The sequence below is a fragment of the Pinus tabuliformis genome, chromosome 2_2, assembly GCF_031772625.1.
Source record: "Pinus tabuliformis cultivar Carrire ecotype Pingquan chromosome 2_2, CPIR1, whole genome shotgun sequence".
NCBI classification, from domain to species: Eukaryota; Viridiplantae; Streptophyta; class Pinopsida; order Pinales; family Pinaceae; genus Pinus; species Pinus tabuliformis.
Window position 1 is genome coordinate 90,546,872 of NC_142300.1, and position 60,948 is coordinate 90,607,819.

Sequence of the window (60,948 nt, forward strand, 5' to 3'; positions counted from 1 at the left end):
GAAAACAATCTCAAAAGGTCAATTAGGAAAAAAATTATCATTCATCAACAATATGAGAAGAAATGGACCTTAAATGGATTATAGTATGAATTTTAGGACAAAAAATCTATAATTATGTGAAAAAATGGAAATTTTGAATCATTTTACAATTCAATTTTCACTTACAACTTCAAAGCCCTTTTTGATATCCAACTTCAACTATATTATTGGTAAATTCCACTAGAATATTATGACATTGGATGGTCCAAGAGTTGAGTGGGGCCCCATTAGGAAGACAAACTTTGTGGTTTTTTTATTTTTTTTGTATTTTATAGAGATATATATTATTTTTTGCATGTTGTAACAATACTAAAAAAAATGGTTTGGGTGATGGAGATAAGAACCTAAGAAACCCATTAGTTTCCCTTAGAAACAACTTTATTATGATTTTTTGGTAGAGATAAAACAATTGGAGACTGCATCAATAGATCCGATGTTTGTACGTGGATTGTAAGAGGTGTGAAGGAACATTGAGGGGTTGAATCTCAATATTCCAAAGACCCAACTTCATATCATGCTTGAGGACCTATAAAGACTTGGTAGGAGTATTGATATGATGGTGGTGGATTTTTCATAAAATCATTACATCCATCCTAAGCTACTGAAGCTCCCCGTTTAGATCCAAAGGCTGAATAGTAGTCCCTCCCTTTTTATGTAGACAACATGGATATATATAACATAGTTTTTTCACCACTCTAGGTTGTATATCCAAATTTTGTATTATCATTACACATTTTTGACATGATGTGGCACTTTATACATATGGATTTGGCCTTAATTATTTGTGTACAAATTATGTGATTACCAATTTATTTGTATGTGCATGCGTGCTTATGGTTATAAATGTTATAGATGTCAATATAGAACATAATTAGATAACAAATTAGAAAAATCATTAAATATTATTGGCACATAAATATAAGTAAGAAACTCAAAACAACAATCAAGAAGTCTAACCTACAAAAAATTTCCTTAGAAGAGTAGGAACAGACATGTGATAAAAGTTATTCAACTGAGATACCACAACTAGAAATCCAGGTGAATGCAAACATTCCATATATTAAGAGAATTTGATTCAAAGAGAATTTTAATAACTCCATTATACTTCGTAACATTGTTGGTTGCAGTACCAAGGAAAATGCCTCATGATTTCACAAATTGAGTAGTGGGAGAATAAATCACCTAAGTTGTGGAAGCAAGATATTGGATTTTCAGATTAGTGCCAATGAAAAATTCTATGTATATAGGAAATTCCAATGGAATCCACCAATCAATAAAGTGAGATAAGAATGAATTAAATCCCCTATATATTAAAACTAAAGGTCAACCAATCCAATACAACATCTACAATGGAACCATAAGATATTACTTCTTATATATAATACCTGTTCAAGTAGAGTCCATTATGAGGCTTATCCAAATGGATTCCTTCATAGTCAACTAACTCATAAGATCCTTTTTTTAAAACACCTCACGATGTAAAGTCCATACCATTTAGGCTAAAATGTCCCTACCCCCAACAAGTTATCATTATCTTGATCATAAAAAATTACCATGTCCCCTTAAAAAATAACAAAAGGATGAACTTTTTATCATATTGAACTTTGCTTCTTATGTGCCACATTGGCCATAGCTTCATCTTAATTATTTTCATTGAGACATTCCAAATACAAGAGGTGTTCCTCCTCCACTATTGTAATGGGTAGGAGCCCCATAGTTAGCCTTAATGAAGGAATTTTACATTAAATTAGAAGACCCACCTTAGCTCCATGCACTAGCTATAAAAGAGTGAAATCCATGGTAATGTTTACTGAGATGTATTACACATAAAGACTAGGAAAAAACATGAGATTTTCATTGGACTTATTCTTGCTGCATTTCCTTTTAAGCATGGTCTTCAAAACTTTAATGGAAACCTCTACTTGACCATTGACCTGAGGATAGTATGGAAATGTGTGATCTTGTTGAAATCCCAATTGACTATATAGTTCCATATTCACCACTTTTTTTTTTAAGTGATCTCTATCATCCTTGACAATCTCTAAAGGCACATATAAATTGGCAATAATATGATTGAACATAAATAATGAAGTTGTATTTCGATTATTTAGAAACATCAACATTAATTCCACCCACCTAGTAAAATAGTTCATTACCGTAATAATGTATTTATGACCATCGATAGAAGTAGGTTGATGCATAAAATCCACTTCCCACTTCGTGAAGGGTTTGGCAGTAATAATACCATGAAATAAAGAAATATGTGTACATACTTTCCTAGTAAATAACTGATAAAGATGATAATGCTTAACCACATAAATATAATATTTAATGGTTGATAAAAAAGTATCCCCCACACAAAATATTCTAAGTTATAGCCATTCTAGAAAGATGCTTATGTGAGGCTCCATTGTTACAATAATTTAAAATTATATCCACTTCCTCGTGAGTTAAGCACTAATGCAATATCAAATCAACCCCATGACGATATAAAGTGATATTGACAATGAGGTACCATTTCACATGATGTTGAATACATAATTACTGTTATAAGAAATATGAGAGTTATATCTATTGGTTTGAAGATTCACAACTATATATATATATATATATATATATATATATATATATATACACACACACACATATACTAGGGATATTTGGAGAAAATGAGGAATAAATGCCCATTAGGTAAATATTCATTTGCAATATAGTCCTTAGTGTCTAGTGGAAGCTATGGTATTAACTCAACAAAATATAAGGAGTTATTATACTTGGATGAAACAAAATCCAAGTCAAATTCTTACAAAATGAAAATCCACCTAGCATACATGTCCTCGATTATTTATTAAGTCGAGATATATTGCATATGGTTTGAATCTATAATGAATACCATTCATTGAAGTATATAATTATAAATTCATTGGGAAGCATGGATAGTGGCCAACCAACTTCTCAATATGATATTTCAATTATGGTTCAATTAGTGCTTTACTCAAATAGTAAATCACATGCTTGTGGCATGACTCATCAAGCTAAACCAAGACCATATTTATGGTTGATTCTATTAGGGTCCTATAATAATAGGATTCATAATTTTGAATTGGCTATGGTTAGTCTTGTAATATTGTACATACTTTTGCTTTCTACAAAATGTTTTGCATATTAAAAATTAAAAAATGTAAAGAGGGTATGTCCTAAAATAATAATCAAAGGACAAAAAGAAAGAGAAAAGGATTAAAAAAGTGCAAAATATGACCTCAAAAAGAAATAAAACAGATAATGAAAGTGTGCAAATTCAAATGCCACTACTTTTTAATTTACTATGCAAAATAAGGTTGTGTGTAGCTTGTTAGAAATGCCACAATCCATGATGGTCAAACAACTTAATCTTGACTCATTCATGTTTTTAAATTTTATGTTCATAGATAGAGAATAAAGATCTAGCCAAATTGTTTAACCTTGGCAGATCAATAGTTAGGTAGAGAATAAAAATGAGCTCATTAGTTTAATACGAGCCATTGGAATTTATAAGGTTAGAATTAGACAATTTGCTTGTCAAAAGAAAAGGAAATAAAGGGTCAGCAAGCTCAAATGCACCCAATAAAATGAAGAAAAAATGTTAGGATAAATAAAGGGTAGGTAGAAGAAAGGTTGCAAATGTACAAGGTTGTTGAGTCAAAAGCACATTTATCATGCTTAATCCTATGTTTCATGTGTAGGGGCATTTATGAGAAAGAAAAACATGTTCACAATCTGGTTTAACTAATTCCCCCTCATTTCACTATGCTCCCACATGCTTATTTGCTAATTTCCCCATTATCCCTTTATCATTTATAAATTTCCTTTTCCCTTGATTGTGACCCTTACCCCTTGGTTTCACACATTTCCCTAGTAATTACCCTGCAAAACTCATCCCCTTACCCAAAACCCCTTTTCCCTAGTGTGAAACCCATTTCCCATTGCAAATATTACCTTCTTCCCTTATTAATTTCCCTATTTCCCTTCAAAACCCATAAAACCCCCTTATCCTAAGTTTTTATTCCCCCGCATAGTTAATTAACTCCCTGCTTAATATTTCCCCGATAAACCCTTTTAACCCACCAACCCTTGGTGCAGTTAAAAAACGCCGCCACTGTAACCCTCAGTCCCACTCCATTAAACCCGCTACTTATATTTTAATCCCTACCTTATTTATTAATTAATTACAATTATTTGTAATTAAATCCCTGGCCCTGCAAATCCTGGCCCCAATTCCCACCGTGAATCTTGACCACGCGATAGTTGTTTGATCTCCTACTCCCAGATCCAATGGTGCACATCCATATCACACACATTCACTGTCTGATAGATAGAAGCTCGAGAGCACGCGAGATTCGTGGTTTTGACTAGGCACTGTTTTGCTATGAGACAGCCCCAAGCTAGATCATCTGCTCGCGAAAAATACCGCATGCCATCCAAAAGTAGTGCGATTACCCAGAAAACTGCCTCCCCACCCAGACCAAAAACTTCCCACTATTCATTTGTAGTTTCCATGCCAAAATGTGATCATTACCTGTTAAAAGGTTGGAAAAGCCCCAATTCACTCTTTTTGCTCGTTTTCACTGCAACTGCTGCTCAAGCCATTCTACGACACCCTGAACCTCTGCAACCAAAATTGACCACCGTTTGCCACTTGAAGAAGCTCTGCACACCCAATTCGAGCAGCCAATTCATAGCTGAAGCCATCATACCCTTTGCATTCACCATTGAACTCAGTTATCAATCCATACCACCAAATTCTAGGTATTCTTGGGAAAACCAGAATGACCCTTTAAATTGAAAGCGTATAGTCCAATTGAAAGATTAATTAATTCAAATTAATTAATATATTTTCCTAAATTGAAGAGTAATTTACTTGTATACCCCAAACCCTTCGTTTACAGACTATAACTACCAACCCACTATTCTAGGGCTTCCAAACCTTACTTCTACAACCACTACAAGCCTAATTCATACCTCTACTCCTAAATATGGCTTCCCAGACCTCTCTGGACATGAGACCTATGTCAACCCCTCACTTGGACATTGACCACTGGGCATTATTAGACAGGGATTTTCAAATAAAAGATATTGCTTCACTAGCTTACCTTCTAAAGCTCCACTGTTGGAGTAAGGACAGATTCCTAAACCAGAATGATGACATCCACCTTTGGGAATCTAATTTACCCAAATATTTGTTTCCAGAAGTGCACCCTTTCCTAGATATCATCCATTTCTATCATGCTTGCTATATTCCTAGCCAAAGAGCTATTGTTGCCCCTAACCAGCAATTATTATTTACCATCACTACAGAGTCTATTAACCAAATGTTGCAGGTCCAACCAAGCCCTAATGAGACCCCATTGTCTATTAGTGACTTGCTAGACTTATATGTCAAACTAGACCTGGCTAAAATAGCACAAATTTTCTAGACTTTCATCATAGAAGACTGCCATACTCCCACAGATAGTCCTCCTTATGCTGCCACCATTTTTTCAGAGAGAGGCAGACAGATTATTACCATATTCTCTTGCATCCTAGGATATACCTCATATGAGCATGTGGATAAGGTTATCCTGGCCTTTCTTTCCATCTTCAGCCCAAGCAATCCTCCTGGTGTCATGTACAACTATGCTTAGTTCATTGCAGACAGGATGCATGAACAATTCACCAGACTGCCAACTGAGAGAGTCTTCAAGTACTCCTCTGTGTTATTTCATATGTTTTTATATTATTAATCAGATAAATTCCCTATCAGCATCCAGAAGTTGGATACCAAGGGAAATCAAAGATCAGTTGTTTATTGGACACCCTTGATCCAAAAATACTCCACTGCATTCACCTATAAGGACTTCATCAATTCATTTGTCCATCCAGTCATGAACATGATGAATAGTAGCCCTCAGCCCAAAATCAGCCAAGAAATAAAAAGGGTGTTACAGGTTGCCAATAACAACAAGGTAGGAGACTGGTATTTGTACCAGAACCACACAAAAATCAGAGTTTATGGATGCCAACTTGCCCCTTATAAACTGCCCAAATACCTCCCTATGAGGATATTTGCACTGGAATATTTTAGGCAGATCATCAATTCAGATGAAGTCAACTTCCTAGCTGCTAGGAAGAAAGCACAATTTAAAATGAAAAACCAATTGGGCCCCTTCATTTGCAATAATAGAGAGGCTGGACCAGAGGTTGACAATATGTTACAACAAATGAAATTCAGGAACAACTTTATGTGGCAATATGACCCTCATGAGCTCATAAACAAGTTAAGAATCAAGGTCAAATTGAGACCTTTCAGCCACCATCCTAGACAGGATATTGAAAGGTTTTCCAACCAATCAGAATGGTTGGAAAACACATTAATTGAAATGGATAAAACAGTAGTGAATGTAGAAAATACACTGATTGATGTTGAGAAAAAAATTGATCAAAGTTCCTTCCTGCAGGTTATAGAACTAGGGGAACCCATGAATAATCCTCCCGTTTTACAGACTCTAGCAAATGAGGAGAGAAATCCAAAGAGAAATAGGGGGGAATGTTCCATTTCTGCTATGGAGACCACAGATGAGAATTTTGAGCTCAGAAAAAGGCCCAAGATGAATCTTGTGACTGAACAGGAGGAAACCATTGAATTAGCGGAAATCACTGACACTGAAACAATGGTGGAAAGAAGCAAAGGCACAACTGCTTCAGGATAAACACAACAACCATAAACCTCTAACACTCAGTTGATTGAGAGACAACTCAGTGTTGAGGTTTCTTCTTTCACCAGGCCAGCAAATAAGGAGAAAGATATTAAGGAAAGGTACAAGGAGATCAAGGCCAGAAATGAGAAGTTAAAGGTTGAAACATATGCCCAATACTTCAAGGACACACTATCTAACCAGAGCAAGTTGATGTCAGCTTTTGATATCAAAGCAGGAAAAATGCAGGTGTCCTTTATGCAGCCTATTTTTAATAGCCAAAAACATCTGCTGACTATAGAAAAACTAATTTTTAAGTGTTGGCCAGGGATGTTCATCCCATTGACCAGATAGAATTTCATAAACAAGTTGGAGAGATGATCTACTCCACCTTGACAGGAAAGGCCATGGCTGCACACAAGCTGCAGAATTCACTAGACAACGTTACAGCCCAATACAAATTGGAAAAGGCCTCCTCACAGGCCAAAGACAATAGGATCAAGTCATTGGAGGACTTAGTAATTGAGCTAGGCCATGATCAAAATGACATCAAAGCTGCTGAAAAGTTGATAAAGAAGAAGAATGAGGATATAGCAGCTCTCAAGAAACAACTAAAGCTGCCTCATTCAAAACACCCACAAACAAAAGAGGTCCTAGAGAGCCAAACAAATCACGAGGAAATGATGGACCTGGTGCTTCAATTGAATGATCAGCTAAAGGAAATGGAAAAGGAGTTGGATATCTTGATACAGTTGAAACAAGTTGGACTTGAGACTACCCCTGCCACTGTTATCCCAACAGTTACTACTGCAGTACCTTCCACTTTGGCAGCATCCTTAGCTCCTACAGCTCCAATGGCTACAACACTGCCAACTTCTACACCGTCTACATCAGAAACATGGTCAACAGGTGATGAGGCAAGCAGATTGGTCAAGGCAATGGAAGACATGTCCATTCAGATCACTGAAATGAACAAGCTCAAAGAAAAGGTGACCAATATAGAGATTGACTAAAAGCTTGCCTAGATTATGCACAAGGAAGAAGTGCAGAAAGCCATGAAGATGAATAAAAGAATAAAAAAATTGGAGAAGGAATTAACTTTGAAGGGACCCCTTGGATAGGCTAAGGAACAATCGTGGGCCAATATCATTGAATATGTCAATGATATTTGGCCATCCATCCAAGTAATTTTTGAGCAAATTGACTTAATAAAACAGGCTACAGAAGCCATACAGAGAGTAAAAGCAGAACTAGGAGACATGCCAGAGGAAGCTGCAAGGATCATTCACTTCCTCAACTCCAAAAATAAGTATGAATTGTAGGAATTAGAGATACCTGACAGAATAGGTACAATATTGTAAGTGAAAAGGGTCCTCACCAAGAGGAATATAATGTTAAACCTTGAAGATAAGTGCCAAACCATGCAACTGGTTATAGACCAATTCATGGTTAAGTTTGAAGTTTTGAGGCAAAAGGGTCTGCCCAATCCCTTGGTAATAGACGACAAGTTAATGACGCAGGAGGACTACAACAGAAAATCAAAGAAGTGGCCAGAGATCAAGTGAACACTTCATCTATGAAAGGAATGACAACTGACAAGGTCCTATACCAAACTTTTGAGAACTTGTTTTATCTCCAGCATGAGGTAAAACACCTTTTTGTGAGTAAACCTAATTTTACCAAGTACACGGAGGTAGATGATATTTACAGGAAGATGATAAATATCCAATTACTAGATGCTGAAACATGGGATAAATTAAATGATTTACTGTAGAAATACATAGTCAAAATGTAAAAATCTACAGTAAGATTGAAAAGCACAGTAAAAGGATAAATGATAGGCCACACAGATGAAAGTGTATCAGTTGAAAGGTCAGAGTGAATAGAACATCCAGCGTGAAGACTAAACAAAAAATCAGAGATTAAAAGGAAAAATATCAAAGATTAAAGATAGCACAACCTAATAAATAGGGACAACCGAAAACAATTCAATAACTGTCTCTATCTTCTTGTATGAAGATATTTCTTTCTTCTAGATTAGTTCCCAAGACAATTTGGGATATTTTGTAAATTATTTTTGTATAAATACTTCATAAATTCGAAGTATTGGGTGTGGATTGCTATACATTTGTAAAGTTATTTTGATCATAAACCTAAGGGTTACTGTACCAATTTTTCAAGTCGGCAGACTGGACCAAGTAATAAAGAGATTGCATTACAGGATTCATGTGTTGAGCTATTACAGTTGTTATAGACATTTTTGTGCCTTAAAGAATTGAGCATGAAATGTCCATAATCTAAGGGATCCAAAGTCCCTAAACATGTTGTTCCTACCCCTAGAGGAACAACGCTAACAAACCACAACAATTCACAGAAGTTCTCCACCAGAAACTGCTCAAAAACAAGTCAATTCAGGATCAATTCAGTGGCTCCACTAGCTGTCTGTGCTGAATGTCAAAGCCAACACTGGCTACCTACGCTGAATGTCAAAGCCAACACTGGCTACCTGCGTTGAGCGAGAATTTCCAAATGGAAAGTTCATTCCAAGAGGTGTCAAGACCCAGGAAGCTTCCAGAATCTTCCTCAATGACACTTGCCTCAGTGAATTCGACTAGTGATGAGTAAGAGGTTCCAAATCTCCAAGTGGAAGCAAGAACCTCCAAGTGGAATCAAGAACTGAAAGAGGGAGAGGACACTAGTCAGATCTCAAGCTGACTCATCCTCTCTCCAAACATCTATATATGGATCTCTCCTCCATGAGATCTAGAGGCTGGAATTTTGTTATTGCAAAGAATTGTTGTTGGTTTGAGATTGGAATCATTGGGTGCTTAATGCTTTGAAGGGGGTGAAGATAGGAATTCCATTTGCTAGGAAGGAGATGCTGGATTGGAGCCCTCTGGGTTGTATCTCTTCCTGAACCTTGTTATTCATCAATAAATCTATCTTGGTTTCTCCTATATACTGATGTATCTTTGATGTATGATTGCATTAGTATGTTTAGTTTATTTCTAATCCTGAACTAGTTATGAATATGAATCCATGTCTTGTGTAGTGTTCTCTTCTTCTTGTGATCTTGCAGAAACCTCTTGAAGCTGGGCGAGCGAGAAGGCAAGTAGCTGGGAACCCTCAAAGAGAAGAGAGACCGGATCGAGGGACAAACGGAAGACACCGGTTAGTCCATCTATCTCTCTTCATTCTTAATTCATAAAGGAAGAATACTAGAATAGCTGTCTCTGTTTGTTGCTAAGGCACTGTCACACCTTAGGTGGATAGGATCGTCCTGCATAGGCATTTTTCCCCACAACAAATTGGCGACTCCGCTGGGGAGATCTGTTTAGTCATTTTATTTGTGTTTCTATCATTGTTTGTTTCATAGACTTGAGAGCAACAATCGAACTGCATCTGCTACTCCCAGATGCAAAGTAGACAGTTGCTGCTTTGATCCAATCACTGGACTTGTCTATGATCTGAACAATGGACTCACAAATGTTTTGATGATCCTTTGTGATAGATCTTAGTACTCCCTCAAAGCATCCCTTTGATTGCACCTTGCTTGTTGCTTTTATTTGGCCTAAAACAGTAGATTAAATAGCAATCTGTGACCCAGAACCCAGTGAGAAACGAGAGTTTCTCCTTCAGCGCAGACCCTGTGAAGGGATTCTGCATTTCAACGCAGGTCCCGTGAAGGCTACCTGCACTGAATGTCAAAACCCCTGTGTTGAGGTTGCGCTAATCCAGTTAGCCCTTGTGCAGCTGGTGTTCTCTGCTCTGTTTTGCCTTGTTTTGATCTCTGATTTTTGCAGCCTGTAACCAGCATAGGTACCAGTCTGATAACTCCTTTTCTCTGCTTAAATTCCGCCTCCTTTTGTACAAAAATACTGTGAGTATTTTTATGTGTTTGTGGCGTCATTTACAGTTTTCCTTTGCATGAGTGAAATAGTCATCCTGTAGCCCTTGATTCAGATCTGTTGATTGTGATCTTAGAAGAGAGTTCATTGGCTGTTTGCAGTTGATTATACATTTACTCTTGCTTATTGGTTTGAGTTTGTCTCTTTTAAGTGTTGAAACAAGTATTCATTTCCAAAATCGTTAAGTGTTGTAATCTCTTCTACCCTCTCTGATTTCGAAAAAGTAAACTTGTTTGTATTTGTCATTTAAAAGCAAATTCAAAGTTGTACAAAAAGCTTTCTATGTAGGCATCAATACTAAGAAAGCAGAAAAAAAACACCTGCATTGTGCATTTGCATCTTGATAGTTTGCATGATTGATTTAGGAAAAGTGCATTAGAGTGTGCTGATTGCTCTTTGAGAAAAGATGGTGTCTTTCTTTTCCCTTAGTAGCTAGGATTTTCAAAGTTGAAAAGATATAAAGCTTGCTTATCATCTTTAGACTGCATTTAGGAATTGTATCATACATCTCGTGGTGATCCAGAAAGGCAAACTTTTAAAAAAGATCAACCTAAAATAAATTGAATGAACTTAACAACGCTTTGCAACATAACGCACAACATAGAGGTCTAGGCTAGAGACGTATTCCGTCGTCGTAAAGCCTGGTAACTGTCGATCTCGTTGATGGTGGGTGATTCCTCCTGAGAGACGATAGCGCCAGTATGGATTGTGCTCCCACGTACCGTCGCGTATATATTGGGAGACCCCTATAGGAATATAACCTTTATCCATAGGAAGCCGTGTCGGCCGCCCTACTGATCGCAATGCACTGAACACAGCATTCAGGAAGATCGACCGCCCGTACCCTAAAAAGTATTCTGCGGTTTTGCGAAAAGTTTGGCACACCCTCTGCCTAGAACTCCAGAGCAGTTTCTTTTGGCCTTTTTCAGACTCTATAACAGAAAAAGTCCATTCGAGCATTTGTCACTTCGGGCTCGTTAAAACATCGAAGGAGACTAGAGTCATCTTTAGCTTTTTCTCGACTCTTTAAAAGTGAAAAAGCAAGTTGTGTCTAAAGCGTCGTTAAAATTTATTTTAAACGGAACAATCACCCTTTATTCCTGTGTTGATCTTTAGGTTGAAAAAATGGAGCACACCAACCAAGGAATTCCCCTTGGTGGAAATCCTAGTCCCTTCTCCTCTTGGGGAGATGTTGGTGTGCCCCATATGGCCACATTGTCGCTTCCAGGACTGACAATTGGCTTGCCGGTCTGGCTCTTTTCAACCAATGTCGTTCAGAACACCACTATTCCTGAACAGTCGAATCAACAGTTAGACCAGACCAGAGTTGCCCAACAGCCTTCTACTTCATCTAATTCTTCCTCTCCTCCTTCCTCTTCGCTTGACGGAGCTGGTAAAACAAAAAACCAGGTTCCTAAGGAGCAGAAGGAAAAGAAGAAGAAAGAGAAGAAGAAGAAGGAGCCAAAAGCGACTGGGGGCAAACAAGTGTCGTCTGACAAAAATCCACACACAGCACTGACTAGGCCTAAATCGCCATGTGTCATATGCAAGGGAGACCACTTCCACAGAGATTGTCCCTGCATCCCTCGGATACTAAGGGATTGGTCTCCCCGTCTGCACAATTCGGTGGCGTCAACCTCTGATAGCCATGTTGACAGCTCACCATCAACTAGTGAAAGTGAAGTCCCAGGACAGAGAGGGAAAGCTAGATTTCCCTGAAAACTATGTGAAGGCAACCATGCCATCCACCGTTGTCCCTTCTTAGATGAGGCTAAAAGAGTTTTGGAAGATCGCCCGATCTTACGAGCGCAACTTCCTCCTGGATATCAAAAACTCCTGCCAAGTCCTTCATTAGTTGAGAACCCGGCTGGCCCGCCCAGGTGGTCAGCCGAAGCACCTATCATTGAAGATGAACCGTCTGAATCCATACCTGACGAAAGTCTAAAGGTTGAGACGGCAGTTGACCCGGTTTTGCCTTCAGAGGCTCTATCTTCGAATGATACCATCACAGAGGAGAGTAAAGATGACACCGTCCAAATTCTCTTCATCAACACAGACTCCGACGAACAAGGGGGCAATTTGCCCATTCCTTTATCGCAGGAAGAAACTTCGTCAGAGTCGTACCCGGCCGTCTATTCGGTCCCACCACCAAGCAACCTAGTTGTCTCGTTCGACTGGAACCAACTAGGCAGACCCCGGTTGCCAGCAAGCATACCATTCAGAATTATCGTTCAAATATACAGAATGGTAATGGCTGGCACTATCATTGATGAGGGGGCATTTGTGAGTATCCTTTCCTCTATTTCTTGGAAAGCGCTTGGTTCACCAGCGCTTTTGCCTGAAATGAGAAATCTATCAGGCTTTGATAAAGGAACCAGTCGACCTTTAGGAATCCTCCCCAATGTGCCCATCACATTGAAAGGGAAGACCGTTCAAATGAACGTGATGGTCGTTCAAGGATCCTTGGATTATATCCTACTCCTTGGACGAGACTATATATATTGCATGGGAGCCATCGTCTCCTCACTCTTTAGAGTAATGTGTTTTCCGCATGAAGGAAGAGTGGTCAAGCTCGTGGACCAACTTTCATTTCCCGGATCACGCATCGCAAATAGTCATGTACCATCCCTAAATGGTCTCTTCACGCAAGAAGTGTCTCAACCCACGGTCCGTCCTCCTGATGAGCGCGAGTAATCCGGGAGGATATGACTGGAACCCAGGGGGCATGCGTCCTGGTCTGCTTCGGCAGGGAAACTTTGGGTATAGAGTAGGTTTCCGCGGGAGAATATGACTAGTCTGTACCCCGTCCATCTAGGAAGAGGGGTTATTCTAGAATAAGATTCTTTTGTCAAAGTTATGTGAGTTGGCGGGCTACGTCGCTCACCTTTGTCTATTTCGGTAGACATTGCCGAGGAGGTGTTTTGTTTGAAAGATTAACGAGACAATCTTTGGGTAACTTGAAAGAGGTAGGCCTCTCTCGGTGAAACAAATGTTTTGACGGAAATGAAGTAGAGGTAACCTTGAAATCGTACTTTATGCCTGGGGGCATGCAAACCTTTTGGAGTGCAAGCAAGGGGCGGCTATTTGTTTTTTAAATTTTTAGGTCCTCCCTTTAAACCTGTAGGTCTAGCCCTTTAAACTCGTAGGATTAGTCGTTTCCAAACTTACATAATGAAAGGATCCGGGGCAAAGCTTTGTGAGATGAAGCTCCATAAAAAATAGAATCTCAATGAGACACTCTTATCATATGACTGGGTTAATCGAGCAGTTTTAGCACACAGTTCATGCTCGTTAAAAAATAAACGCAAGATCCGAGTAGTTTTAGCACATAGTTCATGCTCGTTAAAAAATAAACATAAGACCAAGCAAATGTTTCCACCCGCGTTTAAGCTTGTTAAAAAATGAACTATCCTGGTAAATAACCACTGTGAATGTAATATCATCAGCCATTAAAGCCTTGGTCGTGTTTGCACCGTCACCTCCACTTTTCCATTGGCCGATCGTTCACCTCCATATGTTTGTTTACCCAATTTGAGGAACAGCTGCGAAGAGTGATTTCACTGGCCATCCTTGTGACACTGCCGTGATTGGAAAATTCCAACCTGTACCTCGAATCAGCTGCTAACCTGTTTTATCACTCGCTCCTCAAAAGACGAGTCGTCTTTAAGCTCTTTTCATCTGACTCGTAAAATATGAAAATATTGCCGAGTCCTTGGCCTTCCAGCTCGTTAAAGGGACAGGAAGTGCTATCCCTCCTCTAGATTTTAATCTTTTTGGACCTGAGGGATTATTGCACAAAAAGATCGAGCGCTTGTTTTATTCGGCTCGTTAAAACTATCGAAAACTCATCCCTTCTGTATTGTTTTATACTTTTTCGGACTTAAGGGATTAGATGACGAAAAAGGACTTTTGGAGTTAACTTTATGTACCTTTTCAGACTCTCTAAAAATGAAAAGGACCGAGTTATCCTTGTCGTTAGACTCGTTAAAATCATTAAATAGCGACAAACTTGTCTTTAGACGAGAACGAGTTTCACTATCGCTAGGCTTGTTAAAATATAGCGATGGGCTTGCCCGAAGGGCAGGTTATAGAACAAGCATATGTTATCCTCCTCAAGCTTGACAAAAATAAAGAGGTACTGGTCAGCAATGACTGGGGAAAAATTGGGAGAAACTCAAGAAAACTTTGATGGTAGCAAGTCGCTCTTGAACATGACACTTTTCCTCCGTACCACAATCGGGTTGGGTTGTTTCATTTACCGGTCACATCCATGGTCTCGCCATACCATCCATATTTTGGGGTAATGCTACTAATCCATCGCATCAGTGTCGCCATATGTTCAAGAGAAGTCGTTCAGAAAAGTCAACCGTGTCCCATCCACTGCCGTACATTATCCTTCATCCTTTCATGACCCCCACCCTAAATCATATGTCACAGATCGTTTTCACCTCCATCAAAATCATTAGCTCCGTTCCGTGTCATTGATGTGGGATTCATTAAGGCCCTCCTTTGACGGATCGCTTCTTGTCGACATCAGCTCATTATCCAAGAAGTTGATCTAGGAACAACCCCTTCAGTACTTTGAAGCTTGCATGCCTCAATGGAAAGTTTCTCACTTCCGGCGACAGGTATACATCAATGACCTTCGACCGAAAGATTTTGCGTGGTGTTTGACGCCAAGTCCTTTATTCACACCACGTGAATTGTACTGCAGTACCTTGAGGGTCATTATCATTATCGGTGATTCCTCTCGCGCTTGTTAACAGTTTACCTCATTGACCGGTAATCAAGCGATGTCTTTCCATGTTCGACTTCAGAACATTTCTCACATGGATCGACTTGTACTTAGAGTGAAGATCGAATGAGTTTGAAGACCCCGGATCTAGTTTCATCCATCCGGGCTGTGATATATATTCAGGAAAGATAAAGACATTGACATGTACATCATTGCAGCAGATAATCATCCTACTCAAAGGATGATAATTTCATCAAAATTATCAGTCTACCATCAGACGATTGTCTGTTCTATGTACAGAAAAATGAATTTATAAAGCTGAGCATGGGAATGCCCGCCTCAACTAGATCATGAAAGCAGTATGAAAAATAATGTATTGTATTGTATCTTATTACAGGTCTCCTCCCAGCATTGGATGAACTTCGGATCCCCCTGATAAAGCATTTCACCCGATAAATGGCCTCATACTTTAGGGGGCAACTGTTATAGACATTTTTGTGCCTTACAACATTGAGCATGAAATGTCCATAATCTAAGGGATCCAAAGTCCCTAAACATGTTGTTCCTACCCCTAGAGGAACAAGGCTAACAAACCACAGCAATTCACAGAAGTTCTCCACCAGAAACTGCTCAAAAACAAGTCAATTCAGGATCAATTCAGTGGCTCCACTAGCTATCTGCACTGAATGTCAAAGCCAACACTGGCTACCTGCGCTGAATGTCAAAGCCAACACTGGCTACCTGCATTGAGCGAGAATTGCCAAATGGCAAGTTCATTCCAAGAGGTGTCAAGACCCAGGAAGCTTCCAGAATCTTCCTCAATGACACTTGCCTCAATGAATTCGACTAGTGATGAGTAAGAGGTTCCAAATCTCCAAGTGGAAGCAAGAACCTCCAAGTGGAATCAAGAACTGACAGAGGGAGAGGACACTAGTCAGATCTCAAGCTGACTCATCCTCTCTCCAAACATCTATATATGGATCTCTCCTCCATGAGATCTAGAGGCTGGAATTTTGTTATTGCAAAGAATTGCTGTTGGTTTGAGATTGGAATCATTGGGTGCTTAATGCTTTGAAGGGGGTGAAGATAGGAATTCCATTTGCTAGGAAGGAGATGCTGGATTGGAGCCCTCTAGGTTGTATCTCTTCCTGAACCTTGTTATTCATCAATAAAGCTATCTTGGTTTCTCCTATATACTGATGTATCTTTGATGTATGATTGCATTAGTATGTTTAGTTTATTTCTAATCCTGAACTAGTTATGAATATGAATCCATGTCTTGTGTAGTGTTCTCTTCTTGTGATCTTGCAGAAACCTCTTGAAGCTGGGCGAGCGAGAAGGAAAGTAGCTGGGAACCCTCAAAGAGAAGAGAGACCGGATCGAGAGACAAACGGAAGACACCGATTAGTCCATCTATCTCTCTTCATTCTTAATTCATAAAGGAAGAATACTAGAATAGCTGTCTCTGTTTGTTGCTAAGGCACTGTCACACCTTAGGTGGATAGGATCGTCCTGCATAGGCATTTTTCCCCACAACAACAGTGAAGTATTTTCTTTCTCAAATTTGTTATTTTCTTATGTTTTTCACAAACTTAAATGTTATCTAAAGTTGAATGAATTAAATGGAAGTTTATCTCAGAATTTGTTTAAGTACCCTCTGTTTTGAATAGTTAATCATTTACATGTTTTCTTCTGATATCCAGATCTGAGAATCCTTAATTGCTCGCCCATCTTAGTTAACCTCTTTCAATTTCTTCATAATCTGGACTAAGGAACCCTTAATTTCTCTTTGAATCCGATTGAAAACCACTTCACTATCCAACCTTGAGATCTGAAGTAACTCTGCTATCTTGCCCTGTAGACACTGTTTTTAGAACTTGGTCCAGTCCTGTTTTCCTGACATTTGACCCCATATCCCAATGGTAAAAGACACCCCTATTTTCATCAAAGTAAGTAGTCCCACCACCAAATCCAAATCAAAACCCAAGTACAATCATAACTAGCCTAAAATCAAATAACTAAACAACGCTAAATGAAAAAGAGAGAGCCCTCTCTGAGAATTAGGAAGGCTAGATCCTAATCACCAAAGTTGGTTTGTGGTTACCTATAATCATTTATTTCTCAAACACCCTAGAGAAATATTGGAGTGATAACAAATTCATACAACAAAATATATAACAAGAATTCCCTATTGTAGTCAAATGGAATTAGTGGTGAAGCTTACATGAGATATATTTTCAAAGTCTCAAAAGAATGGTGTGCTTGATCATCCCACATAAATCGAACCCCTTTTTCAAAAGGCACATGAAACCATTATAATCTATATTTAATTTATGATGAATAATCTTGATAAATTCACTTATCCTTGAAGATTTTGAATTTTAAGAATTGAATTTCGGTGACAAACTAAGGTATTTCCTCAACCTTTAAAGGATCCACTAGATTTCCATGCTTAGACATGATGAATCCAAGTGATCTCTCATATTCGATAGTGCAAATATATTTATGTGGAGTTAGATGAATAGTGTAATACTTACATCTCTTAAACAGAACATGAAGGTGTCTTATATTTTCAACTCATTTCCTTAAACGAACAACCAAATAATCTAGATAGGCCTTGATGTATGCTTAATAACAATAGCGTAGTCACATAGTATGTTAATATTGTGGATTAAGAAAAGAGTTATTTGAAACAATAGTGCACCCCGAAATCAATTTTGTTTGAACAAAATGAACACATATACCATAGGGGTGTTGCATCCCCCTATAGATGTAGATGTGTTAGCCTTTCAAGAAATATTCTTAACTTATAGTAATACCCCCAAGGCTAGCTAACAAATATTATGAGGAGATTGGAGAAAATTCACGAAGTAAATATTTCTCTTAAAACCTCGAGACCTAAAGCCCTATCCTTTTCATATAAAGGTCTCATTGGCTAATTCACCATATGGCTATTCTCAGTTTCATAAAGCTACAAAGGGGAATAATAACTATTCTTTAAAACATGCTCTTCTTGTTTTCACCCATATTACCACATGCATGTTTTGTGGTAATATCATTTATGTAAGTTATCTATTGCTTCCCCACTCAACCTTCCAGGCTCAAGCATCCCCTTCTCTACTAAATAGTCCCTTAATCAATCTATTGTTTCAAGGTTTTCATGTACAACAAGACCAACAATGTCACATCTCCGGTTTTCACCAGTTTTTTTTTAGTACTTGCTTAAGGATTGTATATACAATTTCTCATGATAGAGGTGCTAATTTTTATTATGTATATATTCTCCAAAATAATTATGATTCTAGTTAAAATTTTGATTTCCACTAGGTTCTTGAATAGGAGAGTGAGTGCCTCTTTTCCATTCTCAATATTTGTATTCATGTTTTAATCTTGTTGTATTTATCCTATTACCACCATTCAATATGTTTACCTATAATTATTCATCATACCTTAAAAATCTCTTAGAAGTTTGTATCATGCTTGATGTACCTACATAATTCTTTTACTATATACAAGCACTTGCATACATTTGGTGCTCATCACATGGCTAATGTTTATATTTCCTATGATTTCTGCTAATAGAAACATAATCATTAAATAATATAACTAGTTTAGATTAGCTTCCTCCTATGATAAGGGGTCACCATGGGTTTCAAGAGATATTTTTATTTAATCCTATTCCTACAAGGATAAAAGTAGTACAGGTTATATCTTTATGTTAATTCACTAATATCAACCCTTGTTATATTAATTCATACATATTGTTTTCTGTTCCCAATTAATTTAAGTAGAATACAAACGAGGGTAGATGTTGTGAGGAATGTGAAATGAATGAGGATGGGAAACATTTCCCAAATCCATGTAACCTTCACATGGTGGTTATATTTTGGGGTACAAATGGTGAGGAACGAGCTTGCTTCATCCGACAGTGGTGATAAGTTTTTTTGGAACCCTAAACCCATGTATCGAACCGTCCTCCCTCCATTCGACTATTTCATTGGTGGTAGTGTGTTATGGTTACTAAGGAATGACCTGGAAGCTACTGGTGTCTTGGAAATTGGGATTTATCCACTAGCCTCGTGGCCACCATATCCCTCCCTTACCTTTGTGTTGGACTACAAGAGGACACCAGTAAGGTTTAATGTGGTAAGATATTTGTTTTCTTTTAAAGTACCAGACCTACTCTTCAATTACATTGAGTTATCTCTTATGGATGTTAGGCACTCATTTGTCAATTGGAATAATACACAGTAGTGCTCGTGGGTTCTCTCGTCAATTCCCATAAACACCTTCTTAATTATTCCATTAGGTAAACATATTGATTATGTTATCTCCATTTCCAAATTATTTTTCTCCTAAAGATGGTAATGGTGTAAAGCTTGTTAAGATTTTATGGAGATGAATGTCTCTTTGATGCATATGTTTCATGGCACCATGAGTTGGGTCGAAAGGGTTCCAAAACATTACAAGTTTCAATAATTCAAAGTTTTCGAATTATTTCCTCCAAATTTTGGTTCGCAGCTAAACATTTGTTACACAACATTTTGTCATTGTCCCTTTACTCCCTGTTCCTTGATCTTGGAGGACCTCTACAGTGAATCCCGCATGATTTTCCTTCATGAAGAAACTCCCATTATGTCCCTCTTCATGAGCAAATCATTTCCCTTTTGCACCATTTCCCCTCAAACATCTATTTTTCCCAGTTTACAAGACCAACACTAATGGCCTTTGTCTCCCCCGCGCCGACGTACAGAGATTAGCACTACTCTTGCCACCAACCAGAGCGACTGAGCTATGTTTCAGTCACACTGGTCCAGTTATGGAAAGTTTTTAAAATTAGAGCCGAAGCTTCCAGCTCTAGAAGCTCCATAATGGAAGTTTGGTAAATGGTTTGGCCAGATGGGGTCGAGGATGATAGTTTGGGCTCCTTTCCCCTATAATGATGGAACAACCTCAAGGGATAAGTCCTTCTCCCATGAGAAGAGGATCCATCTCCCATCCATATTTCCTATATAAACCTTCCTTCTTCCCAAGCACAAACTAGTCACAGTTGATAGTTTTTGGCTGAGTGTGAGTGTTGGTGTTGGTGTGCTTATGCTATTTTTGTTTAGAGTAGACAACAAGCTATTACTAGTTGTAGATAGCTAGTTGTGTTAAGGAGAAGTGTGATTTGGTTTGAAGTGAAGCATAAAGGGAAGAGCCTTAAACTATTGTTTCTTGAGGCCATCATGGAATGCTAGCAGAAGTGTGTGGGAACTTGGTCTTGTCAGAGGAAGATTGCAGCGTTAAGATGAATGGTTGTAATCTCTCTTTAAAATTAATATATGCAACTATCGATTGATTTCCTACATGTTTTATAATATTACATATCCATGTCTTAATGCTTCTTGAATCATTAAGTAGGTTGAATTGCAATTTGTCTATTATTATGTTTGTGTGCCGTTGTTGTTCACTTGTTTCAGGAACTTGAAGAAGGAAGCGAGAGAATGCTGGAGCAAGCAAGCGAGGACTTCATCAAGTAGGATAAGCGACCAAGAGGTAGGCCCTCTTGATTAATTCTAACCTACAGAAATCTTCCATAGAATGTATTTGTTGTGGCTAGACCCACTATCGGGCTAGAGGAATTCGTTCATGTCCGCATTATAATTTTACTTCACCACAAATTGGCGACTCCACTGGGGAGATCCCATCTTTTTTTTTATTTCAGATTTCATGATTTCGTGAGAACTTTTGTAGTTTCACGTTTTCCATTTAGTTCTGTTTCTTTTCTCCTACTTACTGGTTTGATTCTAAAATTCATAGTAGCAGATCTCGTCCCTGTTTCAATTTTTTATTTTATTTTTTCCTTAGCTACCTTGATCAGCGTGCTTAATTCACTGATAGTCACACCGATCAATGCAAGTTGCTGAGAAATAGTCACACTGACCAGCCTATGGCCCTTTTTGTCAGTTAGGAAGTTGATCAGTTAGGATTTGATCTTTTTGACTCATTAAATTTAAAAGATCATTCGAGCGCTTGTGCTCTCGAGCTCGTTCAAACTGAAAGAGACTAGAGTCACCTTTTCCCTTTTCTTGACTCTAAAAACATGAAAAGGAAAAGTTTTGTTTCAGTGTTTTAAAATTAACTTCCCACGAAATATTCCTGGTTAAAGTTATCTTCCTTAGTGATTCTTTAGGGTCGATTCCAATGGAAACATTTCCAGAGTCTACCAATCAAGGATTCCCCTCGGATGGGAATCGTGGCCCTTTTCCTTCTTTTGGAAATGGTGGTGCTCCTTATATGGCAACATTTGCCCTCCCTCGATTAACGATTGGTTTACTTTTCTGGTTATTTTTGACCTGGATGGTCTCGAGCATCCCGACTCCTGTCCAAACATCTCCTTCATTTGAATCACATCACGATGATTCTAAGGTTGACCCCTCACCTTCTTCCCCTATTTCTTCACCCTCCTCTTCTACTTCGCTTGGTGAAAGTTTCAAGTCTAGTAATGAGGAGGCTAAGAAGAAGAAGAAGAAGAAGTCAGATAAGTGAGAGGCCAATCGTGCGACTGTTACTCCAAATGAACCTCCTATAGAAAAACCTTTTGATCCTCCACGGAAGGTTAAATTACCTTGCAAGCTTTGTAAGAGTGACCATCTCCTTCTAGACTATCCTAACATTCCTAGAGTCTTAGAGGTATGGTCTCAAAATTTGGATCGACCATCCCCATCGACCTCTGGAGATCATGTCAATGTTGCACCTTCAGATAATGATGGTAGGAAGAAGGGAAAGATTAGATTCCCTTATAGGTTATGTGAAAGAGAGCATCTTCTTCACCTTTGTCCTCTTATGGATAAAGCTTCCAAAGTTTTGGAAATCCTTACAACTCCTCAACCCAACTTCCTATTGGTTATCAGAGAATTTTTTCTAACCCTCTCCTGGTTGGTAAAGAGATTGACTTGAATTCATCTCTTGTCAGTCCTGCTCTTCTTGAGTGAGACTCTCTTCTGTTTGTTCTCGACCAACCATTGGTCGAAAAAAGTTTCGACTTGGTTTCACCACCAGTTTCTCACTTTGTTCCGAAAGAGAGTGGTGATCATATTGCTCATGTTCTTCTTGTCTCCTTAGATTCTCATGAATCGAAGAGTGACCCTCCCATCCCAGTTGTTCAAGGGAGTCCTTCTATTCCCGTAGAGCATGGGGGCAATCATATGATACCCCCACCAAGTAGTTTTGTCGTCTCTTTTGATTGGGGTCCATTGAGTGCTTTCCACTTCCCATCTTATGTGCCTTTCTAGATCATAGTACAAGCCTATAATATGGTAGTACCTGGCACTATATTAGATGAAGGTGCATCTGTTAGCATCATGTATTCTACTACTTGGAAAGCTTTGGGCTCTCCACAGCTTGTGCCTATCACCCAATTTTTTTTTGCTTTCAACAGAGGAACCAGTCAACCCTTAGGGATCCTTCTGAAGTTCCCTATTACTTTGGGAGGAAAGGCCGCCTATATAGATGTGATGGTAGTCCAAGGTCTGTTGGATTTCAATCTTTTCATTGGACGTGACTATGTTTATGTCATGGGAGCTCTTGTTTCTTCACTTTTCCATGTGGTTTGTTTTGCACATGAAGGGAGAATAGTGACCATTGATCAATTGTCGTTCATTTGTCACCAGGTGCCTCCTTTACAACCATCATCCCTTATCGGCTCTTGTTTGCAAGCAATACCTTCCTCGCCATAGGTCAATTATGTAGCTACCCATTCCATCTCCACATCTACTGATGATCACACAGATGGTATAATACAATATGTACTGGGGCATTGGAACCCGCTTTTTCATTTGTACCAGTTGACATGTGTTCCTCCTAGAGCGTGGTTCTTCCATCTAGTGATGACCTCTTAGGAGCCATGTTATCATGTGGTCCATGATCATATGCATGAGGATAGTTCCTTGTCTTGTTTCAACCTCATTAAAAAATGAAACAAAGGTTGTGAGGATAGTTCTTGGTCTTGTGTCAACCTCGTTAAAAAATGAAACAAGGAATCATGAGGATAGTTCTTTTTCTTATATCAATCTCGTTAAAAAATGAAACAACGAATGAGCATCGTTCCTTGTCTTGTGTCAAGCTCATTAAAAAATGAAACACAGGTATTGAGGATAGTTCTTTTACTGTGTCAGCCTCATGAAAAAATGAAACAAACTCCCTTTTCCAAATCGAGTCTTTGATTAAGATATCATAAAATCCTAGTCAAGTCTTTCCAAGATCTCAAAAGTGAACCTTCATTTCATCCACCTAGTTGACTGAAATGAAGCTTGGGGGGCATGTAACTCGATTTGAGTCATTATGTTGGGGGCATGCAAACTTATAAAAAGCATATTTTTTCGTTTCAAGCTTGTGTAAACATGAAACCGAATCCAAGCAGAGTTCTCAATGGTTCAAGCTTGTGTAAAAATGAACCCACATCCGATTTACATCTCGTGATTTCCTTTTTTATCAGCTACGTTTTGCCAGATGAGCCTTGGTTGTTTCATTCCATCACCACCATCTCTTTGGCCGATCATATGCTTTCACTTGGTTGTTTTTCCCTTCCTAAGGGACTGCAACAATGAGTGGTTTTATTAGCCAACCTCTTAACCATTACATGTTTTGAGCAGTTCCACCTTTACCGGAAGTAGTTGCTACCCTTTATACCACTCGTTCCTCTAGGGCGAGTCACCTTTAAGCTCTTTTCTTACTGGTACAAAATGAAAATGACCCCGACTATTTTTCCCTTTTTGACTCGTAAAAGAGAATAAAATGGGGGGTCCACTCTTAGCTCTTTTCCGACCTTTAAAAAGAGAAAAGATGGCCAAGCCCTTGTCATTTTGAACTTGTTAATGGATACAAAATGTCGTGTACCCAGAATAGGTTTACCCCTTTTTCGGGTTGGGAGGCACTATTTACGAAAAAGGCACTCCTTGACTGAAATGGTCAAGCGGTTCTCTCAAGTATCATTTTCTACCTTTTCGGGCTCGAGAGACACAAGTGTACGAAAAGAGACCATGTGGAGTTTTCTTTTATGTGTCTTTTCCAAACTCTCTAAACATGAAAAAGATACTGAGTTACACCTTTGTCGGACCCTTTAAAATATTAAACGACATTGGATTCATCACCATGATGAACATGAGCTTCTCCTTCCTAGGTCTCATTAAAATTACTAGGTCAGATTTGTCCGAAGGATGAATTTACAGTGCAAGCATATGCTATCCCCTCCAAGCTTGCGATAAAAAAATAATTCGGGTACTTTCCAGAAATAGTGGGGGAAATTTGGAAATCTATTAGTCGTGTCGGCAACTCACTCTTAAACATGACACTTTTTGCTTCGTGTTGGGTTGGGACATCCTCCTTTGTATCATTGACCTTCTTAGGTTTGAGCCGTTCATTTCTTCCTTCCATTTGATCTCTACCACGTCATCATGACCACCGGTCCTATGGATCCAAAAGCTGCCAAACTTCCAGTTCTGTTGCCGATATGTTCAAGAATTGTCCTTCTACAGTTACACTTACCTTTGATTCTCTGTATCATCCAAAATCATTTTTCATCCTCTCGTCTCACGTCCATGATGTGGGATTCATTATGGCCCTCCTTCAACATGGTCGCTTTCCATCGACTTCAACTCATTATTCGGAAAGTTGACTGAGAGACTCCCTTCTAGTACCTTAGAGCTTGCATGCCCTAATGGCTAGTTCTTTGCACTCGACGACAAGTTCACATCATTAGCTTTTGATCGAGTGATTTCACGAGTGTTCGACTTCAGTCCCTATATTCACATTCCGTGAATTGTGATGATAGTACCTTGAGGACCATTGCCATTATTGGTGGCTTCTCTCGTGATTGTTAGCAATTTACATCATTGACTAGTAATCAAGTGACTTTCTACCATGTTCGACATCAACACATCTATTCACATGTTAGAATTTGTACTTTGATTGGGTCATGTTGGAGCACAAGACCCTGTACTCAGATCACAGAAGTCTAGGCTGCGAAGTGGTGTGACATGGTTTATGATGATATGCATGTCTCTTTCATATGGATGACTACGACCAGACCATGAGTTATCATATGTGATCCTTCTCATTATTGGATGGCTGCGACCATACCTTGGTTTCATTATGATCCCCTTTGACAGATGGCTGCACCCATACCTGGATCCGTCTACATGATCATTATCTGTATGGTTGCGTCCATGCCACGATTCATGTATCATTTGAAAAAGATCTCATTTTATGTATATGTATCTGTACTTTCTTGCAGGTTTTCTAATGGTAGACCGATTCCCTACACTGATTTATAAATCATTTCATCCCTCACTCTAGCTCAGCCTTCACGCTATAGGGGGCATTTGTTACACAACATTTTGTCACTTTCCCTATACTCCCCCTTCCTTGATCCTAGAGGACCTCTACAGTGAACCCCACATGCTTTGCCTTCATGAAGAAACTCCCATTATGTCCCTGTTCATGAGAAGATCATTTCCCTTTTGCACCATTTTCCCTGAAACTTCTGTTTTGCCCAGTTTACAAGACCGGTGCTAATGGCCTTTGTCTCCCCCCGTGTCGATCTACAGAAATTAGCACTACTCCTTGCACTGATCGGAGTGACTGAGCTGTGTTTCAGTCACGCCGGTCCTGTTATGGAAAGTTTTTTAAATTAGAGCCGAAGCTTCTAGCTCTAGAAGCTCCATAATGGAAATTTGGTAAATGGTTTCGCCGAATGGGGTCGAGGATGACAGTTTGGGTTCCTTTCCCCTATAATGATGAAACTACCTCAAGGGATAAGTCCTTCTCCCTTGAGAAGAGGATCCATCTCCCATCCATATTTCCTATATAAACCTCCCTTCTTCCCAAGCACAAACTAGTCACAGTTTATAGTTTTTGGCTGAGTGTGAGAGTTGATGTTAGTGTGCTTATGCTATTTTTGTTTAGAGTAGACAAAAAGCTATTACTAGTTGTAGCTAGCTAGTTGGGTGAGGGTGAAGTATGATTTGGTTTGGAGTGAAGCCTAAAGGGAAGAGCCTTAAAACTATTGTTTCTTGAGGCCATCATGGAATGCTAGCAGAAGTGTGTGGGAACCTGGTCTTGTTAGAGGAAGACTACAACGTCAAGACGAATGGTTGTAATCTCTCTTTGATATTAATATATGAAACTATCGATTGATTTCCTACATGTTTTGTAATATTACATATCCATGTCTTAATGATTCTTGAATCATTAAGTAGGTTGAATTGCAATTTGTCTATTATTATGTTTGTATGTTGTCTTTGTTCACTTGTTCTAGAAACTTGAAGAAGGAAGTGAGAGATTGCTGGAGCGAGCAAGTGAGGACATCATCAAGCAGGATAAGCGACCAAGAGGTAGGCTCTCTTGATTGATTCTAACCTAAGGAAATCTTCCATAGAATGTATCTATTGTGGCTAGATCCATTATCGGGCTAGAGGAATTTGTTCATGTCTGCACTTATAATTTTACTTCACCACAACATCGTGCACCTCTAGATTAGATCTCTTTTCTTCCACATTTCCCTGCTTTCTCACCTCAACTCCGGCGGGCTACACAAGCAAGAGTTAACTAAAAATATGACCCCCAACATTAAATTAGTCAGCTCAGATCCAATGACCACGATCCATTCTGACATCTAGCGCTATGCACATATCAGTCGAAATGCTACATGCCATAACCAGTGGGACCATCTTCCGAGCAGACCCTTCCTACTGGCTCATTGAAATCACAGTTAAAGGTAAATGGTAAAAGGTAAAGGTAAGAGTTAAAGCAATTTTGTACCTTCGGAGATCACCTCATCGACTTAGACCAATCCTAGACCACCACATGTCATCCTATGCCATCCCCACAATCACCACTTTTACAATCATTCCCTTCTCTTTACAAAAGCCATTGTCGCCCTAAAATTACCTCCCTAACAATGATTACTCAGTTGCAGTAAAGAAACATCCTGCTTGGATCTCTGTGTAGGATTCACCTCGCCGCATACTCTCAAAAGAAACTTACAACTTGCATAGTCATTTTCAGGCCTTTCTAAAGGCTCTAGGTAACCCTACACCCCAACCTCCTATGTTTTTTACGTTTTGTCTCATACAGTAAAATGAAGAATGTGAATCCTACAACTCCAAACACTCGTGAAGTTAAAACCACTGGTGTCATGCCCTTAATGGACCTTGAATGCCAAATTGTAGACCCAATCTACCCATTATCACTTACTGACATCCACTATGAGATATTTGTTGATCATGTGAGGGGGAAGGACCATTTTAGGGTTTTTCACTCTGTTACGTACTTCCAAATTGTGCCCCAAATTCACCTCTTCCTCGAGCTCATATCTTGGCTGGCTGACGCATATCACAGGGACACTAATTGTTTTGTTTCTGCCTCTAGAGTTAAAATCCTGGAAACAACGCCCCTCTTAATCCAAAGATCTCTGACTTTATCGCATTCCTCCACCGTGCATATGTTCACTGATTCTTCCCTAGTCCATCACTTCACTATACTCCCTTTGGAGGAACAACAGTGTTTCCTGGGCCAAATCCTCACCCCCGAGGTCAAAACCCTTCCTGTAGAAAATTGGTTCCCATTAATTCTCTTCCAGGCATTAGTCCAACCTATCCTAGTTGCAATTAAATGTTTCATGGGGAAACATACCTCTCATAAAGTGAGTAAGGTCACTTTGGGATGTTTGCATAAAATGAAACAGCGTGATTACATCCTCAACATCCCAGAATACCTCTCAACTTTCATATTATTTTAGCTTCAATACTTCCCGTCCTCATCTTATTTTTGATACTACACCTTTCTATTATACTTGTTCTTATATACTAATGTTCAAGAGTTCTAATCCCCGAATCTTAAGGTGCTCACCCCTAACAAGCAGTGACATTCTGTCTTTGACTGGAATATCTTAGTAAGGAAAGGACTGGGTCTTGGGGGTTACTCTCAATTCATTTCAACCTTCATGGCAATTTCCTAATGAATCGTCCATGGGATTTTGCCTCCCAAAATTTTCCCACAACAAAGGGGGCTCCTCCAACTCAACGAGGAAACTGCAATAGGATATTGGTACCTCTATGAGGGTTACACAAAGATTCTGATTTTTGGTTGTGTCCTCCCTCCATATTTCCCGCCATCTTTCATGTCTATGAGGATCTTCGCCCTCCAACTCATCAGAGAAGTCCTCGATGTAGACTTGCTCCATTTTTTATTGGGAAAGAAAGGTTACATTTTCAAAATGGGACAACCTGTAGGCCCATTTGTGGTAAACACAAGACAATATTTCAAAGTAGTTGAAGCCATACCTGAAGCCATGGAGTTTGAAAAGGAAGATGTTTGGCATTACGACCCTCGAGGCATCCTTGCCGGAAGGAGAGAAATAATTAAAGCCTCAAATTATGTATGTGATCCAAAGCCCGAGATTGAATGGAAAACTAACTTTGATTCCTACCCTCTTAATATAGAGATGGTGATTGAATCCCCAGTCAACATAGGAAAAGTACAAAAGAGGACGATTGACTAATTAGAAGAGGCTAACATGTAGGAAGGGCATGTGAATAAAAGGGAAAGGGGTCAAATCTCAGATCAAGAACTTGAGGAAGTAGATATATGAATGGAAAAACTAGTTGTTGATAGCTAGGGCATGTAGATTAATATGGAGATCCATCCAATAGCCTCTAATACATCCTCAACGGAGGTGGCCATCCCAGATCCAGAAAGTAGGACTGACATAACAAGGGTAAGTTGGGAACTAGGGAGGGCTATTCATGTCAGAAACATGAAGGCAAGGGAAAGATTGCATAAAGAAATGGCTTCGTAGTTAATACCTAGTCACACTCAGGTGCTAGCAACCATGGACCTAGAGAAGGAAGAAATGAGGATAAAGATGCTACGCCCAACAACACCGTCGCTACCTAGAGGACCTCAGTTTCAAAATCTGGATGTCTCCCTAGACTTAGCCAGCGTCCCCTTAGTAGACAAAGTGAACATGCACAAGCAAGTTTGGGAGATGTTGTATAATGACTTAGGCAAGAATTTTATGACTAATAATTGAGTTGAAACTTACTTGGAGAAGTTTGTTGCTAAGGTAAAGATGGAGAAAGTCAAATCCCGGGCATTATTCTTATAGAAAGAGTCATACAAGGAGTTGATCATGAAAATGGGAGTATATCCAGAGGACAAAGAAATGATAACAGTGGTTCATAGTCCAATCAACAAGAAATTAATGAGTTAAGATGAAAGTTGAAGATATCCAGCACTGAACATATTCAGACTCCTGAGTTGATTCATGTAGAAATGGAGAAGGAAACTCTCATGAAGGAGTTGACTAAGAGCAATAAAAAAGTGTTATCTTTGGAACAAACATTGGCTGAGATGAAAAATAGGATTGCTTCCCATATTTTCATGATAGTATTGCCCGAAGACCCCTAGAATCCCACTGATCACCTCACCTAGGCATTGACTGAACTCCAACTATCTGAAGGAGAATTAAATAAGATTCAGGGGGACTTAGATTCTGCTAAAGCCCATTTAGTTCAAAAAGAAAAAGCTACAGACTACGATTTCAAATGCAAATAAGATATCAAAGGACCTACAGGTTGCCACGCAAGAAATAAAGGAGTTAAAGGCTAAGCTAAAAGGAACATGTCTCTCGTTGAAGCCAGATAGCTGGTATGGGATTAAATTATCTGAGAAATCAATATTAGCTAGGAGCAGGTAACTTTGATGCATGATTAAAATACCCCTTTTCCAGAATATGCACCATCACATTGAATACTAAACAAGTGAGAATGAGGAACTCTCAGTATGCTACAAAATTTATCCACTTCCTGAACGAAAGATAAACTGAAGAGCTGAGACCATTGGACATAGTAGATAGGATAAGTGCAATAACAGACATCTCTAAGGTAATTTCAAAAGAGGAAGCTAGGACCAGAGCAGAGCAAAGTATCCTTAGGGTGTAGAAATACATGGTCATTTTCAGTGAAGAATTTGAAAAGCTGCTACACTCTATGTTACCCAACCTGTGGGGATCTCTTGGGGAACTATTTTCACAAGAATAGTATAATCAGAAGATGATCAAAATCAAGATCAAGACATAAACTACTCATGAGAAAATGGCCATCCTCAAAGTCACAACTGTGATGAATTTCCTAAAAAATGAATTCCAACTCCTTGGGCTTTCTAGGAATGTGTTTCACCGTAGATTGGACCTTTCAGGGGTGGTTAAACTTAGGCTCAACTACAAGTGGTTCAGTTCCGTTCCACAACCTACTCCACCACTATGGCATCGGTGAGAGAAATATGTAAAGCCTCCCCTCGTACAGATGGTCCATCCTCGTGTTCCAACTACTTCTCACCAACCATCATCATCATCTTGTCGTTCCTGAAAGATTACTCCTATTGTGCCAGCTATGGCCTTTTATTTTACTTTTCAGTTATTTTTACTCTATGTTTTACCACTACAACAAAACCAGCGATTTGCGCCAGATTTAGCGCCAGATTTTAGTGCATTTTTTTTGTAATTGTGATGAGCAACCTGGCGCTAAATCTGGCTCTATTGTACAATTTTTAAAGCGTCCTTTTTTGCACCTGATTTTGCATCCTTTTTCATGCTAGATTTTGCATCATTTTTTACACCAAACTATGCATCATTTTTTGCGTCAAATTTTGAACCAAGATTTGCATCTTATTTTATGACAGGTTTTGCTTCTAGTTTTGTGTCATTTTTTGCATCTATTTTTCATTCTCTTTTGCTTCCTATTTTGTGTCATTCTTTGCTTCCATTTTTGCACCATCATTTGCATCAAGTTTACACTGTATTTTGAATCCAATTTAACGTCTTTTTATGCATCCATTTTGTGTCAGTTTTTGCATCTAGTCTTACACCAGGTTTTGTATCTAGTCTTACACTAGTTTTTGCTTCTATTTTTGCACCAGCTTTGGTGCCTATCTTTGCACCATGTGTTGAATTTGATTTAGCACCAAATTTTGCATCCATTTTTGTGCCCATTTTTGCATCTTTTTTTGGACCATTTTTTACATCCACATTTACGTTTGATTTGTCTCCATTTTTCCCATCTCATTTTGCACCATATTTTGCGTCATTTGTTTCATCCAATTTTGCATCATTTTTAACACCATCTCTTGCATCTAATGTTACATCATTTTGAGCATCCAAATTTGCATTTATATTTGCATCTTATGTTGAGTCATGTGTTGTGTCCACCTTTGCATCTTATTTTGTGTCTAATGGTACATTCAATTTAGAGCCATTTTTTACGTCTACTTTTGTATTTGTTTTTGCACCAAGTTTTGCATCCAATTTTAAGCTATTTTATGCCCCTTTTTGCACCATTTTTTTGTGTCTACTTGTGTCCAATGTTACACCATTATTTACACCGACTTTTTCATCCAATTTTGCATTTTTTTGGTGTCTAATTTTACATCGTTTTCACCATCCAAATTTGCATCTTTTTTTGCCTCATTTTGTGTCCACATTTGCATATAATTTTGTGTCTGAGTTCGAGCCTAAATTTGCATGTGATTAGGAATCATTTTTTACATCCAATATGGCATCCTTGGTTTCACCTTTTTTCAGCCCCATTTTGCATCTTGTTTTATGTCTTTTCTTACATCTTTTTTTTTTCCTTTTTTGCACCCAAGTTTGCATCCCAAATTTACACCATTATTTGCATCATCATTTGGCATATTAATTTGTAACGTTTTTTGCTTCTTTTTAACGCTCAACTTTGCATCTTATTTTACATCTAGTTGTCTTTTTTTGCATCTAACTTGGTGCCCATTTATGTGTCCTTGTTTTTGCCCAATTTGATATCCTTTTGTATGCCATGTTTTGTTTCCTTCTTTGTGTCAACTATTGCACAATTTTTCACTTCTAATTTAAAACACTTTGTATGTCAATTGTTTGCATTTTGTATTAATTCCTAGTTTAACATCCAATTTTACTTTCAATTTTGCATCCATGGTTACACCCGCATTTGACTTCTTATATAGAGTATATTTTTCTTTACATATATGACCCCATTTATAGATTCATAGTGAAATATATGATAGTTTCTAAATATCATTAAAGCAGATATCACAATTCAAAATCATTTGTAAAGAAATTTAAGAGAAATTGACAACATCCATCCAAAAAAATAACAATGTGTCATTAACAATTTTCAAAACATGTATAAAATAGCAACATAATACTAATAAAATCAGTATTATTTTTAATCAAAACAAGTAAAATTCAAATATGATTAACAAATCAAAATATTTCATGAATATCGTTATTCTACGATAAATTAACAACATACATAAATCAAACTCATCGTATGATTACAAAATCAAAATGTCTCATTGATATAGGGTAAATTCACAACACCCATCTAAACATAACAATGTCATTCTACACAATAATTTCTTCATAAAAAACAATGCATGTGCATGCCTAGCTACCACCACCAAGATCATCCTCATGATCATCTTGACCATCCTCATTACTCTGATCCACATCATCACCAACACCGCAACTATCATCATCATCTCCTCCTTCACCACCATCATCCTCATCCTCATCCTCATCATCTCCTGATATATGTTGAACATAATTTGGATCATCGTCTTGGCAATCATTACCTATAGCATTCTGACAAAAAAAATCAATATTACATGTTAGTATTAATTACATAACACAACGCATGTTTTTGTTATACAATGTTAACCATAAAATGAGGTAAGATATACTAGCATTTGCACCAGATGTTGCAAAGGAAACGCCGTAAGGCATAAATTGAAAAATACAAATACAACAAAAGAATACTTTGATAAAGAATAAAAATATATTGAATGCTCAAATCAATGCCCCATTAACTGGAAGCATCTAGTAGACATATCTATCAACATTAGGATTATACACAATGATCAAGAAATTTTCCATATACAAACAACAACTTCCACAACAACCTTTTGTCACATCCACATTTTAAGAAATGCCTTGGAACGTGATCAGAATCTTCCATATTGCCTTTTTCATTATGCAGATAAATCTTCCATATTGTTATTTTCATCATGAATATTGTTAGTTCATTGTTGTAAAGTGTTAGTGTGTTAAATTCAATACTATAAGTTCGACAAGTGAAAAACATTCCTCAATTAGCATAATATACATTTTTCTCTCACCGTGTATTTTTCAGTCAAAGAGCACAAGTAACATATTAACATGTATTTTCCCTTCATTATTTTCATCATAGAGCCAAGAAATCTACGTCTTATCTATAAAGTAACAAAAACATTTTGAAATAAGTTTAATATTTCAAGCCAGTGTCTAACCTATAAAGTAACAAAAACTTTTTGAAATAAATTTAATATTTTAAGCAATTGACTAACCTACTTTAATAATTGAAAAATTCTCAAAGATGAATTATACTCCATAATAAGAGAGCCAACATTGGAGCCCATACTTTCACTAAAACCAAAAGAAACACAACCACTTGTTAAGAAGAAATTCAAGTAATAATAATAAAACAAAAATAATAAACATTAAATTATAAAACGGTATTTCCAACACACAAGTATAAATATACATGCTCTATGTCCATTGTTAGATTAAATGGGTGTGGAGAAAATTAGTAGAGAACCCAAAATTGTATTTCTAATTAGGATGGGTGGAGAAATGCTTTAAATGCAGGTTGTTGTCATTCTAATGAAACCCTTTGCAAAGGGGATGTTAAGATTCTGAGAGAAAAGCTAGGCTTGGTAGAGAACACCTTCCTTGTTAAACATTCCCCTACTGTAACCAAAAGGAAAGGGCAAGAGAAACAATAATTAGGTTTTTGTTCACAAGTTCTACAAAATATATAGGTGCTATTGATGTTTGAGTGAATAATGGGAGAGATTATTTATGAAATTGTGATAAGGCGCACCTAGTTTTGTCAGAAAGAGGCATATTAATGACAAGTACATCACATTTAGGTAGCATTTCGTCAAGATTTGTCTCCAATGTTGCTCCAGTTTCCTTTTCCAATTCGAGTCCAATAGAAAGACGGTCGTGGTAAAGAAGCTTACAATTGAAGGGCTGTACAAAGGAAAGCAATTCAATTCAACATCATGTAATGTTTATTATTATTAGATTGAAATTTTGAAACAAACAGCATGCATGCGTAAGAATTATGGAGCACTGATTTTTGAAAAGAAGTTTGCAACATCATGAAGTAGTACTAGATCCTAAGAATGAATACCTTCAAACGCTTAAGTAGTTCTTTGCCAATACGCCCTGCACCAATAGAACCAATAGTTTTCCCTTCTAGATCATATGACCTGTAAGAAATTGCTGCCACTTTCCAATCACCCTCAACAATTTGCTTATATCCAGGCACAAAGTTTCGCATCAATATGAGAATGCGCATTAGCTCATCTTCTGCCACGGACACCACATTACTTTCGCTGATCTTCAACCAATGATGATACAAACAAATCAATGGAATTAAAAAATATATCCAATATAAATAAAATGCGTTTTTTTAAAAGTAACTCGTAAAGTGAGAAAAATAAAGTTAAAAAATATAACAATGACAATTGTGTAGTTAAAGTGTAACCAAAACAAAAATATATATACAACAATAGAATAAATAAAATGCGTTGTTTTAAAAGTAACTCCTAAAGTGAGAAAAAATAAAGTTAAAAAAATATAACAATGACAATTGTGTAGTTTAAGTGTAACCAAAACAAAAAAAAAAATATATATATATATATATATAATAAACCTATCAAGTGTGGATCAAGCAGTTTGTGTCGGATTTAGCCCATAAAATGTCATTTTCAAATTTAACAATAGAATAAACCTATCTAGTGTGGATCAAGTAGTTTGTGTTGGATTTAACTCATGAAATGTCATGTTCAAATTTAATGGAGAGGGGTCGATTTAATGGAGAGGGGTTGAGAGTGGGAGCCACTTGTGAAGGGTAAAAATTATTCCGTAAGGCACTTAGTGAGACAGAGCCTTGCACAAACCTATTGACAACATCCTACAATTAGACAAATCATTCTTCCATCAACCATTGGAGCTGATCTCAACCTAAACGTAGGTCACCACGGTTAAAGAGAGGACATCATAACGAAACAACGAATTAAACATGGAACCGTCATTTCTAAAGGAAACAATGGTACCTAAAGCTATTCGAAACGTTCGAAGGAAGGAGCAAAATGTCATTTATAAGAAAATAGTAAACTTCGTCCACAACAACGCTACTTAGGGTGGAAATTGTTGGGAAAACCACCACAAGAAAGGAACAAAAAATGGGAAGGCTAGAAATGCAATTATCTTTGCCCTTGAAATGTCTGCTAAAAGGAGAGGAGAGTTCGAAGGAAATTAAAGAACTCAAAAGGCAGTCCTTGGAGTCATCATTGCCCGATTTGAGAGAGCTTCCATTTTTTGAAAGAGTTGTTTTACTTGCACCTCCCCTCTCCATTTTGTTAAAGAGTTGTTTCACTTGTTATGATATATATGAATGTTACAGTGTGCAGGGGTATGATTCAATTCCATACGAAAATACAAAACATCTTATAGGATTTCCTTATACCTCATAGGCAAACAACCATTGTCCCTTCTATAGATGAGCAGAATAAGTGCTTGGTTCTCTACACTAAATAAAGACAAAGTATAGTACTTATTGCTGACAAAATAGGATTTAAATCGCGGTTCAATTGCTTGACATTCAGCTGGTCGCAGAATTGTAGAGTGCATAATCATAAGTGATGTTGCGAACCTCATTGCTCAAAGTCTAAGGGTCTTGCGAGCCATAATCACAGCCATGTATGGCATATCTTGTGATTATTGCATTATATGAGGTCAATTCTTGTGAATACATTTCAGTTTATAATAAATTTTGAACCTCAACAGAGTTTTGGCAAGACCTGGTTGAGCTAGGACATCAACAACACAGCTGATATGAATGACATAATCTAGCCTCAAGAGGGAGCCTCTTTTGTTTCATCACTCTAACAATCTATGAAGTGGTGGAAAGCATAACAACTTCCCCTTGAATATGACACCTAAACTGAGTACAAATCCTAAATGATGCAGCCCTTGGTGCATGTCTCTCAAAGTATCGATATTTCAAATGTTGAAAGCTCTTGTGCCCATTTGATATGCATTCGATTGCAGTTCCCCTGAAGAAAGAATCTTATAAAGGTGAGGCCATGGTCAATATGTTAGCCATATCCATTAGAGTTGCCATTGCTTGACAACTTTAGTGTGATCAGTCCCACCATGATTCACATGGGCTTCTACTCAACACTGGCTGTTGCTATTGTAAGAGTCTTCAAGCTCGTTGAACCCATAGTATTGATAAGTGTATTCTTTGGGTCTCTGGTTTTCAAATTCTGCCTATGTTTTCCTCTCAGTATCATTATTTCAAATGCTGAAAGCTCTAATTCCCATTGTTGTGTATTTGATTGTGGTTTCCCTGAAGAAAGAAGCTTATAAAGGTGAGCCCGAGGCCAATATGTTGGCCATATCCATTGGAGTTACTATTTCAGCTTATGGGGAGGCCAAGATGAATGCATGGGAGGTGATTCTCCAGTTAAGTGCAGTTGCATGTGAGACTACCCAATTGGTTCTCATACAAATTCCACGAACATCAAAAGGGATTAAGTTGAATCCCATCACATCTTTGTTGCTCCTTGTTGCCTTGTTTTTCTTAGCACCCCCTGGGCCTTAGTAGAATACCCATTTCTGATAATCAGGGTCTCTTCCTTTGATTTGGATTACATGACATTTCTGCTTGTGCCTTGGCTCTTAATCTTGCAGTGTTTCTTCTGATAGGAAAGACTTCAGCCTTGACTATGAATGTTGCTGGTCTTGTCAAGGACTGGCTGCTCATAACATAATCTTTGTCTGTAATAAATGAAAAGGTTACAGTCATAAACTTGAGTGGGTGTGGACTGTCTTTTCTGGCTGTCTGTTACTATAATCATTTGAAACTTCAAGCTCTCAAGTCTAATGACAACCAACCAAAGTACCTCAGCAGTGCAGCTGATGCCAATGATGAAGGAGAAGGTTTGGTAATGATGAGTGGGAGATCCTCAATCAGAGATTCAGAACCAGTAGAGAAAAATCAAACTCAAGCTTCATGATTAGGTATTTAGATCATTAATATTGTCTTGTGCTAGAGATTATTGTTCTTGGATTGGCTCCTCTATGCCCAGATCTATTTGCAGGGAACAGGCCAGTCATTCACAGTGAAGAAGATAATGACAAGATTAGTGTATAATGATGGACAGGATGGTGCCCTGGTGCCAACCTAAATTTCAAGTAAGGAGACATCTGTTCATCAATTTGTCAAGAAGCATGGCCTACAATTCAATTGCTCTAAGCCTATCACTTCTTCCACCTGTCAAATAAATTGTTTCCTGTTTGTTTAGTTGACTATGGTTCTAATAAATATACTATTGTTTGATGTAAAAAGACAAAACAAAACAAAAAATATGGAAAGTTGTGACCCCATTTTCTAACTACAAATTGAAATCGGATTACCATAGTGACCACCTCTGCTTATTGGAATCAAAAAGGGGGTGGGTTATGCACAATCCTCCGTATCATTTGCTATTACCAGAGATAATTAAAGCCACCCTAAACTCAAGTCTTAACTATGCTGATAAGTGAATAAGTGCTTGGTTCTCTACACTAAATAAAGACAAAGTATAGTACTTATTGCTGACAAAATAGGATTTAAATCGCGGTTCAATTGCTTGACATTCAGCTGGTCACAGAATTGTAGAGTGCATAAAGTTATAATTCCAACAGATACCTACCAAATTTTAGGCAAAATTAACTGGAAAATATACCCAAAAAAAAAACTAAAATGTAAAACAATTAAACTATGCTTATGTTTGGACATGAAGCTATATAACAGCTACATGTACCCTAGTGGATATATACATGATTTGGACTTTTATTGTTTGGTCAGCAAAAAGAATTTCTTCAGGGGACGTCTTCCTGACTCTGCCATTTTGTCATATCTTCTTTTAATAATAATATTTCAACAGTTTTCTATAATAATCTTATTATCTTATTTATATTTCTACAATGTGTTTTTTTGTTATTCTTTCTTTATTTTGGAAGTTTCTCAGCACAGTCATTACTCCCATGACGCAGTAGAACACATAATTACTATCACTCAAGCAGATGAACCATAAAGCTTTCAACAATGACTGTGCAAATACCAAGAACATTTGAAAGTATTCCATTGCATACATTAATTGGATAACTTGTACATGACAAGAAAACCCATGTACATACTACAAATTAATGTATAACTTGTACATTACAAGAAAACCCATGTAGATGACTTGTCAAGCCAAAAAAGCAGCTAGGTTTAAAGCCAATAGGTTCACTAAAATGAAAATTTCCAAACTCATGGACTTTGCAGAGGTATCTTCGAGAAACATAAACACAATACCCTTCTCTGTAGCTACTACGCCAACAAGAGAAAGTTGAAACGTTTCCCAAAGGTCACAAGCAGTTATGTCAGATAAGAATAGAAAACTCACAGGTAAAGAAGAGTTTAAAGGCTATAAAAAGATGGAGACAACTCCGTACGTTATATGTCCATCGTAATGCTCTTTCAAGCTAGAATAGGCTCCAGGTCTGTTAGTAAAAGGCAAGAGACCAGCTAAAGGCAACAGGGGCTGATGGAAGCTTTCATTGGTTCTCTAGGCAAATCCATCAATGATATAAGTGTGAGGCATAGGAACCAGTAGACAATTGTAAAAATAAAAATCACAATCATAGCACTGTACCTAAGTCAAAGGTATAGTTGTAAGTTACTGTACACTGTTTTCCAAAAATAAACTAAAAATTTCAAGAAACTATTGATATCCTGATTAAAAGAAATGGCAAGCTACAATTTCTCATTTAGAAAAACATTCCAAAAATGTATCAATTAATGACTAAGGATACAAAAAAAATGTTCCAAAAGTTGTTAGGAAAGCTTTCTTGGGATTTGGCTTGTCTGGAGCAGGAAACATGGGCTGCATATATCTTTTTTTGTAACTGCCTAATGTAAGACATTTTGAAAGGGAGATTCAAGATGCTTCATCAAGGGGCTTGAAATTTTTCATGTATGGCCATTTTGAAAGGGAGATTCAAGCTCGAGGGGCTTCTAAACATCATGGTGGGCCTCTTCATATTTGCAGTCAATCTCCATTGTTCATTTCATGAAGCTTCAAGTGCCTAGAAATTCAAACCTATGTTATCACTGTAATTGGTTCTTACTGTTTTCGGATCAAAGGCACGAGTCTCTTTGTTTGTGGAATTTGATACATCTTCGGATCTTCCTCTAAATCAACGGCCTCATATAAAATATCTGGGCTTCCAATAGATTCTGATATCGGGTAGTGATCGTTAAAACTGTGGGCTGGGATTTCTCCATTAAAACACATTGAAGATGCATCAGAAATTCCAACCCGAGGTGAAGGTCTAATAGAAGACCTAGGAACTATGGAAGAAGCCAAAAAAGAAACACGGCAACTAAATTGCTATGTTACAGATTACCTCAATATAAATGAGGATCTTCTAACACTTGCCCAGCGGAAAGAGGAGGAGGTAATTTTGAAGCTTAAGAGTTTTATTTTGAAGGATTATTTTTATTAGCATCAATGGTAGAATACATCATGTATTAAGCCCTTTTATACACGTTGCAGATGAGCTCTTTAGCTGAAAGAGTGGAAGGCTTGCAGATGGTACTTTCCAAGAATACAGAGGATAATATCATTATGGGTGGAACATTGAGAGCTCTTAGAGTCGAAATGGCTGATCTCAGACAGCAACATCTGATACTTAGGCAGCATTATGATGTTACTCAAATGAAGCTTAGGAATAGTGAATAGTAAACCATGGGCTTGCTTCAAGGCAATATGAAAGTACTGGTAGGGTGAAATAGGATGAAGCTCTAGAAGCCTGGAATCTAATTCAACAAACACAGAATCTCGCAGGGCATTATTTGTTCTTGATGCACTATTTGCTAGAGAACATTTGGTGCACATGATCCACAAAATCCCACAACCCTGATGCAGAAACTCTGCAGGGATGCAGGATTGACAACCTTAATGATAATCTGTTAAACTAGAATAAAAGAAAATTTTATAAGCACAAGGCACTTGTATCGTTCTCTTGCTTAAGAGAGAATCTGGTTCAAGATCATTTTCCTCCTTTTAACAAGTGCTCAATAGATTTCCTAGAATCAGAGGTCTGAAAAGAAAAAAACCAAGAGAAGAAATAGACGAGGCCCCAAAGCTAGTAATACCACTGGGATTCTGTAGAAGTTCAAAATGCAAACATGCAAATTAAATATAGGGTCTGTCAATGGTGTGAAAAAAAAACCAAAAAGAAAAACCATCTCCACGAGGTCTTAGATTATATGAAAGTCATCAAGATATAGAACTCATTCTCAAAGCAGAATGTGATTATGAAATTCATCTCTTTTCTTCCCCTTGAGCTTGTAACCAGTCGGCACTGTCCTGGTAGTGGTTCCCCTGAAATGAACACAAGGTGGATAAAACACTGGTCTAAGAAAACATGGATATTATACTAGGAAGTAAAGAAGATGGTATAGTAGCAGTTCTTTGTCAATGGAATGTACAGTTTAGCAACAGGTTATTTGGTACATAAAAGGCCTCTGTGTACCATTATCTCCTGCAGTCTTTTTTTCCCAATTGTATCCAACTTCGGGTCATCATGGTTTACGAACAAATTATAGATAAAGGAAAAGAAAGAAGAGAATATCTAAGAACAAAGAACATGGGAATGCATGCTACAAAACACTATTTTCATGAATTATGTAATTTCCCAAAAATGCCACGAAAGATAGGCAGCTCGTTCCATCACAGAATGTCAAGTTAGATTTATTTAAACCATAATAATGTAAAGATTTGAGCGTTTAGAACTTTTAGTCAATATGATGCATCATTTACTACAATCTTCCATCGTACTGAATACTGAGATGGAGATTGCAAAACGTGAAGAGTCGATGGGAAAGTTAACCCGAAAGTTAACAGCCATTGTTGCAAACCAAGATTTGCTTTTTGCAGAAACTGAACACCTGCAAGTGCATAGACAATTGCAAAATGCCAACTACAAAAAGGTTGAAACTGAGGCTGAATTGATACATTCCAAAAATCTGATGAATGATTTGAAAGGGAAAATATGTCATATGCATGATGAAATGTGCAGACTAAGGGCCGAAAAGAGTGATATGATCAAGCAGAATATATTGCTTAAGCAAGCAGCAGAAGCTAAAGACCAGGTTATTCTAAACATCCGGAATGAGGCAACTGACTTGTGGCACAGAGTACAGGTTTTAGAAGATGAAGTCATGGAGAAAGAAGGTCAAATTTCTATATTAAAGGGATCATTCTCTGAAGAGTATTGGTATTAACAAAGCATAAGAGCATGGATTCACCATCAGATTGGCCTTTTCTGTCAGGATGTTAGTAGGAAGAGAAGGAGATACTTGTTTTTGACCGCTTGGCAATGCAAGTTTCAGGTTCAAGCACCCCTCTTGATCCATATGGAACTGAACAGAGAACTGCTCATCCTCTGCAGATTGATTTATAGTCATAGTACAGTGCTTGAGGACATTACATTACAACATCTCTACCACACTGAGCTTGCAAAAACAGTCTAACGATTACAGAGCCCTACAAGATATCCACTCGTGTCAAAAAGGATTTAAGCTTGTTTGCAGATATTTTTGAGCTTTCAACTGTTTAAGTTTTGGTGGCAATGAACTCGTTGAATTGAACTGAACCTTTCAGACTGCCCAAAAAGAAGTCACGTGAACATCAAAATTCTCAGTTAAACTGCCCTAAAAAACAACAAAAATGTCACATGGACATCAATAACATTCTCAGCGGAACAATTGTGTAGAGATCTATCTCGTATTATGATGCTGATCTGGGGAAACTCAGGTGTCAAAGGAAAGCGCTTGTAAGGGAGAAAAGAGATACCAGTCATTCAGGGAATTGACAGCATCGGAGAATATAACTCAATGCTTACAGAAAACCCATTCTCACTATGCCTTGAAAGGTTTGCAATGGCCTCTAATGCATAGTCACTGCTATAAGTTTGGCTGCCAGCACATGATGATACTCTCCTAAGTGTAACTGCTACTATTTCCCAACAAGTGTCTAAGTGCACTCTCCTAATCACTCCCTAGAATGATTGTTAGAATGATTGTTTAGCAGTTTAGTGAACAGGAAAAGGCCATTAGGGAAACTGGTGGATTGAATTTTCATTAAAGCCATCAAACAACTAAGTTACTAACAACTGGATCAATTGAGTGTAAAATATGGTTTCGTCTTAACCTCTGATATCAAAAACTTTGAGGTCTGGTCAATAAATTTGTGATTAATGTGGATATATGCAACACTAAAACGATATTCCCTCCACTCAAATACGAAACCAAGGGGAAGCGCGAAGAAACAGACCAATAATCAAAGAAGAATGCAATACCCCAATTATCGCAAAAACATTTGACTGTCACATCAATTATAGAACGCTAACAAACTTATGCAAACGAGGGAACTGGTTGCCACTAAATTATATTTGAGCTGAGGTATATATACATCAAGTACACACCAAATTGCCTTATCGGCCTCGGACAAAATAAAAGGGCAGGTTGCACACGGCTATTAGTAGCAGCAACTAAGGCTGGTTTAGTTTTCGGCTCTCAAAGAGCCCAATACTCAAGGTAATGACCTAAGTGGGCGTTGAATATTTCAATCCATCTTTTCTACTGCTTCCCCACCACCGTTCCTGACAACAGTTGCCGCGATGTTTCATAATTACTTAGTACTCAAAAGAAATATGAAAGTTTACAGGAGAGGCATATCACAGTATAAATGAAACAGTCTAGGTCGGTGGCAGTCGGAGTTGGCTTGTGAGAGTTTTGGGTAATTTTGAAAGCATAGATGCTCCTCTAATTGCTCAACTCTGCTTCTATATTAGTACAGATCCCGGATAACAGACCTTTTGCAGAGCTCGTTCAAGGAAGACCTTTAAAAACTAGCAAGTTCAAGTAAGAAATCCAAAAATTCAGTGCAGCTCATGAGGCATACGTCAATTGAGTTATCTCGGGCAGTAGAGTGGAATGGCATTTGTCAATTGAGTTATCTCGGGTAGTACTGCTTACAACAGGAGAATGACAAGACCGTATAGCAGAGAGTTCAAAATCCGCATACATGATACAAACAAGGATTAGAAGAGTCTAAGAACAGTGCTCACTGTCTACAGAGCCAAGACGAATGCAGAAGAGTTCTTCCTTCAGTTCCCCATCTGAGAAATCAGTTGCATGCCAGACCCAAGTTTTATCACTACCTGCGTGCTCCTGAAGTGACATTGGGGAATGAACTGCAAGGCAAAAAGTTGAAATATTTCCAGAAAGTTGAAATATGGCAAATTTTTCCAATCAAGAACTCTAAATAATTTCATTAGGACAAGGCGTAGAGGATTCATGACGGCGACAAGAAAATAATGGCGCTTTGCAATTTTAGCACTCTCTTGCAGAAAAATACCTTTTCTGAAATCGTTTTGACCACGAAGAAACGCAGATGAACTGTTGGAAGTCGTGCAGAGAGAGATCTGGTGGCTCGTGGATCGATTCTGGGGCAATGTTTATGCGATTGCAAACCATGATTGTTCATATGCGAGCTACTGAGCTCGTTGAGAGGGATGCGCGCAATGGCGCCAAACTACCAAGAGGATTTGAATTTAAAGGCGGGATAGAATATCTATCGTCCGATCATGTCATCGATGGCCATATATTTGTGTTTCAGTAACGGATTTTCAAAGAATTTGAAATAGTATACATTTTATAGAATGTGAAATATTATACATTCTATTATTTAACCTGAATAATAGTTTTACTTTGGAAAAATAATTGGGCACATCAAATAAAATATTGATGCGACGGACATAGAACTCCGAAACAATAATGCACCCTTCTCTTACTCCAAAACAATAATGCACCCTTCTCTCGCTGATGTGTCAATGCTTTCTTTGAAGTGGAACTTAAAGAATTAAGTAATTATTCATGATTAAATTGGGATTTTATATAAATTAATTGATTATTTATTAATGTTAATTTCATTTTATAATTTTATAGTAATTTTTAATAGATTTTTGTTAAAGATAATTATTTGAGCTATTATTGTATCAAGATTTTTGTTGTGTCTTTTATTATTATATTTTAATCCACTTTAAACATGCTCAAAATATGTTTTCATCTTCATTTGTGGAGATTATCTACTTGCATATTCAAAAAGTTTTGATGTAGTTTTTGCCTTGAAAAATGATTATTGTGATTGTAATGGTGAGAAATTATTCTATAAAGAGTGTTAAGTGTTATTTAGAATAAATGAGAAATTCTTTTTGAATATATAAGACTAATCTTTGAGAGAATAGATATATATTCCCTAATTATCACATAAACAAGGGGTTAATCTTGCATTTAGTGCTTTATCTCTATAGAGTTTCGCTAAACAAAGGGAATACCTCCTCCTGCGTGACTTCGATTGTCCCTCCCTCTTACAGGATTGCAAAGCATTAAGAATTGAATCTTCTTTATTTTAAAGATGTAGTCTTGTCGAATATACCAAAAACATAGTAGGATTCTTTCATTATTGACAACATCAAGCACATGTGCAAGGGAAGTATTCATCTATGGATGGTTAACAAGTTCATTAATAACTACAAGCAAACGCTTCAAACTATGTATTTAATGATCTCTAGTCATCATCTAAAGAGTTCAAGAATCAAATCAATTCTAACCTAAGTTCTAAGTATATGGTAAACCTCTACTCTAGAGGTTCTATTATTGTAAAATTTCACAACTATGGAAGTTGTGGCAAGGTCTTAAAGGAGGGACTTTCTTTTTGGGGAAAAACTAACCTTTTTTCAAAAGATAGTTTCTATAATTGAATCCATCTTCAATATCCATTTCTTCAACCCCACTCTGCCGGATTTGAATATTGAATCCCCCCTACTTATTTTGGGATGAGATGATCTTTCAAAAGCCAACATAAATATATTGGGGACTTACAACAATATACAAACTAAGCAAGGAAGGGTATACACACATGTGTTAGAATTTGAATTGAAGTTGACTTGAGCAAAGGTATAACAATGCATATTTAATTAAATATTGGTGATTTTAACAACCACGTCCATTAGATTAAAATAATGATATTTTATGTGTATCTATATGCAAAGACAAAATACTTGAAAGGCACCTTCCCAACAACAAAGGTCATTATAAGAAAAATGGAAAAATAACAAGTTGATGGGTGGTATGATTGAATGAAGAATCAAAGGGCAAGAAAGAAGAGACATCCAAGTTTAGTCCTAATAAAAGATTTTATGGCCCCTTCCAAGGAGTGCGTTATTAAGAGGGACACAAACATGATCATGGAGTCTGTGCTAAAGTCTTATGGGAGAAATAGGAAGCATGTGAATGAGATATTATGGATTTCAAAAGAGAAATCATGTTATTCAATCCAATAGAAGCAAGGGGATTGGTGCTACTTGAGACTCCATAAGCTCTAAATCAATTGGTGAAAGCAAGAAGTCTAAAAGATAAATGCAAAGAAAGGAATATCCATCTATGTACAAATCTACAATAAATAAATTCAAAATTATACAGTGTTTCCATATAGACAATGTTAGGTCCCTATAACACTAGTGATTCCCCCATTACTAGTGTCATTGTGGCCCTTACTGTTATTGTTGTGCCCTTATTGTCCCCATATTGTTATTATTGTGCCCCATAGAAGCCCACTATTGTTATTTTTGTGCCCTTATATTATTATTGTTATGTTGACTTTGATTATATTGTGACCCCTTAGACTCCTATATATAGAAATGAGGCTTTGTCATTTGTATCATCCAATAATTGTTCTTTTGTGTAATGTAAAGGAGGTTGCCCCCTCGAAGAGGCTGATTTCTAATTTGTTGATCTATCTTTTCTATCTTTTTGTGAGTTGGTTTCATAACAGACAACCTAGGTTCGAACCCTAAAAAGTGTAGGGTCTTTGTGAGTGTTTGTGAGGGAATGTGTTTGACATCACATAATTGGATTCCCTTCATCATCAAAGAGACATGTGTCCCAAAATTCAATTTGGTTTAAGTGGATGTTAATATGATACATTGTATATTTTCTGAGGGTAGTAGCACAATTGGAAAAAAGCATGTTGGCAAGCCCTTGTGTATCCAAGTGATCGAAAGTTCAATCCCCCAGACATATCTCACCAATTGAACTTAAAAAAAATATGATACATTGTATATTACAAATCCATTAAGTTAAGTAATGACCTTGGCTAACCCAAATATTTAATTAGAATTTAAGCTCAAACACAACATTAGAAATGAAACCTTCACTCTAGATCTAAGGATATAGGGGTCAACATTGGATATTGGATACAAGACAAGGTGATCAAATGTATCTCTTGGACTAGCATTATTTACAAAGGAATACAAATTTTAATGCTTATATTAACATGTATGTATAATATAATAATGAAATAGTCACTCTTTAGTTCATGGATAAAAGTGTTGGTGTGGAAGGAAATCTCGAGGGATGTGTCACTATAGTCATAAAAATTGCATTTATTGTGGCATATGGAGAACTTATTAATTGGGTGTAGCTTTAAAAATGGATAGGAGTGTTATCCTCCCCACCTAACTGCAATTCCTACAAATGACATATTTAGTGATTAATGAGTATATTGTTGTAATAATTTTGAACCCTGTGTTAAGAAATCCCTATGCAATCCAATTTAACTTAGGTACCATCCTCAAAATGAGGAGAAGTCATTTGTGGGTTTCCTTAGAATGTGTATTTCAAGGAAGAATGTGTACTTTGTCGATATGTTGAAAGGTTTTACGGTCTTTGTGTTTTAGTGTACCATGTCATGTTTGGCATTGAGCGTTGGGTGTGTTGGAAGCCAACTCTTGGTAAACTCAAATACACTTGTCCTAAGGAGGGAGTTGGGGTTTTAAGGTTCTCTAGTTGTAAAAGCTTTCAAAGTCAATGTTTTTCATCCTCTTCTTGCATATTGCAGCCTCAAGGCCATTCGATGAGTTGGTGGTCATGCTTAAGGTTTTCATCCTATTCTTTCATTGTGCTTAAGGTTGATTGGTACCTTGTTCCATGAATTATGATCAACTTTGGGTCCTCTTTCAGTAGACACCTCCTAGCCACAGTATTAAAGGCAACATATTGGTTTCCTTTACTAATTTTAGCTTGTAATAAATTTAGATGTAATGGTTGTCACACGCGTTCATATACAACTACCTCATAACAAAGCTAACACAAGCACTTCTACCCATGCCTACATCACATCACAGAGGAGGAATCAATCAATATTATTCAATATCCCGCATTCGAGTATCCCTCCTTTGAGGATTCAATCCAACATTTATGGAGATCAGGTCATCCATTTACAATAACTAGCTTTGCCATATAGCATGTTCATATTCCTATTGTCATGGCCGAAAGTACCACCGACATATATCTTATGCAATACGAATAAATAATTAGAACGCCTCAATGGATGCAATTCATCCTATAATGCATAATGCATATATTAGATAACCCGAACCATAGGCTCTACCGTTTCAAAACAAAATCATTTATCATACATAATCAATAATCCGTCTGCCACAGTTGCATGACACGTTAACATGTGTATCTTAGGGATTATGCACAATTAATCAGAAGCGCAGCATTGGATGCATAGCACAAATAACTTGTACCATAGTTTATACAGTCGAGCCTTAACCATAGTTAACAAATTTGCATAGCGGCTCAAGCACGACTATTCACTATCTTAACAAAAGACAGGTTAACACCAATTCTACATAAGATCCACATACTGTGACTGTAATTAGAATTTCATTTATGTGCATCCATAAAATCATCTCATTAACGCCACATGCAGTGCATTTAAAACTCAAGCAAATTCTCTCATATGCTAAGGAATTTATAACATAGAGGGTAAGAAACCAACATACAGAACAATCCACGCAAGTGAGTCAAACTAGATCAAAAGAGAGAACGACACTTGGAAAACAGAGCACCGCTACCCAACCTAGAAATGACTCTTCAGTTCACCACCGAGTCGAGGTTCTTGCCATGGATCAACCGCCTCCAATTGATCTATTCAATGGGTATTTAATACCTTCTTTCATGATATGGTTTCCATTAGCGGTGTCTCGCTTTTATGGATCTTTTTATCCATTTGCGTAGGCTTATCTCATAAAAGCTCACCTTTCTCTCCCATGAGGATTTTCCTCATAGAAGATTGCCTTTCTCTCCCGCACAACTTTTATGTTTTTCTCAATGGATATTTATCTCCAATCCATCCAACTTATCTAGAATTAAATCGAGAAGCTTTACCATGAAAGAATTATCATTTCCCATTCACCAATGTGATTTGGCAAGAATCTCATCTCTTGGTGTCTCGCTTTTCCAAGTGATTAATTTATTAATAATGTATTTACTTTTTATATTACACATCATACCTAGCTTTTCTCAGCTTAGGTTTGAAAAGTTTGACACACAAGGGAGGGGTGTTACATTTTGGATCCCTCTCTTTCCTTAAGATCCCTCCAACTGCAGCTAGAGTTCTTAGATGACTGTAAGGAGGAAGCCCCTATTGGAAAGGGACAGACAGTTTGAAGGTGTCTATCTTGTTGGTAATTCCTATATCGAAAAGTTGTATTTTCATAGTCCAGGGGTTGGGAATACACAATTCCCATCCACTTGAGCTCAATTTTATCTCGCAAAACTTCATTGGGATCTACCTAAACACATATGCAAACATAGGTGAAAATGCCTTTCAAAAGTCTTTCCCTGTCTACTTTGACGAATCTTCCAATAAAATTGCCCACTTTTTCTAAGAGATCTAGATGGGTAAAGTGAATGGGAAAACTGGGAATCTTACCCATACTAGAGTAGTCATCGGCAACATAGTGAGAGGATGGAAGTTGGGAAACCATGGCTTCACTAGAAGACCAACTCATCCCCAAAACCATGGACCTTGGTCAAGGATTTTTTTCTTATCCTCAAGACATTTGAAGATCACCACAAAAAAACATGGGTCTACATCCACCCAAACCGGCATTCATCCAATCCTATCATAATCGAACAGAAAAACGCTACTTTTTCAATAGAAAATGGGGAATAAAAGTATCACCCAAGGATAATGACCATCGCATCAAGCGCTCAATCATAAGGGAGGAGCAATAATTTGACAATCACACGTCCTTGATTTCTGTTGATTTAACTCTAAACACTCACGTAATATTCTCTTGCTTGGCGAATTAAACACCACTGCATGGAATGGACGAGGATTGAGCCGAACCCTGGATGAAGCCCACTTCATTCTCATCTAAACACAAAACTATATATACGTCAAAGCTATTACAATAGATTCTGACTATCAACACCTCGAGGTTCTGTTTATATGTGGCTACCTTTTATGGTTACTATTGAATGTGTGATTGGCAATAGTAATGGCAACTTAGGGCTGCCAAATTTCCTTCGATTCCCTCACTACATCCTAACGCAAATAGTTGTTCAATGCCTTGGTTGTCTTTCAAAACTGGTAGGCAGCGTCTTCTTTGATATTTCTCGATGGTTTTAATTCCACTACAATCACAACTTTCATTTACATAAACTTCGTGTTTTCGCACGAGCGACGATTGTTCCAAGGTGAAATGTCACTTGGATGGTTTCAATGTTGTTGACCCATCATAACTAACTAACGTATATGCCCATTACAATTTTATACCACCCCATTATCAATATCAATTATGCATGGGAACCAATTAAAGCAACTTTTCACATTAATTTTATATGAGCATGAGAACATGTGTTAACAAGCAGCCCATAAAGCCTCATTTTGAATGCCATAGTCACTTAGAAGGAATTCCTCTTGTAATAGCATCCTCCCTACTAAACTTTGCTAGTGCTAACATTAGAACCACCATTACAACAAGATATCTTTCTAGTGTTGACAACACCATTATAGTAAGATACCTCAAGAGAGACAGAAAAATTAAAAAGTATGATAGTAATACGTATCCAGAAGATGGTATTGAAACTAGTAATTGTTCACGAATCCATAAGATTGTAAGGTCATTCTCATTATCATAATCATTGTCATCATCATCACCATCATCCTTGTCATTGTTATTGCCATCATTACATTATCATCATAATCACCATTCATGCCATCATCATCATCATTATGGACATTGTTTGCAATTGTTCATAATTGTAGATGTTGTAAGAAATATCATCAACCCAAAAAATGTGATCAGTGCTAGAAAAGGGTTGTTTAGGACACATTGATATACGTAAGAGAAATAACAACTCTATTTTTGACAGATGATCGATGATCATCATCATCACCACCATTATCATTTTTATCATCCCCATCATCATCATTAATGTAATTTCTATCGACATTGTTGTAATCATGCATCATCATCATTCATGCCATTATTGTTTTTGATGATGACCTAGATGAAAATGATGATCATGACACCAAAGATAATGCTTATGATTATGACAATGACAACATCTAAAATTGGGAAGATTCGCCAACGTCATTAGCATCATCATCATCATAATCATTGCCATCATCATCATTGTCATTGTAACCACTATCGTCTTTATCATCATAATCACAATTCATGTCATCGCCATCATCTTCATTTTCATCATTGCCAATATTATTGACATTGTCATCAATTGTTCATAATTGTCAATGCCATAAGGAATATCATCAATTCAGAAAATATGATGAGTGTTGGAAAAGGGATGCAAAAGCGAACATAGAAATGGGGGCAACAATAGAAGTAAAATTGGATGAAAAGTGGATACAACATAAGTAGATGCACAACAACATGAAAAACCTGACACAAAAGTGGATGCAAAAGTAGATGCAGTTGTCAATGCAAACTTGGATGCAAACATGAAGGCAAAAGTGGAAGCAAACATGGGTCCAATGGTAGGTGTAAAACTTGGCACAAATTGTGGTGAAACAAATGTGGATGCAACAACGGAAACAAAAGTATATGAAAAAATGGATGAAACAAAAGTGGATGCAATAGGAGATGCAAACGTGGAAGCAAATGTGGTTGCAATGGTAGGCGCAAGATATGGTGCAACAAAAGCGGATGTAACAATAGACAAAAAATATGCAAAATAAGATGCAAAAATGGATGTAAAAGTGGAAGCAAACATTGATGCAACAGGCAAAACAAAATTGGATGCAAAAAATGGATATAATGTAAGTAGATGCAAAAGTAGATACAAAACGAGATGCAAAACCCAATGCATAAACCTGACATAAAAGTGGATGCAAAAATAGATGCAATATTTGATGCAAAAGAGGATGTGAACATGGATGCAAAATTGGAAGCAAATGTGGATACAACAGTGAGTGCAAAACATGGTGCAAATTGTGGCATAACAAAAGTGGATGTAATGATAGATGCAAAAAAAGAATCAAAGTATGATGCAAATGAAGATGTAAAAAGGGATGCAAAAAGTGAAATTTAAAATGGGTGCAACAGTGGATGCAAAATTGTGTGCAAAAGTGGATGCAATAGAAGTCGATGCAAAAGTAGATGCAAAACGAGACACAAAACCCGATGCAAATCCCGGTCCAAAATTGGATACAAAAAGGGATGCAAAAATAGATGTAGTAGTTGATGAAAACCTAGACGCAAATGAGGATGCAAACGTGGATGCAAAATTATAATCAAAAGTGGGTGCAAAAGGAGGTGCCAAACTAGGTGCTAATTGTGGCACAAAAATATTAGATGCAATAGTGGGTACAATAATAGATGCAAAAGAGGATGTAAATATGGATGCCAAACAAGAGGGCAAAGTGGATGCAACAAAAGTAGATGCAAAATTTTATGCAAAACTAGACACAAAACACGATGTAAAACTTGGCGCAAAAGGGATGCACAAATGGATGAAAAAATGGATGCAAAAAATGATTTAAAAAATGATGCAAAAAAGGATGCGAAAGTCGATGCAAAAGTTGATGCAAGTGTAGGTGCAAAAAGTGGATGCAAATGAGGATGCAAAAGTATGTCAAACAAAATTAGGTGCCAAACTTGATGCAAAACCTGGTGTAAAGGATGACACAAAACTTGGCATAAAATTTGGTGCAAAACGTGGTGCAAAACCTATTGCAATACCTGGTGCTAAACTTGGTGTAAGATTTGGTGCAAAACTTGATGCAAATTTTGTGTCAAGTTTTGCACCATATTTGATAAATGGATGCAAATAGCACCAAAAATGGGTTCTAGATGCAAAAAAAGAAGTAAAAAGGGACGCTAATCGCTGGTTTTGTTGTAGTGTACTATGCTTTGTGAAGACATTTTATTATGGTTTGAATGGTTATTCTTTCGTGCATGTTATAATTTTGATACATGAATTTTCAATAATGGCCAAAATCAAGAAGGAATATTACTAGAATGGTCTATATTAGTCACAGAAGGCCTATATATGTTCTTTTGATCAACATAGAACAAGTTCATAATTTTGGAAAGAAAAGATCTATGTTATTTTCAAGAACGTTTTTTCTTCTTCCATGGATGTATTACTCAGATTATTAATGACAATAAATGGCGATTCCTTCGTTCCAAGATTACAATTTGTCTTCTCTCTATTGTAAGTTCATAATGCTCATGTTCCTCTCAGATTCCATGTTATGTAGCTGCTAGATATGTTTCCTTCTTACAGATTCGTTTGAGTTAAGATGTTGATAAAAATGTATGTATAAGTATTTGGAAACTAAATCTTTAATTGCGCTCCATGAATCTTTGCATCCATTCCTTTTTCATACTCGTCATGTATTTCTAAGTCTAGAGAAGTGTGGAATTCTCGATATTCCGAGCTCTACATGATGGGTTACTTTATCTCTTTCTCCTGCTTCCATATTCATACTAAAGTAATTGATCTATAACTCTTCGAGAGGTTTGGCCTCCTTTGATTTACCATTTACACTGTGTATGTTGCATATATGTATATATAAAGAAATCATGGACTATTTATTTCTTTGATGATTGAACCAACTAAATTCTCTTGGTAAGAAAAATTATAAGTGATGTCTCTATTCTTTGAAGAATTATCAAAGACACACCATATTTATATGTTCTAGGCAGTGGTCTCTAAATTATAAGTTTATCATTTCAATTACTAGTATAAATTTTAGCACTTTTAGTTGTTGACTCCTATTTAAATTCCAAACAAGTTGTGTGAAGTTTGAAGGTACTAAAAATTTTGTATTGGATATACCCCGAGAAATATTTATGGAAAGTTTCTGCAATATAGGTATCAATCACTCTGAGTAACCAACATAAATTTGAATTCGATACTGCAAGTCATTGTACTCATTTCTATATGAATACTTTTTCTATAAGTACTGGTACAATTACTACTCACTCGCCTTCTCCTTGCAACAAAAATCTCACTCCACCACTAACTTCTATTTATAAGGTTACATGTTAGTCTTTAATTGCGTTCCCCCATGATCCGATTGTTCAATTTCGAATGAAGTGAAAGAGAGAATGGATTTCAAAGCTATACAGGGTTTCTTGCTAAGAACCCTTATATTCAAGTTACCCTTCAGGTGGTTTAGCTAAAATGAACTGAATGGTCGTGGGCCTTTAGCCTACATAGGTCCCCTGGGCTTGAGATGGCTTTAAAATTTCTCTTTTTGTTTTTTTCCTTAATACTGATGTCTCAAAGCTGGACTTTGGTTGTAAAATTTTGTAATTTCATAATGCTATACTTAGAAAGTCTTCGAGTGTTGTTAATTTTATTTTTATTTTTTTATTTTTTGACCTTAATTGATATCCAATAGGGTGCCCATTGTTGTGGAACATATGTAATTAGGTTTTGTAATAAATTTCCTTTCCAGGTGAAATTGTAAGTGTAGTTTGATACTAGATAGGTGTATAATTTAAAACTCTTCCATCGTCATTCTAGTATGAGTTTTTTTATAGAAATATTTGTTTAAATTCTTCAAATGTTTTGGAATGATGGGTAAACCTAATTATCACCAAAATATTTAATATATGTTCTCTCCACACCAAAGTTGTATGGTTTATAATTTTCCATGCTAGTTAACTTACTAGTAATCTCTTTCAGTTGTTCATTTTGTTACTACACTTTAAGCCTTTACCAACACTGGGTTCATCTAACATGCATTAATTGAGACACCTGAATTTAGTCGAATGAATGGGCTAACCTAGTTTGTTTGTTGACAACTCCTTTGTTATATTGACCACAACTAGTGGCTCAGTTAGCTAGATCTGTATTATTCTCCTAAAGTAGTTTCCAGACCCAACACTATAAATTTAAGGTATTCATTTGTTTTGAATGGAACCTTATTATACCATGGTGGAAGTAGAGTTTCTGGAGAGTTCTTATCACTATAGTTTTATGCACAGGTTGTTGGTGAACCGTTTCTAGATTTTTTGTTGTTGTTGTTTTTCTTATCCCATTTCTCATGCAAGCACACTTCAGGCAGGGTAATAAATCTGTCTCTCCTCCTTCCCCAGTGGCGTTACTATGGAATCAAAATCTTCCCCCATATTGATACTAATTAACTATTGCTTTGTGTAATTTCTTTCATGGTAAGTATTGATGTACTTACAACTTTAGTGCTTGAATAACTTCTGCCCTTGTAATGAAGATATAATGCTAATTATAAATGAAAACATAATATATTTATAAATATGTGTTAAATCCTAACCAAGGTTATAGATAACCATATGAATGGTTGAAATTATTTATATTATTTGGAAAATGTTGCCTTCAAATGGACACACTCATACTCATCCTTGATGCCATCTACTCACCATCACTGTACAATTTATCTTGGCATATCCTAGGTAGGGTTCTTATCAACATACCGATTATATTAGTTGTGATGTAGATATACCTAAGGAAAATCAAAGGAGAAGATTTTTTCTATTCTCTTGGTTATGTATGCATATTGGTTTTTTTCATAGAATAATTATGCAACCCTCTACGACTTCTCTGCTTATCTGCCAATATATTTAATTTAAATTCATCACGATACATATACTTCAATAATTTCAAGGAAGACCCACTTTCATATTTATTCTGTAGTAAATATCATAGCTACCCACGACATTTACCACATGCAACAGTAAGTCAATTTATTATAAAAACTATTTTATTTTTCCCTACCACTATTTTTCCATATACTACCTACAATAAAGCACACGCAGAGATAATATGGTATTCTACCCTTGAAAACAATTATTCACTTACATGAAATTTAATAATATCGCAATACTTCTAGAGCTTCTTACCCATAAAAGAGAATAATAAAAATTCTAACCAGGTTTTCTATTTGGAAAATTACTCAAGAGAAAGTACGCTCCTCCCATCTATGAATTGAATCCACAAGTTCTCCCTCGAGTTAAGATATCCTTGCCACCAGAATCAACCCCCCTTAATTTCCTAATGATATCTTTTATAAATTCCTTCCCAGTAGATTTTTGAAAACATCCTACCATTTTGGGTCTACTAAAGAAATTGCCTAAGTGTGTATTTTTTTCTTTAGAGCCCATGTTTTAAACCTGTAGAGATTTATTATACCTTATAACTTGGTAACTTCCTCTACCAAGTGGTTTATTATGATCTTTTTCTCCCATCATAATAAATCTGTTATTTTCCAATTATTTCTCTTGGGATTTTTAGGAGATTTTTAGGGAAGGAACAACTTGAATTTATCCATCCATAGTTTTTTACAGTTGGAAAGAAATATTTTTACTCTGATACCTTCGCTTGAGTAACTTCTGACAATTTATTTATTCAAAATAATATATTAATCACATTACATTAACTTCTAGTTGATCATACTATTTTTCATAAATTCAACTCGGATTCCTTAGCCATCAACCTAAAAATAGTTAAGGTCTAAAAATAACAATTCATTAACGTAAGGAACAGAGGGGTATTACAACCAAATTACTACTAAGCATCCATTGTCACTCTCTAATTAGTAATTTTTGTCAACCACAAGGTTCTAGCAAGCTTTTTTCCAAGATTTATTTCATTTTCCCATGAACATTTTCCATAACTCCATTCCCATGTCATAGTTTCATGTAGTCCATCCATATGGGATTACTCTACCATGTAATTCTTTCACTACATCCACAATAGCTCCTAAAATGATCTCAATTCCATGAGTTAGCAGTAATTACACCATTTAAAATATTCACATTTTATTTTCAATGAAATATAACATAAGCATGCATTCACACATTGCATTCAACAAATGTAATCAAGAATACATACCAATTTGCATTTGTGTATATTCACTAGTTTCACATTTTCTTAACTACTCAAGCATACCTACATAATGCATCCTTGCGTTAATTTTAGAATACCACATTCTTGTATCATGTCTTCCACCCTAATGAATTGGAAGGCCTAGACAAATCTTCAACATAGCATCCACCACATCCCCAATACTTGATTGACCATAAGGACACCTTACTTTTTATCCCAAAATAACATCTGGTGCTCTTAATGTTGTCAAAAAATTTGTATTACAAGACACCGATACAACTAGGGAGACCATTAGACATTTATTTAGTGTTATAGCCTTCCCGAATCCATCCACATTATGGACTCACACATGGCTAATTATATTGGAATTCACTTCCATAATATGATTATGTCTCCTGGTCTTCCTTGGTTATTATTCAATATAAACAGCACAACATGACATTCCATATATTTCATATGCATGCTACTATATATATATATATATATATATATCCCAAGTAGCCTATAACCTTTACCATATCATGTGGAGTATCACTACTATCAATACATTCAAATAACATAATAATATCACTTTAGATATTAAATTCTAATTTAAGCAATTCTTTCCTAATTTCCCTTCACCCTTTATGCAACATAAAAATAACAATTCATATGTACATGGTTATCATCATCTTATTTAATGGTACCTACTCAATTGTTGTTTGTGAGGGTCACATGATCCCTTTGTTAACCTCTTTTCTAGCATTTTATCATCCTCATTTGTGTTTGTATGACTCAATGTCATATGTAGCAACTTCTCCAACCATTTTATGGTCCTTTTTCATAGATACATAATTCATTATTTGCAACTTTGGATTATCATATCATCATAATTATTCCATAACAACAAAGTTCCCTTCGTCTATAAGCATGTCATATGTGTGAAACATTTATATCTACTCCATGCATTCATTGTTAGTTTGACCTATAATGGATATTGATTTCTGCTACCCATATCTTGTATTTCAAACATTCTTATTCTTTACAACTGTCAACTATATAATCTCTTTCAACACTAGGAAAACATATTAAACAAAAGGAGACGAGTTAAGGACCCCTTATTGACATGACTACCTTGTTAGCCATGTTCCTCATTTTTTGTTACAACAATATAATCATCTCCATAAATATTTCTTACATCTCCTTCTACAATATGTGACTATTCTTGAATCCTTTTGGAATCTTGTAGTCCAATATTCTCTCACTTTATGCAATGTTTCTCTCCTTTTCCAAGAATTTTCCAGCCAAGTCCCACTTGGTTCTTTTAGATTTCCAACCAATAAATCATATTGTTTTTGTTCTATAAACGTATTCTTCCTTTTTTGGGACAATCTTGCCCGAAGCTATCTTATGTAAACTTTTCAACACTTGTGGTTCTTTAGTTTATATTATTCCATCTTAATATTGTTATTATAGTCTTATTAACCAATCTCTATTTCTTTGGCTAATTTTTCCTTATCCTTGAATTTCTTAATCCACATTCCAACACTATAGTGCCACATTTGGTGGCATTTACAACTTCATGTAGGCTATTATAGAGGAGTAAAATATTTTTTACACTCATTTGTAACTCCAACTAGAACTTTAGCATTTCTCGTCATTACTATTAATCCTTTTCCATGCCAAATGATTTCCTTTTAGAATTCATATACTTTATAGTAATAATAAGATTAGATATGTTTTCCTTATCATAAGCCTTCTTGTCATTTCCATTCCAAAAATCACTATGCTTATTGTGTTCTTTCTTTATTTTCATCCATTTGTACATTTGGAAATGCACTCAACTCCCTTGGAATGCACTTAGTATTTCCTACTTTCATTCTATCAAGTATGCCTATTTAGTGCTAGAATTATTTGCACAATGTTGTAGCATTTCCCAACTAACATAAGAATTTCCATTATGGCACATTCTACCAATATCTCAACTTATTCATGGACTTTCACTATAAGGAAAAGACCTCCTAGTAGAGGCTTTTGCAGAGTCCCCTATAAAAATAGCCCAAAACCTTGTTTGTAGTGGAGGTCACTAGCAGAGGTGGGCGGGTGGATGTTTTAGCGAATTTTTTTTGGACATTGCATCTAAAATCTACAAACACACCAGTGCTTTACTATCCATACAAGCATTAGTTCTGCATATATCATGGAAATAATATTTTATAAAATAAAATAAAAACACAGTGTGCTAAATACCACAATGCACCAGTGCTTAAATCGTCAATAGCATCAATGTCCTTCATATAGTCAAATGTCTCGGTGCATACCACTGTGGAGCACCATTGTAGTTTTAAATTTAAAAAAAATGTGATGCTATTTTCAAAAGACACTCTGGTGTGGTAAACTTATCAAAGCTCTCTGAGACATCTTCTAAAGCGCAATGCTAGGTGGGTTTTAATTTCTAAAAAAAGAGGTGCTATAGTAAAAACACAACATTGGTGTGATACCTGTATATAAACGCCTTGGGGAATCTTGATAAAAGAACCACGATATTTTTTAATTAAAACAAAGGTGGTGCTTTTGGATATATCCTACAATGGTGCTATTAGAGAAACACACTTGACAAGGGTTAAATAAAAAAAAGCCTCCCGACCATAGTTTTCATTTTTACCATCTACAGTGCGAGAGAGCTCTAAAGCACCAATGCGAGTCCTGCCACATGCAAACACCCTGATGTTGGTGCTTCTCTTGCTCACCATCCTTCCATACTATGGTCACTGTCTAAGTTTCCAATTTTTTTAAACCGTGCTATTTTTTTTTTCTCCATTACGTGTCAACAATGCCTCCCCAACGGCTAAATTTCCAGGTAATGTCTATGTTTATTTCTAATTTAATTTTTAGCATATTAGAATTACAAATTAGGTTAAATTTTCCACTATTTTTGAAAAAAATAAATTCACCGCACGGTGCGCCCTGTAAACTTACAGGGTGCACTCCATTTCGGTGCATGAACATAACACACTACCATTGTTGTGGGGAATTTTGTAAATGAAAGCATACCAGAAAATATGTGACAAATTATACGTCCGTGGGTCACACCCAATGTGTTTATATTTACCAAACACACTACAAAAATATAGTTATATCTCGGTGTGTTTGATAACCTAAACGTTCTGTATCGATGAGAAAAGGTTATATGTGCACACCAGTGCACAAGTGTGTCACACTGCTATAAAACTATAAATTAGTGAACCAACAATGGTGCATCATACTTATGTGCACATTGATATTGGTGCAGTTATAGTTTAAAGCGCACCGATGTAAGTGCATGGCTATGTTTTGAGCGCACCAATGATTTTTGTTTTTTTAATTAGAATTTATGTTTCCATATTTCTAAATACATGTTTCATTTAATAAAAAATAATGTATTTTATGTATGAGGCTGATGTATTTTATATGTAAATCATGTAGCAGAGACGTTAGCAGAGGGAGTAGCAGTAGGAGTAGGAGCAACAAACAGACCCATATAGTATGGTTTGAACATGGCAGGCCAGAGAGAGGGAGAGGGATTTATACCCTAACCCTTTTACTACAATGACGCAAGCGCTCTTGAGGAATATAGGCCTCCTGAAGTACTATGAGGAGGCTACATACCTGAAGGCACACTTTTTCTTATTCGTGCATCTAATCTGCCGATGAAGTGCATAGGAGCATGATTTCTATGTCAATCCTAGGGCGTGATATAGGCCTACTAAGGAGGACATGTACTTTATCACTGGCCTATCTAGTATAGGTGAGGATTTTCCCTAGGGGTTGCAACTAAGAGCTAGCTTGCCTACACTCAGAGATATGTTAGGCCTCATGTGGTCCGTCCATCAGAGTTTCAGGTTTGTGATGGACAATTATTAATTTCTTCTTTTGTTGCAAAGGAGGTTAGGTGCCGCTTGTTATTAGTCACTACCATTTCACACTCTAGTAATGATAGGCAATGCATTAGTTTCCCTCTTTTGTATTATGTTGATTCTTTGATTCAGGTGCCATGTTGCATTAGATGGTATTCTATTTTTTTGAGGCAATTTTGCATGACTTTAGATAAACGTTGTGCATTGAGGCATGGGAGGGAGACCTTCCCTTTCACTTCC

General features: G+C 36.9%; 1 protein-coding gene across 3 annotated transcripts; it reads right to left on the minus strand.

Annotated features, from left to right (window-relative positions):
* Window positions 1–32,611: 32,611 nt before the first annotated feature.
* On the minus strand, window positions 32,612–44,189 carry LOC149191567 (formate dehydrogenase, chloroplastic/mitochondrial-like). Of its 3 annotated transcripts, XM_089406263.1 has the most exons (4): window positions 43,995–44,189; window positions 34,661–34,870; window positions 34,346–34,497; window positions 32,927–33,069 (listed from the first exon to the last, which is right to left on the minus strand). In XM_089406263.1, the coding sequence occupies exons 1-4, from the start codon at window positions 44,121–44,123 to the stop codon at window positions 33,060–33,062; spliced, it is 501 nt and encodes a 166-aa protein (XP_089262389.1). In that variant the 5' UTR covers window positions 44,124–44,189; the 3' UTR covers window positions 32,927–33,059. The 3 variants fall into 3 exon arrangements, with proteins under 3 accessions (XP_089262388.1, XP_089262387.1, XP_089262389.1); XM_089406262.1 differs by lacking the exon at window positions 34,346–34,497 and having other exon boundaries at window positions 32,612–33,069; window positions 34,661–34,865; XM_089406261.1 differs by lacking the exon at window positions 34,346–34,497 and having other exon boundaries at window positions 32,612–33,069.
* Window positions 44,190–60,948: the final 16,759 nt, after the last annotated feature.

Bases quoted from the DNA above. Each gene is read 5' to 3' on its own strand.
- LOC149191567 (XM_089406261.1), bottom strand. From the start codon at position 44,123: ATGAACAATCATGGTTTGCAATCGCATAAACATTGCCCCAGAATCGAT. The intron at 34,871-43,994 runs GTATTTTTCTGC...CATTGGTTGAAG, and splicing joins TCAAAACGATTTCAGAAAAG to ATCAGCGAAAGTAATGTGGT. The intron at 33,070-34,660 runs GTATTCATTCTT...TTTTTTTGTCAG, and splicing joins AACTACTTAAGCGTTTGAAG to AATGCTATAGGTAATGATTG.